Source organism: Spea bombifrons, chromosome 2 (genome assembly GCF_027358695.1).
Source record: "Spea bombifrons isolate aSpeBom1 chromosome 2, aSpeBom1.2.pri, whole genome shotgun sequence".
Taxonomy (NCBI): domain Eukaryota; kingdom Metazoa; phylum Chordata; class Amphibia; order Anura; family Pelobatidae; genus Spea; species Spea bombifrons.
Genome location: NC_071088.1, coordinates 89,490,349 through 89,562,437, shown reverse-complemented (window position 1 = coordinate 89,562,437; position 72,089 = coordinate 89,490,349). Strand labels below are relative to the sequence as shown.

The 72,089-nt window shown below is 39.3% G+C and overlaps 3 protein-coding genes across 4 annotated transcripts in view; all 3 read right to left on the bottom strand.

Annotated features, from left to right (window-relative positions):
- The window catches only part of IL18R1 (interleukin 18 receptor 1), a 22,840-nt gene extending 13,547 nt beyond the window's left edge, over nucleotides 1–9,293 (bottom strand). Inside the window, exons 1-2 of the mRNA XM_053455987.1 lie at nucleotides 9,157–9,293; nucleotides 2,398–2,650 (exon numbers count right to left, since the gene is read on the bottom strand). Coding sequence (XP_053311962.1) covers nucleotides 2,398–2,650; nucleotides 9,157–9,223 — 320 coding nt within the window. The 5' untranslated portion in view covers nucleotides 9,224–9,293. The remainder of the gene's footprint in view (nucleotides 1–2,397; nucleotides 2,651–9,156) is intronic.
- Nucleotides 9,294–17,474: 8,181 nt separating this feature from the next.
- On the bottom strand, nucleotides 17,475–37,862 carry LOC128473065 (interleukin-1 receptor type 1-like). 2 transcript variants are annotated; one of them, XM_053455108.1, is made up of 11 exons: nucleotides 37,699–37,862; nucleotides 32,393–32,462; nucleotides 26,753–26,990; nucleotides 25,969–26,152; nucleotides 24,508–24,676; nucleotides 23,109–23,174; nucleotides 20,888–21,023; nucleotides 20,285–20,427; nucleotides 18,910–19,053; nucleotides 18,481–18,642; nucleotides 17,475–17,859 (listed from the first exon to the last, which is right to left on the bottom strand). In XM_053455108.1, the coding sequence occupies exons 2-11, from the start codon at nucleotides 32,451–32,453 to the stop codon at nucleotides 17,492–17,494; spliced, it is 1,671 nt and encodes a 556-aa protein (XP_053311083.1). In that variant the 5' UTR covers nucleotides 32,454–32,462; nucleotides 37,699–37,862; the 3' UTR covers nucleotides 17,475–17,491. The 2 variants fall into 2 exon arrangements, with proteins under 2 accessions (XP_053311083.1, XP_053311084.1); XM_053455109.1 differs by having other exon boundaries at nucleotides 37,765–37,859.
- Nucleotides 37,863–64,495: 26,633 nt separating this feature from the next.
- Nucleotides 64,496–72,089, bottom strand: part of LOC128473066 (interleukin-1 receptor type 2-like) — a 10,903-nt gene continuing 3,309 nt past the window's right edge. Inside the window, exons 5-10 of the mRNA XM_053455110.1 lie at nucleotides 71,538–71,712; nucleotides 71,352–71,417; nucleotides 69,769–69,901; nucleotides 67,626–67,771; nucleotides 66,942–67,072; nucleotides 64,496–64,598 (exon numbers count right to left, since the gene is read on the bottom strand). Of these exons, the coding sequence (XP_053311085.1) occupies nucleotides 66,945–67,072; nucleotides 67,626–67,771; nucleotides 69,769–69,901; nucleotides 71,352–71,417; nucleotides 71,538–71,712 (648 nt within the window). The 3' untranslated portion in view covers nucleotides 64,496–64,598; nucleotides 66,942–66,944. The remainder of the gene's footprint in view (nucleotides 64,599–66,941; nucleotides 67,073–67,625; nucleotides 67,772–69,768; nucleotides 69,902–71,351; nucleotides 71,418–71,537; nucleotides 71,713–72,089) is intronic.

Below are 72,089 nucleotides of genomic sequence, written 5' to 3'. Positions count from 1 at the left end.
ACAAAATACTGGTAGTTCTAAAATATAAGGGCTAAAAGGGAAAACTGGTGACTCAAATCAGCATTATAAAGGGTTATTTCAAATATGGGAGCCAGGCCTAGAAGACCCAATTGAGATAAACATTGAAAGAATGGAAACAGAATTGTTACAAACAGAAGATCGTCACATTTTTACATAAGGGATTACGTCAAGGGTAATTTCTGGACAGACTTTTTTTCATTTACATATAAATGACCTAGAAGTGAGTATTGATATCATGTAGATAGCACTAAAATATGTATGGTTATAAACTCTGAAAGGGATGGTCATATATTACAAAGTTATTTAAAAAGTCACGGTAGTGTGCAAAAAAAAATACAGATATAATTAACATTGATACATTTTCTGAACGATTAGTCAACCCAAGGATTAAGCAAATGACAAAACACCATACTTCAGTACTAGAGTTTTTGGGAAGAGAGAACATTTATTTTAATTAATACAGGCTGATCCAGACAGAGTGATGATGGCCAATGGAAGCCGTGAAGGATTAATTCCTACCCACGGAGGCAAAATGTACAGTATATTAACTAGGATAGAAAAGGAATTGCCATCATCTGGATCAACATATATGGGGATGTTTTGCAAAGTTTGAACTTTAAAATGTTATATGTTTTTTCAAACTCATTAACAATGTAACAATGTAAAGTAGGGCTGCAACTAACGATTATTTTAATAATCGATTAGTTGGCCGATTATTTTTTCGATTAATCGATTAATCGGATAAAAAAAATGAATGTAAATTTTTCATTTATTTAAAATAATTTACTAAACAAATGATGTTAAATACAAACAGCAGAATAAAAAAACTTTGATAATACATTTCTTGTCTTTATTTCTCAACCAGCCCCCCAATATATGCACATTTGAGCCCAGGCTTGCTACGCTGCCTCCCAGACATGCCATGCTGCCCCCCCACATATGCCACGCTGCCTACCACAGCACTCCACGCTGCCTCCCACATATACCACACCACGCTGCCTCCCACATCTGCCACTCCACGCTGCCTCCCACATCTGCCACGCCACGCTGCCTCCCACATCTGCCACGCCACGCTGCCTCCCACATCTGCCACGCCACTCTACCCCCCACATGCCACTGTGCCTGATACGCCTTATACCCCCTGAAACACCACTCCATCCTCCCCAGACATGCCACCCTGCCCTCCCCACATATGCCACGCCATGCTGCCTCCCACATCTGCCACTCCACAATGCCTCCCACATATGCCACGCTGCCTCCCACATCTGCCACTCCACGCTGCCTCCCACATCTGCCACTGTGCCTGATACGCCTTATATCCCCTGATACCCCACTCCATCCTCCCCAGACATGCCACCCTGCCTCCCAGACATGCCACTTCTCTACCCCCAGATATGCCTTATACACCCTGATACACCACTCCGTCCTCCCCAGACATGCCACACTGCCCTCCCCACATATGCCTTATATACTGTATATGCCTTATACCCCCAGATATGTCACTTCACTGCCCCCAGGATTTAGATTCCCCTAAATTAACCCTAAACTCCCCATTAACCATAACTGCCCCTAAATTAACCCTTAACACCCCCTTAACCACAGCATCCCCTAAATTAACCCTAAAGACCCCATCAACCACAGCATCCCCTAAATTAACCCTAAACACACCATTAACCACAACTGCCTCAAATTAACCCCAAACACCCCATTAACCACAGCTGCTCCTAAATTAACCCTAAACACCCAATTAACCATAACTGCCCCTAAATTAACCCTAAACACCCCACTAACCATAACTGCCCCTAAATTAACCCCCACCTCCCCTAACTTTCAGTAGCCCAAATATATATATATATATTACATACATATATACACATATATATATATATATATATATATACACACATACACATTATATATATATACACATATACTTACAGTTAGATGAGTGTCACAGCCATGTGGTTCTGGCCTGGAGAAGGAAGGGGCGGGGCCAGTTGTCACAGTGATTACAGGGAGGGGGAGTAAGTAGGAGCTGCTGCTGTGAGACGGTGAGTCAGACTAAACGGATTATATAATGAGGGGGATTTTTCAGAACGTTTGCTCTGAAAAAACCCTCATTTTATAATCGATAATAATCGATTCAACTAATCGATAATGAAATTCGTTGCCAACGAATTTCATTATCGATTATTATCGATTTTATCGATTAGTTGTTGCAGCCCTAATGTAAAGAACTTCTAATTTGTCAGCGTGATCATTTATGGCTTATCTCGTTTTACCTGAACATTCCATTAGATGATAAATATAATTATTTTGGAAATACACTTTATTTTTAATACACTGTAAAGCACATATAAAGGCATGTTAACTTACTCTACAGCACAGCTGTACATTCCAGTATCATTTAAATGCAGAGGCCAGAACTGAAGTGTTTCTCCATTTGCAATGACTCTATCATTGACCTCAGCTGAGAGATTCACTTTGGTATTTGAGTCGGTGTATTTGTACCAAGTAATATAAGTTCCATTTTTTTTCAATAAACGTTTAATTAGCTGGGGGTTTTCCCAATTGCATTTTAATATGTAGTATTCATCTTCAACCGTGCACCTAGATATTGAACTGAGCCCTTAAAGAAAGAAAAGATATGGTGAGTAATTGTGTAAATTATGCAACACTGCTCTGTTCCTTGCGCTCTTTTCTTATACAACCCAGCATCTCAGAAGTTATTGTAAAACAGACATTAAACTTTTATGCTGTATGCTTAATTTTAGATCTCAATAGTTTCCCATTGCTTGCTTTAAAGTGACTTGTCACATTCCCAGTTTAAAAGATTAAATATACTATGCTTTAGTGTATACAAATTAAAGTATCAGATTTATTATGTGTATTGTGAACACACTTTCTATGTAAGAGGCTATGTAAGAAACCATTTTAACACCCTGTATTCAGTATTAAAACGAGATTCTCTCCCCTTTGTTCAATCACTTTGAACAGTTTTTTTTAAATGATTCTTCAGGGCTGTGCATGGATGGTTATGTGTAAGTGTATGTGAGCATGGGTGTGTATGTATGAGCATAGATGTTTATGTGTGTGTGTGCACAGATGTGCATGAGGATGGATCTGTATGTTATACTTGCCAACAGTCCAAATTTGCTGGGACAGTCACATTTTGGGGTTCTGTCCCGGCATAAAAATACTACCTATGCACAGTGGATTACACCGTGCACAGGCAGCATTGCGTCTAAATTGCTTTTGTCTTTGAGACATACACCAGCTTACTGCTAGTAAATGAGCTCCAGATGCTCGGTATCTGTACCAGGTAGCCTGGAGGTCAATGCTGCAGGATCTCACAGCATTGTGTGACTCCCTTCTTTAGGCACTCCCCCTTTGGATGACTTTGGATGTGCTAATGGATAATTTTCCCATTCCACTGGTGGGGACATGGGATGCAGCTTAAACAACTAGGACACAAGCTTACAAAATAATTGCATTCCTATCAGTTATAAGATAGCTGGAGAGTAGAATGGACCAAAAACCTTTAGGATTAATTCTACTGTTTGTTTTTGGCCCATTTGTTTTCGGGCAAAGAATTGCGTACCCTGCCCAAACGGTGCGGCCAAAGATTTAGGGGCATTTTTAATTCAGGAACGAAATTCATTCACTCATTCCCACATTCACTCTTACTCACTCTTTCACACTTTTACTCTCTCACAATCTTGTTCACTCTCTCAAGCTCTCTAAATGTTTCCCTACCTTCTCTGCCAACCACTTATGCTTCTGCATCCTTTTGTTCTTCTTCATCTTCTATATTTTATCTTCTATATTTTATCTTCTTCCTTCTCTTCTCTCTTCTATCTTCATCAGCATCTCCCAGCATAACCCGACAGGAGCATCCGACAAAATTACGAACGTGCCATCATTCAGCCACCACTGATTTGTGGATCAGGGAGAGGATGTCACCGGAAGTGCTGTCATATTGCAACTTAGGGTAACATGATAGGGCAAGTGGGAGAGAAGAGCAAAAAGCTCAGCGCTTACACATAAGCTCAGCCTGAATATTTATTTCCTCTCTGCTACACCCTGATCAAGTGGGATTTGTTTCTAGCTGGCAGCCGGTAGATAAAACATTATGGAGGATGCCAGCTGATTCAAAATGCCTTTTCTTCTCGTGTCAAGTGACAGTGACAGACAGCACAGGCTATTCCTTTCATAGTGGTTATACACTAGTGTAAAATTGTTTGTGGCTTATGAACTATATGGAAAGTCCCATGTGGTGCACGGACAAGAAAATATGTGTAATTTTACAGGAAGGCTCAAAGGTAGAAAAAAACATTTCCAAGTTAACCTCTTTCTTCCACTCAATGATCAAAGAAAGTTCAGTTCTTGTAAGGTTTATTTCTGACTCACCAGTTCATAAACTGCTGCTTCTGCATAAAATACTAAAGAATCTCTAAATCAAATATTCTAAGATAAAATATAAATAAAAGCCATGGAGTACATGCAAGTTTGTAACCGCTCATAAGCGCATTAAATACAAAAAAAGATCCAGTCAGCAGTTGCAGGTAGATCATTTGGCAAATGCTGGCCTTAAGATGTCAGCAAAGCTTGGTCAACCCAATCCAGCCCTGCTGTGTAATGTCACAAAACGTGAGTACATTTCAGGAAATGCCCCATATGGAGTGTTGTCAATGAGCTGGAATTGGTAGCTTTTAACCACTTTTGCAGCAAAAAATAGGAAGGTAAAAGCAGGAAGAAATCCTTATATAATAACACAGTTTGAATTTATTATATAAGGATTTGAGTGCCAGGAGCTATTTTAGACACTCTGAGGAAGCCCATTTAGTAGGTGAAACGCGTATTTTTATCGACCTTTTAATGGTTTTTAACCAGAAAGCTGAAAATAATTTTCTTAAAAACCATTCTTTTCTGCTCCTGGTATCCTTTTAATGTTTTAAACACGCAAGTTTATATCCTTGGTGGGGATCATTCCACCTACGCCAGAAGTATACAGTGAACTGTTTTTATTTGTTTTATTCATTTTATATATACAGAAAGCACTATGCCTATTTCTGTTTAACTTTTTATGTGCACCTTATCCTGAGAACCAAAAAAAAGAACTACACAGGACTGGTGTTAAAGATATCCCCAGGCGAGGATTGTATCGCCCATGCAAGTATTGTGGGACTAATTGCTTAAGTCCCCAAAAAATGTGAGTACCCATTCCTTAACTCTTTACCACACGGTGCCAGCCACATATTATATTACTGTGACTTTCTTCTCCTCTATGCGCAACCACTATCCCCTGTGACCTCCAAGTTATATCGACTTTTGCATACCTCAGTGCCAGCTATTTTTAGTAATAGGGAAGAAGTTTTTTCCCAGCTAAGTCATGTCAAAACACTAAGCTTTGTAGTGTATTTTATATAATAAACTGTAAAGCTAGCATGAAACATTAGTGTCACTATTCTGCTATTATGTGTTCACTACTTTTAGGCCCAGGCTGGCCATATGATGCACCAGACAAATGCCCCTCCCGCCTAACTCCAGGTATTATTATTGTGCACAGATCTCATTTGGTAAAATGCAGTTGCCTGCTAAATATATGCTTCTACACGCTGCCATTCTACATACAGTAAAAGCAGGTGATGTTAAAATGTACCATGCATCCAGTGGTGGGACTCAGCCGGCTCTTGCTGGTTCGCGCGAACCGTTTCTTTAAAAATGTAGAGTTTGCCGAACCGTTTCTTAATTACCCTATTATAGGCCACACTTTTTCTTTTCTTTATCATTTAGCCCTGCTGCGGGCAAACATCAGGGTGAGGATCCAGATCCCCCGCAGCGCTGCAGGGGACCTGGATCCAACTCTCTGGCAGCCGGTGGACATCTGTGCGATGCAGACAACCCCCCCTGCTGCCGGCACGTTACATGACCCTCCGGTCCACCATAGAAGCCGACTTACCCCGCTGCCAGAGATGAGGATTCCCCGCAGCTCTGCAGTGGACCTGTATCTTCCTTTCCTCCTCTTTAATGGTAATTAAAAGTATGCGCTGGTGCTTTTTAGATTGATTGTGATTTTTTGTTGTGTGACTCTGGTATTACTCTGGTAATAATTTGCTTATGTTTGTTTTCTTTATTATTAATAAAATAAACATTTATTATTAATGTTAAAGGTATAAATTGCATATATTATAAATATATCATATTTGTTATTAATGTAATGGTAATTAGCATTAATTAAAAGTATGCGCTGGTGCTTTTTAGATTGATTGTGATTTTTGTTATGTGACTCTGGTATTACTCTGGTAATAATTTGCTTATGTTTGTTTTCTTTATTATTAATAAAATAAACATTCATTATTAATGTTAAAGGTAAAAATTGTATATATTATAAATATATCATATTTGTTATTAATGTAATGGTAATTAGCATTAATTAATAGTAATTAAAAGTATGCACTGGTGCATTTTAGATTATTGATTGAGATATTTTTATGTGACAAATGCAATTGATAAAACATCAAAAGAGGCATCATATATTTGTAAAAAAAATATATATACTTTTTGGTGCCTTGACCGCCCTTCCTCATCACCCTCAACTGCTTCAGTCCAGTCATCCCTATTAAAGTTTTTGAGGTCCTCCTACCTCACCACCTCACCACCTGCCCCCTTGACTCTGTACCCTCACATCTACCATCCCATTCTTTATGTCCTTACCCACCAACGTGAACTGTCAAAATTCTAAGTATAAAAACTGTAATCCACATGTTCCAATTCTGATCCGGCAACATCTGAAATCCATGACAATAGCCATGCATGTGGTGTACTGTGTCTGGAGGTGCATTAGTTGAATCAAAAGTGTTAATTTGCACATAGTAGAGTACTTTGGGTTACAAACTTCCAACAAATATATAATTTTGGGACCCAGCTCTCAGTATATCACAGTTTTAAAAAATCCATTTTCAAAACAGTGATGCACATAATTCACATTCAGCCCTGTAACCACCAAAATGGATGTAAATACAAGGCGTATGAACAGTTTCCAAAACAGATCCCTAAATCAATTTTAATCTCAATTTTCACTGTCTATATATAGTTATTATAGGTGAAGCCATACAAAGGTGGCTTGTTTTCTTAATATTTACCACTTTTTAAAAATGTTCATACTAAATTATTTTTTATAATGATATACTTATGATTTCAGAAGAAAGCCCTGCTTGTCCTAAAAAGATAGAATACTTAATTTTTGGCTGTAAATGAAACAAGTTAGTAAGAAATCACAGATATAGCATAAGCGCTAACCATGCTTTGGTCCTCATGTGTAAAAACATGTAAAATAACCTTGGTTGGTTAAAGCAGGCAAAGTAATAGGTGTGCTGCATATAATACAATTTAATGTAAATACTTAAATGTATGTAACAGACGCAAAATCAGTTTAGTATTTATTTTAGCCTTGTACATGTGTCTTAGTTTCAAGGAGAATCAAACTATATACTCGCAAGAGATTTTAATTGAAATGAGCGAGAGATTATAAAATGACCCTGATTATAAGATGACCCCCCCAAAATTTGAATATTTATTTAGGAAAAAAAGAGCCTGAGTATAAGACTACCCTGTAGGAAAAAAGTTTTACTAGTAAATATTAATTCACAGGTAAGCTATTTTTTCATATTTAATAAAAACTGTGATTGAAAAAAGTGAATTTTGGTGGTAGGCTCTCTCTTTTTCTTATCTTCTGGAACAAAATAGATCTGCTGAGGTCAGATGGAAGATGAGAAAGGTAAGACATGAGGGGAAAGGGGTGTAAGGGCAGTGTATGTGTATATAAGTGTATGTTTGTAAGCTTGTGTGTGTATGGGCAGGTGTGTGTAAGAGCTATCTATTATGTATTTTAATTGAAATGAGCGAGAGATTCCCATATTTGCTCGATTATAAGATGACCCTGATTATAACACGACCCCCAAAAATGTTAATATTCATTTAAGAAAAATAGAAAAAGCCTGAATATAAGACTACCCTGTAGGAAAAAAGTTTTACTAGTAAATATTAATTCACATGTAAGCAATTTTGTCATATTTTATCAAAACTGAGATTGAAAAAAGTGCATTTCTTTGTTTAATTATTTTATGTATTTGTCAACCTGCCCCCCAGTTATGTACATCTGCACACAGTTATACACATCTGCCACCAGGCTTGCCACTCTGCCCCCCAGATGTGTCTTATACCCCTTATATGCCACTCTGCCTCCCTGATATGCCTTATACCCTCTATATGCCACTCTGCCTTGCAGATAAGCCATATACCCCCTATATGCCACTCTGCCCCTCATATATGCCTTATACCCCCTATATGCCACTCTGCCCCCCAGATATGCCTTATACTCCCCTATATGCCACTCTGTAGACAACCTACTACTCGGTAGACAACCTCCGCTTCTGCCCAGCCCTTCTTTTGGGCCTTCTATGACTGAGTGTCGGGAGGTCATGTGACGCTGTTGCTCCTTCATAGAAGCTCCAGCATAGAAGCCATCTGCTGGGCAAAAGCACAAGTTGTCTGAGCGGATAGCGCAGTCGTTCACCTTCTGCCAGAGAGGAGGATCCAGGTCCCCTGCAGCTTAGAGGAGCATCAGCAGCAGTGGTAGCAGGACACTGGGCTGGCAGGCAGGCAGGCAGGCGCTTCAAGATGCACTTGCAGCCCCATTGGAGCAGGGCTGAATTTCCCCGATATTATAGATTTTTTTTTTTTTTTTAAAGGTTCCCCCAGAGTAAGGAAAGTCAAAAAAGGAGCAGTAGCAGTAGTAGTATTTATCTGTTTCCATCAGATGCCATTCAACATACTGAAATAAATTTTGTATTTTGTAATTTTGAAAAACAAGGAAAGTAGAATATCTATAAAAATAAATATTTGACAAAATCAATTAAATTAAATCATTTTTCTGATCTAATGTTAAATTCATATCATTTATCTTATTTTATTCTGTGCTCTTCATTTTAAAATAATGAAATAATTAAATGTTAACTACATATTCTGGTGTCTTTTTTGCCTGTTACATAAACATGCTGTTCCTTGACATGTGATTTCAAAATGCACAGTGGCAAGTTAAACTTTAGCATGAAAACAATTATAAACGCATACCTGTGAATAGATAGAAGAGAAATATTAAAATGAAGTATCCACTTCTTCCTTCACACAGTTTCATCATCTTGATTCAGCAAACTATTACTTAGCCCAGAAAAGCAACGCTTACACAGCCTTTCAGCAAATGTTAGGGAAACGGGTTAGGCTGCAAACCACCCTCTGTTTTGATAATCGTTTCCTGTAACACGTCAGAGAATAACACGTGTTGAAATTGCGATGCTACAGGACTGTTCTTCTGAAACATAATTTGTTCTTATGTTAACAAGCACACTGACAAAAAGACATGTTAAAACTTATTATTTATTTTTGGCCCAAAAGGCAACTCGGAAGACCTGATTACAGAACACAAGAGAATCTGTACACAAACAGTCACTAGACTTGTGCACAGCAAGTAAAAACAACGCAGACTAAATTTTTGTTTTGTTTTTTGCCGCGTTAGTTTTCAGGCAACCAATTTTTTCTTAGCCGTTCAACTCAAGAAAATTGAAATTTGTAAATTTAAAAACAACATTCGGTAGGTGTTCCCAAAGGGAGTGGTCACTGGCACCTTCACCTGGACTCATCTTTCATCTAAAAGCGTAGTGCGTGTTGACGACATTGGTAGGAGGAGTAGCATTACGGAAGTGGATCAGAGGACTCTTTGTGGTAGCGCTGCTACGAAGTTTGAAGCCTGGACTCTGTAACGTCTGAAACGGAGGACAACAAGTTTGCCTTTCTTTTCTACATTAAAATTATCGTTTTTACCTACTCCCCTCCGCTGCCTACCTTCTTTATCTACAAGTACCAGTGTGGGATAGAGAAACTCCTAAGGAGACCATTACACTCTATGTATGGGCATATTTATGCCCTTTAAATTGTAAGGGTCCGATCTGCTTAATAGCGTTTTTTTAAAAACGTACTTTGATATACTACACCATAATTTTTTTTCTTTCTTTTTTCTCTTCCTTTTATATACGAACCTTTTGGATACTGTGTGTGGGAACTCTCGCTGGAAGGGTATTTTTGTACATATTATTTTTGTGTTGCACATATAATTTACTCACTTATTATTTGTGTGCGCAGACACTCGTGTGGTTTTGATTGGACTCATCTTTCACCTACAGCAGCACCATCTCAAGGTTACGGAAGAGATCCACACTAGGTTTTGCACTGCATTGCACCACTGCTCGTCAGTTGAAATAGCTGCTCTTACTAATAGGTGTAGTGTATGTGCTGCGCAATGCAAACCCGCAAAGTCCCCATCGCTAGCCGCTTTTACTATGTTTGCTGCCCCATCAGTCACCACCATTCCCATTTCTACTGCTGTGCCTGCCTCTGGTCCAATCAACTTCACCAGCATCTTCCTAAGAGCTGCCAAAATGTGAGCTGATGTGTGTTGCTCATCACCGAGGGCCTCTAACAGCTGCCTGAAGGGTTCCCCTCAATCATCGCTGAGAAAGCAGTTGTGTCACTTTATCTGTGCCTTGGATCCCACCAAGTCACCAGCATACAGTATGACCCATCCAAGAGTCTTTGTGTAACAATTGGATGAGGAGGACCCCGGAAGGCGGAGAGAGCCAGGCAAACAGGAACCAGGAGTAGCCAGGAGAGCTGGAGCCAAGAATCAGGTCTGGTAACCGGTAAAGCAGGAAGCCGAATCAAATCCAGAAGAATAGTCAAACAAGCCGAGTCAATACCAACAATCAGAGAACAGGAGCCAAATCAGAAAACAGGAGCAAAGTCCGCAAGCCGGGTCAAACGAAGAAATAGTCACAGCAAGTCGCACAGGAAAACCACAGAATACACCAACCACGGGTGACCCAGAAGAGGAAGTCCAGGTTTAAATAGGGACAGGTGAAGGTGTGTCCTGCATTAAGGAGGTCACCCGAGGTTATAAGAACATGTTACAGATGTAACGTGTAATATTATGTTTTGACCACACGGCGGCGCTGTGCTACCACGACCACGCGGTGAAGATGCCGACCGGGTAGCGGTGGTACTCGCTGCCCAGGAAGCCAGCCGAGGAGGAAGCGTCGCGGGATCGGCCACGGCGCTGGAACGGAGCGGCAGGTAAGTCCTTACACTTTGGTTGTAACTAAAATCGCGCTTTACTTTGGTAGGCATGGTGAGCAAGATTTTAGCACTAATAATAGCTCAAGGATCGGTACTGCTGCGGTTGCTGCATGTGACTCATGATAGTTCAACTTCTGATTCCGAGCAAGAAGGATGCTACCTACTTGGGATTGGTATACCAGGTCACCTGACTACTACTTTTTTGTAGATGCCTGACTCTAGCTTTGCTCAACCCATGAAAACTAGAATCACTCCTTCCCACAGACATTTCCAAATGTTTTGTACTCACCTGTAAAAGTGAAAAAATAAATAAAAGATATACCCCCTACTTAGGAGTTCATAAAGTCAAATGCCAGATTTTTGTCACTAATATTTTATATCCTGCAATGAATTGAAGAAATTAAGATAATAAAAAAAAATAACTGGTAGCATAAATGGGCAACTGTCTTAAACTAGTTTCAATTTTAAACAACTAAAAGACAGTCAACTGTGCGCAAGCCTTGTAAAATTCCTGATTTTGTCACCAATATTTATTTATGACTGAACAACAATATATGATAGAAAGATCATTTTAAAAAAATGTCCACATGTTAGAGGTTTGTCTGGCAGCATAAATAGGCAACTACTCAGGTACAGGTTTTAAATTTTAAATGACTGGACGCAAGCCCAGTAAACTGCCAGTAAACTGCCACCAATATCAATAAAGAATAATATATAATATGATATAAAGATAATAAATAAAAAATAACTTGTCCACAAAGGTTTGGCTGGTATCATAAACGGGCAACTGTCTTATACTACTCAGGAACAGGTTTTACATTTTCAATAATTATAAGTCCAATAGAATGCCTAGTTTTGGCACAATATTTATCAGTAGGATGAAGAATAATATATAATAAGATAATAACATAATACAAAATATGGCAACTGACTTAATCATCTAAACTCTACTCAGGAGCAGAACACGTCCAGAACCCCTCCACGTCCACGTGGGCTCATTGGTTCTGTGACATACTTGGTTTGTCATGCCAAATTAATGACACAATCGTGGTGACTGCTGCAGAATCAAAAGTGGGCTAATGATGATCAGATCATTGCTGGCCAATAGGAGTGATCTGATCATTATGACAGCCACTGGATGAACCTCCCCTAGAAAGAGAGAAGGGACATATGTAATATAATATAAAATGAAATACAAATTACTAATAAAAAATACATAAGTATTACCTGATCAATTGTCAGGGGGGATTATTTTCCTGAGAAATGTGTCTGACATGAGAAAAAGTAAAGGAAAAATTCCACACTAAAAGGTAATCCTTAGGTGATGTGCCTTCAGGGAATATGTAGTTTGTGGGTTATTTATTTGGCATTTAGGTATAGCAGGGCCATAGGAAAAGTGAGGTGAGAGAAGCACCCACCCGATCAGCAGCTGCAGCCTGCAGGACTGGTAGGGGAGATCACGGATCTCCCTAACCGGCCCAACATTAGGGAGCACAAAGTGTCCGTGCTCCCTAATCACTGTGTGCTGGCAAATGATGCATCAATAGCTGCCGCATAGTGATGAGGGAGCACTAAAGCAGAGGCCTGGAGTGACAGACCTCGCGCTCCAAAAATTGGATGGAGGATGGAAGGTGGAGGATGGAAGATGAGAAAGGTAAGAGATGGGGGGAAAGGAGTGTAAGAGCAGTGTATGTGTATATATATATATATATATGTGTGTGTGTGTGTAAGCTTGTGTTTATGGACAGGTGTGTGTAAGAGCAGTTTAGGTATTTGTGTGTAAGCTGGTGTGTGTATGTGTGTGTAAAGGCAGGGGTGTGTAAGGACAGTATATGTGTTTATGGGCAGGTGTGTGTAAAGCAGTGCATGTGTATATGTGTGTTTATGGGCAGGTGTTGTAAAGGCAGTGTATGTGTAAATGCATGTTAATGGGCAGGTGTGTGTGTAAGGGCCGTATATGTGTATATGTGTGTTAATGGGCAGGTATGTGTAAAGGCAGCATGTAAAGGCAGCATGGAAGGGCAGTGTATGTGTATTTGTGTGTTTGTGGGCAGGTATGTGTAAAGGTAGTGTATATGGGAAGTCATGTGTAAGGGCAGTGTATGTGTATATGTGTATTTATGGGCAGGTATGTGTAAATGTACTGTAGGGCAGTGTTAGAAACCCTGGAGTCATAGGCGTAAGGGGAACATGACCCTGCCAGCACTATAGGAAGGTGCACATGGTATTAGGGCAGAAAAGGGGTTAACCCAGCAAGGGTCAGCACGAGGATAGAATGCACAGGGAACGAGAGAGGAAGTCACAAGGAATGTGACTGTAGGGGGAAGGGGACAGGGCTATAAAGCCCCTCTAAGCACAAGTGCAGGGGGCAATTACTAAACACCACAGGAGCAGTTTCCCACCCGCCCTCCAGTGACGACTCTAGAAACAATATATAGGGGGGGGCACACAAGATACCACAGTCAAACTGGGGGAGCATTCATAATTTCCAAAAGTAATGTGCTATGGAATTATACTCTTGTAATTGGGCTAAAATAATACTTGATCATTCAAAATGGGAAGCCTTAAGCCACAATTGAGTGCGACTAATCCTTGAAATAAATATTATAACACAATAAATAACTTCTCCACTAAATGATTTCAGGGCCTTGAACGTTTCCAATGAAGTCACTACAACTTCAGAAGGGCATTTTATCTCTGGATAAATATAAATTAAATAATTCCTACTGTAAGTTAAGTGCCAGGAAACAGATGACCAAACACACACACCAACACAGGCTCTGTCACACCGACAACCAAACACACACACACACACACCAGGACAGGCTCTGCCACACAGACACCCACTGTCACAAAGTTCTTGAGAATGCAAGTGAGGAACCCAGTATGCAGAAAAGGCACTGATAAATAGAAGAATTGTCAGACAAGCCGGGTCAGGAGTGGAGAAGGCAGCGAAGTCAGGAACAGGCACAGGTCAGCAACGGAGATGGTTGTCATACAAGCCGGATCAGGAGTGGAGAAGGCAGCGAAGTCAGGGACAGCCACGGGTCAGCAACAGAGATGGTTATCATACAAGCCGGGTCAGGAGTGGAGAAGGCAGCAAAAGTCAGGGACAGGCACAATTCAGCAACGAAAAGACAATCAGGTAAGTATACTAGTACAGGCACTGCTCAGCTGGAACAATAACCGAGCACTGAATGGAAGTCTTTTGAATCTGCCGCTTCACCCAAGCTCCGCCCCCAACGGGTGACGTAACGCTAACTACGTTACGTTGCCTCCCGGGAGGCAAGCTATAAGAGAGGGGGCGTGCTTCGTCCCCGTACGTACCGCCCATCGTTTGTGATGGGGATACCAGGAAGGACCTGCCCCGGGTGCGTGCTGGATGCCTGCACGCCGAAGCGAGGTCCCAGGACTGCGGGAGAGGTAAGTTTCGAGTACCCGCTAGCCGCGGGTACTGGGGGAATCGCTGCGTTGCTGTCCGTGATGCGGACCGTGGCACCCACACACATCAGGACAGGCTCTGCCACACCCACATCCAAACACACACACACCAGGACAGGCTCTGACACACTGACACCCAAACACACACCCTAGGACAGGCTCTGCCACACTGACAACCGAACACACACACCAGGACAGGCTCTGCCACACCAACACCCAAACACACACCAGGACAGGCTGTGCCACACCAACACCTATACACACACACCCGAGGACAGGCTCTGCTACACTGATAACCAAAAACACACAAACAGCAGGACACAATCTACGTCACAGACGTCTACATCAGGATGGATTTTTCACACTGCATTGTCGTTTATACCCCCCTTAGTGTTTTTGCCCCTTGTGTATTGATGCCCCTGCTGCCCATATATATTAATATTAGCCCCAGTTGCCGATAGCAGGTATAGATCAACACATTAACACACAAACCTAGCTTTGCATGTATAGATCAACTAAAATTCACTTGTGATCTCAGCACTGAAGGTATATATCAAATAAACAGAATCAGACATACAAATCCTGTATTTGCAGGTATACAATAGTATATGAAACGTAGCACTGCAGGTGTAGATCAAAAAAATACATAGAAACAGCATTGCAGGTATTAATCAACTGAATAAGACATACAAACACTGTATTTGCAGGTATACATAAATAATGTATGGAAATATATAGATATGGATCTACAGAATAACGCAAAAACCCAGCTTTGCAGGTATAGATCAATTGGAATTCACATAAAAACACGTCATTAAAAGGTATATTTAAAACCCCCTAAATTACAGGCATAGATCACAGGTTGCACACCCCAAAGCCAGCCCTGGCGTCCACACTGCCCACACAGCAATCACACTCCTATCATACCCAGGCAACCAGTAAATGCTGGTACCTAGGCATGATGGGACTGTGTTTGCTGTGATTGCTGTTAGCAATCACACTCCTATCATGCCAGGTCAGCCAGTACATGCTGGTACAGGGTGGCTGTAAGTGATGTGTAGACCCCATACTGCTGGCAGCATCAATACACAAGGGGGGCAGCTAGCTAGGTTTCAGCATGTACTGGCTGACTTGGCATGATAGGAGTGTGATTGCTAACAGCAATCAAAGTCCCATCATGCCTAGGTTCCAGCACTTACACATCCAACCAGTAAACGCTGGAACCTAGGCATGATGGGACTGTGATTGCTGTTAGCAATCACACTCCTATCATGCCAAGTCAGCCAGTACATGCTGGTACAGGGTGACTGTAAGTGATCTGCAGACCCCATACTGCTGGCAGCATCAATGCACAAGGGGGGCAGCTAGTTAGGTTTTAGCATGTACTGGCTGACTTGGCATGCTAGGAGTGTGATTGCTAACAGCAATCACAGTCCCATCATGCCTAGGTTCCAGCACTTACACATCCATGCTATCACACACACACTCATTCATTCATATACTCATTCATTCACAGATTAATTCCCTCAATCACACATACTCATTCAAACACCCTCCCCACCCCCTTACCTGCACTGCAGCGCCTCGATGCCGCTCACAGACTTCAGCAGAGGGCGCGACCTCCCTCTGCGTTCTCTGGTACTGCACAGAGGAAGCAGGACTGGAGCAGAGTCATGTGATGTCACGTGAACTCTGCTAGGTTCCGCTTCCTCTATGCAGTACAGAAGACCCTCCCACAGGTAAGTAGCAGGGCTCGAGGTGCGGCCCGCGTAAGATCGGTTGCCCTGGCTGCCGATCTTACGCGGCCGCACCCTCTCTCTCCTCCGCATTAAAAAAAAAGACGGGATTTAAAGTCGCATTGCGACTTTATTCCAAATTCGGCAGGGGGGCAACAGGCTTTTTTTTTTGGTTATGTGTTTCCATGTTGGCTGGTGTTTTCTTTCCCTCTTTTTCTGCTTCTTTTGCAGGATATGTTTTCTTTGCTGATGGCGGTGGAGTTCCCTGGAGAAGTTTGAAGGATAATGGGAGTGGCGAGTTGATTGTCATCTAAATTCAACTAAAAGCTACTTTATGAATCCCAGGAAAGTATAATAAATGTATAGTGAATTGAGTCAAGTGTTATGAAAAAATAACTTTATTTACGGCACACATCAAAATGTATATGCATCACACAAACATAATTTGGACCTTGGTGACTAATGTCTGTAGTTACCAGGCTGGTGTACATCCCATCAAGATCAATGGTGTGAATTAAACATGATGAACAGAAAGTTATATTGAGGTAGTGTACTTGGAATTATATATAAAATGTTGGGGCCACCATACAGTTTGTGCATTACATTACCTTGTAATCACTTGGTGACTACCATTTTCATTGTGTGTATTATTGTACAATATATTTATAGCAATTCTATACAGACAACACACACACACATTTAATTCCAACTCCATCCAAATGTAAACTTGCAGTGTAAATTGCATTTACACCTTGATATCTGCTTTAGTGTTATCAACTGGTACACCCAAATGCCTGAGACCTGTCGTTTCTTCACTCCACAGTTTGCATTTAATCTGAATGCAGTGTTCTATCCAAAGGCCGTGCATTTATACTTTGTCTTTATGATGCGTCAGATTTTCTTGCATTTTTGTATACCCTGTTTAGGTATTTAGCCTAAAATGCACAACCTGCATATTGCATCGGTTAGTAAATTACCACACATGGCTTGCAGCTGAAGCTGGATAACACACGCCAGTTAAGAATTATTTTCCTAGCGATGGATATTCATTCTGCTGGTGTGATTGTGTTTTGCTTTTTCCATCTTTTCACAACTGCCAGTAATTATAAGCTTTCTGAAGTAATGTAACCCATGCCTTTTGAATGTTTCCGCTGTTCTGGTGGCATCCGATATCGAATATTTTTCCAGAATTTTGTTTTGGAGGAAAGAGATGCTTCTGTGATTTCTCCTTTCCATTGGACTACACCTTGCTTTTGTTTGATGTATTTGATAGACTCTGGCATATTTGAGTAATCTGTAATTTTTTCAAGTTCAACCAAGATTACTTTAGTTTTATTTCGGATTAGAGCATCATACATGGCTATATGTTGCTCAAATTCATTCTCCAGTCGGTTTTCACTGGTTGTGTTTCCTAAAATAATGATCAATCTCCTGCTTTGTGAGATAGCTTCTTCTATTGCATCAGTAATGGCTGTAAAACATAAATGTAAAAAACAAAAACAAATTTGATTAGTTCACCCTTTAATGGGGGTAAACAAGACACTCACATGAATTAATGTGATCGCACAGATTGGTGAAGACAGAGATAACGTCTGCCATTCCACAATGTATCGGGAACTGGTTGTTAACAATGTTTTTAGTAGGATGTACTACTGTAATAGTACATACTGAACATACAAAGGGGTTAATAACGCATAAAACCATTAATTATCCCATTATGCAATATTTAGGAAAGAACATATAACACCTAAATAGAAAACATGTACTGGAGTTGCAAATAAAAATGCAATAGCTGATTGCAATCATTGTAAAATGCTATACATTTAAGCAACTATAAAATAATATGACATTTTTATTCAATCTGTAGATCCATGAACATATCCACAGCCCAACAGCCAAAAACTCCAAACCTACTGCTGTGTTTGTGCCCTACTGGTGACCTAACTACAGTGTGTGCGCTGCTAAAATACCAAAAGTAATGCCAACCAATTCAAACTGACCAATGAAGACAATTAATTAGCAGTCTGTACACATTTGGACTATTTAGAAAATGGTCCCTGGTTTGTGGCAAACACAATGTGAAAATACTTGCCTTGTCCCGGTATGTCATCTCGTCCAAATATGAAAAGCTGATATGAACACTGCCCCTCTAGAACTTCAGGAAGAACTTTCAGTACAAAGATATCCACAGTATAACCGATGTTTCCATTTGTGTTTTTAGGATACATAATGTATGCATCATATTTCTTTCCATCTGCAAAGGAATAGAATAACTTTTACATATTTACTATGGTATTAGTTTTATATACAGTTTTATAAAACTAGGATAACATCCAACAAATACTACATGGTAATTATCCGAAAAATGTTGAACTTTTGTCTAAGCTATGTAATTAAAACAGCATGAAATCTAACTTGAAAATCAATATTTGACAAAATATATGGCTATATAATTTATTTGCTTTGTGAAAATTGTAAAATATTTTATTAAAAATAAGAAAGAAAAAAAATATATATATACCGTTTAGATTTGTTTTAGCAAAGCAGGAGCGACGATAAAAGAGAACAATGTCAACTTTGAAAATTTTGAAGGCTATGACACAAATAATGACAACAAATACCAACGTAACAAAGAATGCAATTAAGAAATTCTGGTAATTCGGATCTGTAAATAAAATAGAATAAATGAAAGTTAGAGACAGTAAGAAATAGCAACTGGTTTAAAATATATTGTGCATATATATTTGAGGTTTGAAAATAAATATGTGACACATCAATAAGTCCATTAAAAAGTTTTTTCTGTAGTACAAATGGAAGATCAGGACTTTTAATATTTTTCTTTTTTATCATTAGAAGTGTTACATAGCACTTTGTTCTGATGAGATTCAAACCCACTTCTCAATCACATGCAAAATGTGATTCTTAGGTGTTGGATGCTTTGAATTTGAGTACAGATTTTACAGAAATAGATCTGTCTGCTTTTATGATCTGGTAGTATGGAAGGTTTGATCTACATATTATTATTATTTTATAAATAAAAGTGCAAAATACTGCAATTAATATTTAGTACCCACGTATTTGTCACCAAAAAGTTAAATCGTGTGCCTACTGTATCTATAAAACTTAATTGTAAATTTGTTTTATGTATGCGTTTAAAAAGATAATTAAAGTGCTATTTGGGAAACAATTATGACAGTTGGCTGTACAACTGAAAATAGCAAATAAAATTAAAAATATCAATCCTTTGAAAGATGGGACCACATTAAGAAATCTGGCTTGTTAGGACTTCATTTTAACTGTCATTCATAACGTATTTCTTTCAAGATACTCTTAAGAATCTTGTCCTCTACTTCATAATTAAGCTTTTTTTCTAAATCATGGGCAATAAAATAATGTATCGGAATGCGGTACACTCCAAGCGCTCTTCACAACTGTAAAGAGCACATTTTTCGCACACAAGAAGTCTACTAGATTCTGTAGTCATACCTACAATGACAAACAAATGTAATAAATGTACTACCCTTCAGGATTCCTATAAGCAGTATTCATCACATCATTTACTGCTGGTTATGTGACATTATGTAAATGATCAAAGACTGACCATGCTAGGAATTGAGTGGCGTTTGCACTTTAAATGTATCTAAATTGCCTGGTAAAGTTAATCTTAAAATATCGATTAAGATAAGGCCTCGGAATTTAGAACGTTAACGGTATCCTCTTAATAAAATATGTTGGTTTAGTTCGTTTTTTAACATACAAAATACAAAGTTTACATACAACATGATCTAACTTCACAGGAAGAAATGCCACAAACAATACCGCTGGGAATGACCTAATATATTTTGAAATTAGTTATATTTAAGGCAAATAAGTAAAAATAAATATAAAGGGCTTACCTGGATGCTTAAACATCACATAAGCAGTACTTTGTACTTTGGAGTAAATATTACAAACAAATTTCCTGTCATAGTCTTCTTCTTTAACCTCTGTGAAGTTTAGGTCTAGTGAAACTGAGCAACTGTCATTTATGAATTCACGTCTTAAAGAAAAAAAATGGGAAAAAATGATATGCAAATCTGGTTAATAGCAATATACTCAACAGACAAACTGTAAAACACAATCACATCATTGCATTGAATGATATATAAAAATATCTTACTGGTTTGGTTTATTTCATTTTATAATATCATTAATATGAATCACAATTGGTACACATCAGCAACATAAGCCATGTTTCATGTAAAACACTGCTCACTAACATTTGTGGCATTACTAGTTACTAGTAAATTCTAAATATTAAAACTAGGGTATAACAACTTTTGAAAGCAAGTGGCACATTTTAATAGATAGCCAGACCTATTAGAAAAGGGATCTTCTATACAGTTTCATTATTTCAGTTTTATACACCGCATTAAAGCTATAAGCTAAAAAAATACCTAGGTCTTTAATATCATGCTGTACGTTTGTTATTTAATGCTGTAAAAGTGGCTGATACTTACTTTAATTCTCCACTTTTTACTCTTTCATTAAAACCCTCATAGGAGTCGATGTAGGAATTATTGAACGACCAGTACATATGTATTTCAGATCCCTGTCCTTTGCACATCACTTCACATGTAAGGTGAACAGGAGATCCTAAGATAAAGAAAAACTTAATGTGTACAATAAGATAGGTACAAAAGCATTTTTATGGTCAACACAATGTCTAAATGCTTATTATTGTGACAGATTGACAGACAGGGCTATCAAGGTACTGATGGGGCCGCTGTACCGGCAACAGACTCTAATCATCTGGAGCTAAAACTGGACAGCCTGTTCCAATGGACGTGTATTAAGTCCCTTAGATTTATATATTGTGGGACACTTTTTGGTCCCATCAGGTGTAGCTTCCAGAGTCATGGAGCACACTGCACTCTGCATTTCTCCACTCCTTGTTTTCTATACCTGTTATTCCTTCTTTTGGGTTTCATCGATCCTGGGCTGTATCTGAAGCCGCCAACCCCTCTAGCACAACCTTAGCTGAACCACTGCGCCCCCTATTGTACAGTGTAAAGATATCACCCTGAGATACCCAGAGATGGCTCCAGCCTGGCAGCCAAACAAAGAGGGTACAGGCAGGAACTTCATTGTATAAACAAATCCCATTAATAGGATTGCTGCCAGGGGGGGGGACTCAATAGCTAAAGGGGATTGAAGGTTGGGTTGTATACATGTATCTGTTTATTAATGTTAATGCAATTCTGGAGATATATAAGGCTATGTTTTGCAACAATAAAATGTTCAATTTGTTCTTCACAATCATGGTGGTCGTGACTACTTTTGTGATCTAAGACAAAGATCCATCTATTAGCCTACTGAGACTGGAAGCTATCCTGCGGAATAGGCGACGGGTTACTAGGGTATCCATAGCCCTAACTAAGCAACCTGTTACACTTATGTTTAGCAAATCAGTACTATACTGTTAACACTGTAGCAAGGCACAGTATGTTTTTTTTTGTTTTGTTTTGCTCGGTTTTAAATAAATCATTCTTGACTTTCTGACTGCTTAAGGCTTGGTTTCCATTTGGGTTTTTTTTGCTAAAAACGCCTATAAAAACGCCAATAGCGCCACCTGGCGTTTTTTTTGTGAAAAACGGCTGCAGCCAGATGTTAGCTGTTCTTCAATAGGAAATAGCAAAATGCAATTTCCACTTGGCGTTTTTCTGTCTGGCGTTTTTTCAGTCCTCTTTGGCGTTTTTCTGCTTTTTTGGGCTCTGTGGCAGTTTTTCAAAACTGCAGCATGTTGACACTCTGGCGTTTTTTGCAAGAATTCTTGGCTTTTTTTCTCCAATAGAAGTCTATGGGAGAGAAAAAACGCCATGAAAAAGCCATGTGGGTTTATTGCCTTGGCCTTTTTTATGGCGTTTTTTCCACAGTTACAATGCAGAGGATGGACCCAGTATCTGTGTGTCCTACGAGAAATAGGCTGAAAACAAACAGTTTCACACAAAACAAAGTCCTGGACTGGTTCATATTGAATTTTACACCATTTGGAACAAACATGCCATTACAAACAAACATACGCGACCGGATCCTGCGTGCCAAAAGCAACAGCAAACAATTTGCACCATCATTTGGGGCCAATCTTCCCAGAGGAGCAGACATTCGAAATAAAGCATGCCTAACAAACCACAGAAAAGAGACAAAAGGGTCTACCAAGTAAATGACATCAGGAGAGGGCAGATACTTGCCATTTATCCTAATCCCTTTTAGCTGGGTGAAACTTCTAACTTGTAAAGGCTGGAAAAACTGCCTAAGGTCAAAAAAAGCAATTTCCACAGAAAGGCTAAAACGCCAGAAAAAACTGCAGAAAAAACGCCAAAACGCAGGTAAATGCAGTGGCAGTTTTCTTGGCAGTTTTCCTGGCGTTTTTCATCAAGAAAAAAACGCCGGACAAAAACCCAAGTGGAAACCTAGCCTCATGGTGGCAAATGTATAACAGTTTTTTTTCTAAGATTAGCTTTAACTATGTGATTTGTAAATATGTATTTGCCAATATGCATTTGGGGAGTTTGTTTGTCTTCATTTATGTATACCAGTGTACAAGAAGTACACAGGGAAATCAGTAACAGGGAACAAGCTTCAAAAATGATAACACATTAGAGAAAATGGTATAACCCTGCCATGTGGTGACCTGAACCTGAAAAGCCACAGAACCCTAGCTTTGAGAATAATACTCACCCAATGCAACACTTAAAATATTATTTGTTGGACGTACAATGGAAGGAGGACTGCGGATTGGAATGGCTAAAAGGAAAATAATAATAATTAATAAAAAGCAAACATTATTGTCACTCAAGTAAGTGGTAACTGAACATTGTAACAGTAGGAAGCTCAATACAAGATCAATTAAATGTGGACCGATCGACAGGAGCATTACATTGGTTATTGCTCAAAAATCAGTACTTACTTGTCTAAGAATTCTACTTTGTAAAGATAACCTTGAGGATTTTACACTATGATGAAAATCATACAGACTACTACTTTATTGCATCCTTATTGTCTTTATGATTTTTTTCAAGGTATAGTATATAATGTAGTAATAACTGGAATATTATGTAAAAATTAAGTAAAAAGTACTAATTCTGTAAAACAGCCAAAGAAAGTACAGTTTTTATATTTTTATGTAAACATTTTCATTGTGTCTTAAATATAAAGACATGAGTACATAATAACTGTAGTAGGGGGCCTTCAACTTTATACAACATGTTTATATTTATTGCTAAACTGGGTTTTTTTTTCAGCTGCACTAATACAAAAACATAAAACATGTCTACAGTCCATTGCACTTCTATACGCTCACAATAATTTGGATTAAAGTGTTATGATAAAATACGCAGAAAAACAACAACATAGGATAGAGAAAGAAAATAAGGGTGGGATAGAAAGTGGTACTGTTTCTGCCTGGTCCTAAGTTTGTAACAAATTATCCCACAATATTGATTGATCATCCATCATAAGATAAAATAGTAGTGTGGCAGGTTGGAAAACAAGTGTACAGTAAGTGTTTGTCAGCAGTCATAGGAGAATAGTGATGATGAGCGTCAAGCTTCTTCCTAGTTGTTGACTTAATGGGAAGCTGTGTGGGTCATGTGTGTTGTTATGACATGTAATATTTTGTTTTGTATTAATATTATTGAATGAATCCATCATGATGGTCCCTGCACGACAAAACGTTTTCGTTTTATCTATCCACTCTCTTTAATCTGATTCTTTAATTTAAAATAAATATATTTGTTATACTTTTTGTGCATGTTCTACATATCAGGGGATACTCAGGTTTCAAGGCCGGACCAAGTTCAAACATATACCCAAGTACCTAAAGCACACCAGCCCATTTGATTTCTACAACTGAACAATTAGTGGCTTACCAGGCAACTGCCTTATGGCTCTATGACCAGCCCTTGCCCACCAGAAAAAGTATCATAAACAAAAGAGAAGAAATGAATAAATACCTGCTCAGCATTAAGGTAGGTGAGAAAGAAAGGGTACATATAGATTATAAACGAAAAAGGATGCTTAGAAATTGTTTCAAAACAATTATGTGAAAACACTCTATAGTATTTATTTAAATTAGTACCTTGAAGGTCCAGATCAATGGAACGTGAAATGGTATAACTTGTACCATTATAATTAAGTGGTACTTCACAACTATACTTTCCTTCATCTTGTTGTGTAACATTAGTTATAGTTAAGAATATATTCTCTACAAAATATTTGTTGCCATTGGTGTCCAGAGGAAGGCACTCCTGCGTAGACAGACAGATCACAATACATGTTAAAGTACTACAACAACAAAAAATGAAGGCATTATTCACATCTGTTATGTTCATACCTGGGAACTCTCCGAGTTTGGCCCAGAGAACTCTTTGAGAAGCGCTGCATTTCAAGGTCTCTGGGTCAACTCCCCGGAGCAGGATCTTGACACGTCCCACTCCCTGCCCATTCCCCCCATTTAAATGGGGGTGTTTCCCGTAGTGTCAGCAAGAACGCCCACTGAAGTTGGCGGGAATGCCCACTGACATCCGGAGGAATGCCCCCGATGTCAGCAGGGACTGCCAACTGTCGTCAGTGGGGTAGGCTCCAGCTAGCTGTAACCCACAAGTTCATGCCTCCAGCTCAACAAATCTTATGAGAATCTCATCTGTGTATGCCTGTTCACACAGACAGCACAGCACATTGGTACTATATCTGCAATATACTTCCTATGAAGATGAAAGCAGAGAAGGTGTATCCTCTATACAAGTTAAATTGGTCAGCAACATTGGAGCAAGAAATAATAGTTACTCATAATGCTTCATTAATCATATTATGTGCTGTATATCTTGTCTAACATGCAGGGTCAGCTGGATGCAAATGGCTTTGGAGAATGGAAAGACATCTACATGTCATAGAAGGTTACAGTAAAGAGAAATAAGCATAACTCATAATTTGGAAAAGAAAAACGTGAACAGCACAGGGTAACACTAAAACATATTATAAACAAGCTGCTTACACAACAGTGTCATATTTTTTTTGTACACAGCATTTATGTAATTGTACAAACCACTATTTCCGTTCCGTTTGATCATTTCTCTTTTCAAATCATATATGCACACACTAGAGTATTCTTTAAATTTCAATATAAATAATTACAAATAAACAAATGTACCTCACCATGGTTCTATAGGGGTAAGAGGTCGTAACGTATGGCACATATTTCCTTTAAACCTGACAGCCACAAAAAAATATTTTTTTATTTCTATAAAACCCAATGGAAAGGAAAATGAAACAAGAGCAGCCCATAATACAAAAGGTAGTTTCATAAGTCAATGCACCATGTAGAGCATTTCTTCTTATAAAAGGGCAGTGACTTGCTTTGTTCTTTATGTCAGTTTGTAAACATGAAGATTTCTCAGGAACAGTTGAAGCTGAAAATGTCACATTTTCAGATGCCCTTTATAATAACTAAATATGGCACTACCAAACATGTCAACTGTACATAAAAAAAATCACAATATATATATACATTTATGCCATATAAAAACATAAAAATAAATACCTTAAACCATTTTAAATTAGTATCTTTAACATCAATGTAATCCTCCAATTCAGGACACGGGAGTTGAATGTTTTGTGTGATTTGTTCTGTAAATGGGTACAAGGTGCTTTTGTTATAGCATAGGTTCTCATCATATGTAAAAACGTCTACTTTTTTATGCTTTTGGATGCAGAATGTGGAGTTTCTGGAAGAAAGAAAAAAAATGATTAACCATTGCACAAATGATCAATGAATTAATCTGGCAATGAAAGGGTTCATTTATGTTAGTGTATTTAGACTTCTCTGTTCATAAGTTGAGTGAGTTTACTCTTCTCTACATCTTTATCAATTTTACATGCGCTAATTTCCTACGGACCCTACAGATTTGCTTTAGTGTGTTTGTTTACAATAGCTTTCCTTTAGATTTTATATTTTAAAATTGCAAACCATACTTTTTTCAGCTCTTCTAAATACAATTGAGGTTTAAGGTCATTGAGTGAAGGTTACTGTCTCTGACACCGCATTAAAAATGTTACAAATTTAAAATGCCAGTATATGGTTTCACTGTGCACTCGGCTACCTTATACAGGGCTCCCTATCTTGTAACCATTCCATCTTCTAGCCTGCCTGCTAGACCTCTAAGAAATTATGGTGGGAGTCTTACATGTCTGCATAACCCTGGGTAACAGTGCAAACAACAACAAAAAAACAAGTTGCTAGTTAGGGTAAAGTGTTTCAGCTCTAACAAGTAAGTGTTTCATAGTGATTTTGCTCTGTATCACAATCAGTCTTCATTGATCCTTACCTTAAAACACAAGTATAATACTTTGAATCTTCTAGTCTTGCAGGGAGAAACTTAAGATAGTTTTGATTCTGATGAACTCTGGACTGTGTATTAAAACTAATTTCAGAGCCATTTAGATACCAAGTAATGTTAAAATCGCCTTCGTATAGCATGTATTTCAAAGGACAGTGAACATAAAGTGGCTCTCCTTCAGCAACATAGGATCTATCAAAATCAATATTTTCATCCTGGCATGTTTCTGCAAGACAACATATCAAACAGCTGTAATAAGTGCATGTACATTAATGGTTGTAAAATCCTAAATATTTTATTCAACCCCCTCCACCAATATTGGTATCCTTGGTAAATATGAGCGGAGACTACTGTGAAAAAATTATCTTTATTGTTTAACAGTTTGAACTTGTCTTCAACAAATACACTTCTGCTCTCATGGATATCAAACAACACAGGCTTATCAAAAAAGGTGAAATATATGTGTGGCACAATTATTGGCACCCTTTTAGTCAATACTTTGTGCTACCTCCCTTTTTCACAATAAAAGAGTCTTCTCCTTCAAATTTTGAGGCCAACTCTCCTTTTTCAGTTCACCCCACAGGTTCAAGTCAGAGGACTGGTATGGCCATGGTAGGGCCTTGATCTTGTGATATGTAAGCCATTGTAGTGTTGATTTTGATGTTTTTGATTTCTGTGTATGTTTTGTATCATTGTCCTGCTGGAAGATCCAACCACGGCCCATTTTAAGCTTTCTGGCAGAGGCAGTCAGGTGCTCATTTAAAATATGTTGATATTTCATAGAGTTCATGATGCCATGTATCCTAACAAAATGTCCAGGTCCTCTGGCAGAAAACATTAAAGAGCCGCTACCATATGGCTACCTCTCTGCAAAACCCACCTCTGGTGTTTATTACCACTCAATCCATCCTCTTCACAGTGTGTTAAGACAATATAGACACACATCCTCTTACAGGTTGATTCATAATATTTTCAGTTGACTGGAACTTCTTAATTATTGTCCTGATGTTGGAAATTGGCATTTTCAATGTTGGCATTTTATGAAGCTCAACAACCTTTTGCTACACACACCATGGCTATATTCCTTGGTCTTACCTATTGACTAAGGGATTTTGGCATATGTATGACCTAATATTTATATCCCTGGAAAAAAGGAAGTCATGGTTGAACAATTTCATCTTTCTAGTCAGCCAGGTGTACTAAAAAATGTAAAATATCAATTGGAATATACTTTAAATCTATTTTTCATATGGGTGCCACACATATACAGTCGTGTGAAAAATAAAGTTCCCCCCTTTTTGAATTCTAGGATTTTACATATCAGGACATAACAACATCTGTTTCTTAGCAGATCTAAAATTTAGCCAAAATGTGTGTTAACACAATGCCAAAGAGGAAAGACATCAGAAATGATCTTAGGGAAGCAACTGTTGCTGCCCATTAATCTGGGAAGGGTTATAAGGCTATTTCTAAGCAATGTAAATTCCATCATTCTACAGTGACAAAGATTATTGAAAAGTGGAAAACATTTAAGACATTTGCCAAGCTTCCCAGGAATGTGCATCTCAGCAAATTCTCCCGAAGGTCAGACTATGCAATGCTCAAAGAAATTGCAAAAACCCCAAGAGTTACATCTCAGACTCTACAGGCCTCAGTTCGCATGTTAAATGTTAAAGTTCATGACAGTACAATTAGAAAAAGACTGAAGAAATGTGGTTTGTTTGGAAGGGTTACCATGGCTTAGGTTTGCAAATTTATGGCTTAAGTTTTCCTTTGATCAAAGTTTTTATACACCATGCTTACACTCATGTGTCGTCCGCATCTATTGCATATTTTTTACCAGAAAAATGATGAATCTCTTTCATTCTGATGATGTAACATGTTCCACAACCTTAGACATTCTAAAGTTCTTACTTGTTATTTCCAAAGAGTTAATATTGACTGACTTGTACAGGATGTGGAAAGCATCTTGCTGAGAGCTGCAGGAAATGGTCTGTTTGGCATGACTGTTTAGACACTGAAGAAATGTGGTTTGTTTGGAAGGGTTACCATGGCTTAGGTCTGTTTGGCATGACTGTTTAGACATCTGAACAGCTGGCCCGATATTTTAAAAAATACCTTTTTACGGGATATATTTGAAATGTTTTACCCACTAAACTGAAACAACTATACAAGAGTTTACTTGTGCGTCATTAGTATTGATACGTGTACAGTATTCTTGATTACCAGTAACATTGATCTTGAAAGTGGCTGACAGATTTTCTATATAGTAATTTACTTGTAACTATTTTTCACTTTCTTCCCTAGTTAACTCACAACATGAATACTATATATATATATATATATATACCGTATTGGCTCGGATATAGGCCGCCCCCGTATATAGGCCGCACCCTAAAAGTTTGGTGCTTTTTTAAAGAAAAAGTTTTTTTCTTTAAAAAAGCACCAAAAAAAAAACAAAAAACATTCTGCCACTCTGTCTCCCCCACCCAGAGATATGCTGCCACTGTCCTCCCCCCCGAGATATGCTGCCACTGCCCCCCCAGATATGCTGCCACTGCCCCCCCGAGATATGCTGCCACTGCCCCCCCACGAGATATGCTGCCACTGCCCTCCCCCCCCCACGAGATATGCTGCCACTGCCCTCCTCTGCCCCCGATATGCTGCCACTGTCCTCCTCCCCCCCCCGAGATATGCCACTCTGCCCCCCCCGACTTACCGGAGCAGACTCCCGGGTGTCTTGCGGGGCATCTACGCAATACGCGTATACAACCGGAAGTTGTATACGCGTATTGCGTAGATGTCCCCCGCCGGCGCCCCGCAAGACACCCGGGAGTCTGCTCCGGTAAGTCTTGGGGGCAGAGGTAAAACGCATCGTGTGGACGGTCACCGGCTGCGGCGATGCGGGTAAACAACCCGGAGGCTGTTTACCCGCATCGCTGCAGCCGGTGACCGCCCAGACGATGCGCTTAGACACCCCCCCCCCCGTGGAAAGTGCTGGCACGGGAGGCTGTCTGAGCGTATCAGACAGTAGGATGCAGGTCCCCTGCACCGCTGCGGGGGATCTGTATCCTAACCCCGCTGCCTGCATGTCCCGGGCGTCAGGCACTAGACCCCGAATATAGGCCGCACCCCCACTTTAAAGTCTTAAAGTGGGGGAAAAAAGTGCGGCCTATATTCGAGCCAATACGGTATATATTTATGTGTGTGTGTGTGTGTGTATAAACCCTTCACCCACTCAAAGAGTTAAAGTCACCAAACAAGGGCAGGGAATCAGGCCTTTAAAATTCTGCTTGCAGTACACAGACAGTAGCTGCACATGTGAATCATGTAGACTTTCACTTGGGGTTAAAAAGTGCTGCAGTTTAGAACCTGAAGTAGAGGCCAGTGTGAGAAGTCTCCAGGTTGGTACTGTTTACTAGCTGATTCCCAGTAGAACACTTATGGAAGTGAGTTGTAAACCCTCCTATGTGTGAAGAGAATTGTTTTTCTTTTATTTAGTGGTTACGGACAAGTTGTGAGTCTCTGCTGTTAAGAGACCATGTTTATTTGTCTGCACAGTGAAATAAAACAGGCTTTATTTGGAACCATCTGTGTCCTGTCCTGCTGTGAGAGTACCCTGAAGAGGCACACACTACCACCATATATATTATTGTAATTTGTTTATACTACATAGTTTTATAGTGGACTGACCAATCGGGTACTTAGACATGGACCAATGGCCATACCTGGACGGGGAGCGAGGCGTGTGAAGACCCGCGACCCAGAGGGTTCGGGTCTTGACACGCCCCGCTCCCCGCCCATTTTTCCTTGAAATGGGGGTGTTTTCCGCTGCCGTCAGCGGGAACGCCCCCAACGTCAGCGGGAACTCCCCCGACATCAGTGGGAACGCTGCCAACATCATCAGGAACTCCTCCGATGTCAGTGGGACCGCCCATCAACGTCAGCAGGACCGCCCACTGACGTCAGTGTGCATTCCTGGCTGCGTCCCACAAGGGAAGGCTTCGGGTAGCCGGAGCCGAGAAGTTCCCAGGTATGCCAATGGCCCGTGAGGGTCAGGGGCAGGACCTGACTGGCCAACTGGAAAACTGGGAGATTTCCATTCGAGCAGCTAATGTCTATGCTATGCCTTACGAGCACCTGCAGCTTATTGTTTAAGGAGCAGAAGTGGCATAGGCAGGCTGTTTAGGTGGCAGAGGTGGCATAGACAGGCTATTTGAGGGCACGGACAAGCTGTTTGGGGACAAAGATGGCACAGATAAGCTGTTTGGGGGCAAAGGTGGCTGTGTGGGACATGTTTGCCACATTTTCCCTACATGGCCCTGTGGTTTCTAGTTACACCCCTGGTGTGACGTGTGGGCACGTGAGCTTTGAACATGCAATAAAATATATCGGGCTGGTGTCCAAATATTTCCAGGGCTTCTTTTTTATTCCTAGTCCGGTCCTGGTCGGGGGACCACAACTGGTCTGCTGTAGCAGGACTGGATAGGGAGATCATAGATCTCACTGTTACCGGCCTAAAATCAAGGTTGCGGAAAGTCTGTATAACATGCCCTTGTGATGAGCGCCGGCTTCTTATGGTGTGCGCCGGTATTCAATGTCATATCCCAGCACTCAGCACTGAAGCCACGCCTACTGCCCGACCACAAGGCCATTTCTTAAAGAAGACAGAAAAGTAAGAAAAAGAAGAGAAGGAAGAGGCGAAACAGATAACGACGAAAGAAAAGGTAGAGAAGGAGAAAGAGAAAGAGGAACTCCAGGAGAAGAGACACGGGAAGGATAAGGAAACATTGTAAGAGTGTTAGAATGCATGAAGCATGTATGTGATGGCCCTCTGATAGTGGTGCACAATAACTCCCATCTCTGATGAGAGTTATTGTGTACTACCATCAGTGCCAGGCTCAGCATAAAGTGATGGGAGTTAAGGTGTAGAGTGTACTTTAACTCCTATCACTATATACTGAGCCAGGCACTGATTGTGGTACCACCAACAGTATCTGGCTCAGTAAATAGTGATGGAAGTTATGCTATACCACCATCAATGCCTGGCTCAGTATATAGTGATGGCAGTGATGATGCACCACTGTTAATGTATGGCTTAGAATAAACTGATGACAATTATGCTGTATCACCATCAATGTCTGGCTCTGATTATAGTGATGGTAGTTATGCTCTACTGGGATCAGTGTCTGGCTTAGTATAAAGTGATGACAGTTATGCTGTACCACCGTCAATGTCTGGCTCAGTATAAAATAATGGCAGTTTTGTGGTCGATATGATGATTGCAGTGCAGTACATGCATTGATACATATAAAAAGGTAGCACTTTACTTTAAGTATATTTTTGTTTTACATACGTGCTCTGGACCCCATTGTGTACGTTAATGTGGGGGTATGCCTGCAATGTTCCTCTGTAAAGATAAATGCTAGTTTTGCAGACCTCCCCATGCATTTGCAAAGGGGAGACAACAAATGTTTAATACAACCTCTCATCTTCCTGCCCATGGGTATGTTTTACTGAAATGTATGCAATCCTCTGCATAAAAAAAGTAGGGCAAAACTGCTGTGTTTTATCAATAGGTAATTATCCTCTAAGTAGTTGCTGAAAGCCTGCTAACCACCTGCTTACCTGCTTTATTTGAAGCCAGACATGTTAGAGTTAGGAGCAGGATATACCATGTCAATGTCATAGTAGGAACCTACAAGAAAAAGTTATTTATGGTTAGAAACATTCACATAATGTCACTTATTGCTTATAAATTGTATGACACATATGTACAAAGACATTTCACAACCACATTTAGGTTTATGTAAAGGAGTGAGCACATATCCAGACAGAAGTCCTGCACATGTACAGTACCTATTTTACTGTGAAACATGGTTTGCATTTGTGCAGTAAAGTGGCCTTAGATGAGGTGGGACATAAAGTGATATCCCTCCAGATTGTAAACACGTTTGAGCAGGGCCCTCCCCAGCTATTTCTGTAAGTCAAATTATTGTATGTTGTATAATTCTTGTCAAGTCCTGTTTACCACTTGCACAGTGCTGTGGAATATGAAGGCGCCATATGAAACATTAATAATAATAATAATAATAATAACAATGTTTAATATGATCAGGGCGTGACATCATGAAGGAAAGCTGGATAATCTGCCATAAACTGTTTTTGTTATTTATTTTATTTTGTGTAAGAAAAATAGTTGGTAGGAAGAAAGAGTGCCCTTTTTTTGATCCAGTGTTCCAGGGTCTTGCACTAAAAAAAGTATATAAAAAAATTCCATGGGTTGTTTGTTAATAAGCCAGTTTCTAAAATTCCTAAAATATTTTTGGCATGTAATTCTAATGACAAGGATCTATGCATACCCAGTACATACATATAACATTTAGGTTTATTCTACACCATCTCTTGGTAGTTAAAATATCACCTCTAATGCTACTTGGATGCACAGGGTCTATGCAAGTCAAAACTCCTGCAAAGAAGTTGACTGTGGAGATGTAATGCAGGCCATTGCATGGGGGATCTCACGTCTTCTTGTTGTATAAGTGAACCCTTTGGCACTTATGTCACCTGTTGCTAATTACTTATAAAATTATTTTTTTACCAGAGAGGCAAAGTGTTATCGTATGAGTGCATTATGGCACATTTACTGGCAGTCCTGCAGTATACAGAAATCGTCTTGATACGCGTGGCCACAAAATGCGAGAATGTAATAACATAGGCTGTAAGGTACCAAGACTATATTTCATCACCAGTGTGGCCCAGTACAAAACTGGCATCTTAACATTAATTTGTGTTATATTTGAAAGCAGATATGTTTGGAGAACTAGGACATATGTATGTGACATATTATTTCTTTTATGACCTCATTCCGTAAAACCTGGTGGCAGGGCAGGTTTTTTAGGGTAATGTATTAAATAGAGCTTTGTAAAATAAAACATGGTTTATTGACATGGTATTTAGCAAAATTTTACAATCTTTGCAGAATAATGGCAGTGGCTGTGAAATGCATTTTTGTTACTGTCCTGTTTCATGCTTGTCAACATCAAGCATGCTTAGCAATTTACACTTAATCCAGTCACTGCTTGAAAACAGCATTAAAACAAACCCCTTTCCCTTTATTGTTTGTCTCCCAGAATAATAGCAGGTGTAACTTTTATACGTAATAGCTTTTTTCTTGTCAGTAATTCAGTGGATAAGTAATTGTCTGTGCCGGGAGCAAACTTCATTAATGGGAGATAATTATCCCTCTGAAGCCCTGTTTTCAGAATCCAGCCTGATTCCACACCAGAATGAGTCAGCAAGATGGATCATACCATCCAGCATGCAAGCCTGAAAAGTGTCCCTGAACCTATAAGCCCCAACCCGTAAGCATACTCTGTCAGGTCACTTTGGTTCATTGTACTGCACTTATGGATGTAATTTTACGCCATACAATACACAAGACAAAGAAGACCATGGTGGGATTGATCTCTTCTTTTTGGAACCTAATCACTGCTTGGTTGTACAGAGCCTCAGAATCAGGACTGTATGATTGATATCTGGAGAGTTTCAAGTAGTGTGACTACATTCTGCCATTTTTACAGGACATAAATTTCACATTTTAAGTGCTGCCGTACAGTATGTAGGAGGTAGAAAGGGCAGCACTTTAATGTCCCCATTAGCTTCATAAAAATAGGCTAAAACTCAATGAGGTTTTGCAGTATACTGATTCCAACTCCCAGTTGATTCCAACTCCCAGACTTCAATATATATTTCATATTGTTGACAGGAGTAAGGAACACTGATGCTTCTTGTATTCATATTTTTCTATTTTTTGCTTTTTATGTTGTGCACTCCTTTATTTTTGTATCTGTATTACACTACTGCATACAGTCTATCGCTTCTGTCTTCTCATTCCAAATTTGCACATGCCAATGTGTTATAATGGTGTAGCTCTTTCAACCCTGAAGTGGATTTTTTTTGTATTGTTGTATTCCACAAACACTTGAGTAATGTAGTGATTCAGAGGAATCTTATTCCTAGTGAAATATATGATTTCCTCTGATTTTATCATCACCAGAGAATAGTTTAATATGGAGGTCAGTAAAATCTCCAACCTTTGTCAATTAAATATGTAAATTCTGGAATGGGAATCAAAATCTCCAGGGAGGATTTGAAGTTAGTGGTTGAGTTACATTTTGTAAAGGGACTCAATATACGGTATATGTTTATTTCCACTACCCCTCCATCACACAGGGTCATTTCCAAATTTTTGAATACTTCCTTACAGGAGCAGGCATGGTGTGGCAAAGATGCACTTGAGTTGCATTTATTTTACTTACTCCCCCAGGGATCCCCATAAATTCATGCAAAGAAATCTCCACACAGCTCCAAGTTCTTAATTGCACAGAGTATATTTGCTGATGTGACTGCAGGCCGATAACTGGGGAGCTGTTCTTTTCCTTACAATCAGAGAGCCATATAGTCTCTACTTAACAACTGCCAAAATAGCTGTTTACAGGCTCATCATGTTACAAGATAGGTAGTGTGGAGCTTCATCTGCCATCACTGCACATATGGAGTCGTTATGTCTGCAAGTACCCCTGCTCCAAGAGAGGCACCGCATGCACCTAGTGAACTCCCATATGGGACCCTAAAACACCCAAGACAACAAACACTGTGTTCCTGCTATGGGATACAGACTATTATATAAATCAAAGAAGCAGGTAGGGACCCTTTGCCAACAAGTGCCTTGGGGCAAATGCCACTGTTGCACCATTGTTAATCTGCTCCTGTGTGGCACTACTTCATCAATTAACTAATAGAAGAATTGTGATGCATCATGATATCCAGCACGCCGAAACCATAACTGCTTGCAAATACATCTAGAAAACTTTGCCACAAGTGATAACATCTATGATGATACTGTCCTATTGCAGCAGAGGGTGTAAGAGACACAAAGTTTTGCCTTTTTGGAACCGTTGGCTAAATATTTATCATTATCAAAGATTTCATGTCATGAGCTTCATGTAGCACCTAACCCTGATAGGAATGGGCTTCACTGCCAACGTGCTATAATGGTGTAGACCTTTCAACCCTGAAGTGGATTTTTTTGTATTGTTGTATTCCATAAACGCTTGAGTAATGCAGTGATTCAGAGGAATCATATTTTCCTCTTATTCCTAGTGAAATTTATGATTTCCTCTGATTTTATCATCACCGGAGAATAGTTTAATATGGAGGTCAGTAAAATCTCCAACCTTTTCCAATGGGAATCAAAATCTCCAGGGAGTATTTAAAGTTAGTGGGCAAGTCCAACATTTACCAAGTTAAGTCATAAACTTTGGAAAGGGACTCAACGTACATATTTATTTCCAATACCGCTCCATCACACAGGGTAGAGGCAGAGTCCTATTGCAGCAGAAGTTTTACCTCTTTTGAACCAGTTCTACAACATTGGCTAAATATTCATCATTATCAAAGATTTCACGTCATGAGCTTCATCTAGCACACTGCCTGTTCATCCTAAAATACAAGTAAGAACAGTAAGCTCTTGCTGAAGAGTAGACTCAGGGTCTTCTACATTCCCACAGCAGTCAGTAACCGTGCTCTGCAGATAATGTGCTGAAACTTTGAAATCTCTTTTATATGCAGTCTACACCAGGGATCTCTCGAATGATGGAAAGAATATCCTAGCAATGTATGGCTTTCATTAGATGCTCAAAGACCTGAAATCTAGGGAACTAGGGCCTAAGCTTTCTCCAGGGCCATAAGTTGGTAGGCTACATCTCTAAAGGTTTGTTGATTACATGCTGATCTATGAAGGGGGCATCAGTCCTGTACAACAATATATAGACCTGTATGACAATTTCTATTGTTTTCCCAGGTTGAATGTAATGTGTTATTGCTTACCGCACATACAAAATGCTAAGTGGCAGTATGCGGGATATACAGTTTTACATAAAATTTAATAAAGTATCAGAATTTTTGTACAAATCTCCATGTTTACAAATTATATCCCCTTCATTGTCTTCAAAAGAGTGGCCATTGTGTTTAATCCTAGATAGAAAGATATCTTTTTACTTGCATCACAGGGTTATTTGAAGGCTAATATTGACACATTAGGGGTGCAAAGTTTTGTGGTTGTCATAATAATGTTATTGTTCTTACTAAAAGCTCCACTTTTAGCACTTTTCAACATAATTGTTTTTTTTTATTTTATTTAAATGTACTAAATTTCTAAAAAGAAATAAAAAAAAAACATTGCATTCCTGTGTCATGAAAGTGTGGTGTGGTAATAAATTGTCCTTTTCCTCTTTTTATAGCTATAATTGATATAATGACACCAAAATGATTAAATTGTGGCTTCCCAAATATTTATAGTCTAAAATTCATGTTTAAAGATATATTCAATTACGTCAAGGTGCACCCCTTTAATTGCTTACTTTTGTTTGTTTGATTACATGTATTTATATAGCACCAGCGGATTCTGTAGCTCTGTTACTATCAGTGCAATAATTTAAATCAGTATTTACTTCCCACAATCACATTAAACATTTAATGAGGGAACTGAATTCCAAATCATGCATTTTTAACCACTGTTGACAATTACCCTGAATTAATTTAGAAAGGCCATTGAATACCTGCAGTAATGTATTTCAAGTGAATTAATGCACAATTACAAGTAAACTGTAAGTTCTTGAGGCAATTAAAGCAGTAGCCAGTTATTTTTGAAATATCTAGAGAAATATAATGTTGTGTGAAACCGCTAGTCTGGGACTCATGGGGTTAAGGCCATTTATTACACCTATTGGAGTTTCGTCACACAATTCATCACTTTTTGCCTGCCTGGCCTTGTCTCTCACCAACTGGATGTACCCATGCATTAAGCATTAAGACTCCCAGCACCCCCTGACACATCATCATCCTGCACAGCATTGAGGAACAGGCGGTACCTATATGGGATGAAGGATGTGTCCTCCCTGGGGTTGAAGTGACAGTTTCTTCCAGCTATCACTCACGGTTGTAGTTGTTTCAGGGATTCTGGAGCCTTGCGATCACCTCTTGTTCTCGGAGTGTGGCTTTATATCTGGTATCATGGCTGGAAGTAGTTCTCTTCCTGAGTGGGAGGAGAGGCTAAAGATTTCGACATCCCAGAACTTGTTTGTACAGAATTATTTCCCAGCACATCCAATCTAAGCTACAGTGCTCGTCTGGTTGACTGCCAACAGCCGCATTCCTCTCAGTGAAAGCAGGTTTAACTACTAGCATGACAGAAATCTGTTCACTGAAAATGCTTCTATGAAGCAGTTATTTAGCCAGTTCCTTATTTTTCCCTTACAGCTGTTTTTTGTTGCAATTGTATAAAGCTGTTTATAATTTGAACATATTATTTAATAGGGAAAAGGCTTATATAATGTTTTGTTAATTTATTGTTAGAAATTCCTCTATAAAATCTATATTAGGCTAATCTCCATGTACCTTTCTTTGTCTACTAAGCTCCACTGTGATCAAATCTGTGGTAAATTTGTTAAAATTTAGCTTCACTGTTTTTTCTTTTTTCTTTTTCGTTTTGTTGTTCCATCTTACCGCCACATATGAGTGAATGCGTTCTCGTCAGTGTAGTGAATGGTTCGGTTTGGTATAATGTATTACTTTTTATGGTATTGCATAATTATTAATTTAATATACAAAGAGATGTAAATCTTGATTTTGTACATATCTTTTATACCTTGTACGTTTTCGTACGATATTGTATGCTGCATATATTTTCCAAACTTTGTATGGTATTGTTTGTTAATGTATGTCCTTTTTATATATTCTAAAAAATTAATAAATTATTTAAAAAAAAAAAAAAAAATCTGTGGTAAAGTTGTTAAAATTTAGCTTCACTGTTAAATATTTTACTGTGACAAATAACACTTTGGATAACAGATTTAGGGAGTAATGCTCTGCACAACTGGCCTGGCATCCAAAGAGTTACACAAGTAATTGTGACACGGTATCTCAAAATGTTTTGGCGTACATGTTCATTCAAATTTAGGGATTACAGCACCTATCTCAGCCAATTCCTTCTGCCTCTCCTTTCGTCTCTGGTGTCCATTTTTTCTAGGTTGCTGTAAATATCACAATGTTTTATGGCTCACAATAATGTATAGAAACAGCGTGAATGGGTTTACAAAGTTACCAAAAAAGTACCACACAGTACTTTATTGCAGTGTATGTATGACAAAGAAAAATAAATGGGCTGATGAATTTTTCAGAACACTAAGAACACTGATGAGAGTGATAGGAGTTTATAACCCACTAAAGGGGTTAGGTATGGACGTTTATTTACTACAAGAATAAGTTTGTTTAGCATGATTTTAGAATTTAACCTTTCCTTATGTAAGCTTACACTTTAATATTTTCTGGCCTACATGGTTAAAATACACATATTGTATAGGTTTACTAAGGGTTTAGAAACTTTTCCAAAATGTATTTATTTTTATTTAGGAAATAATTGGGATATAATTACTTTTCTTTGTTTCATTTTTACCGTTATATCATGTTATGTGATGCAAAGTTTGCCCTTAACTAGATATCTATGAATCGCTTAAAAAAATTGATTTCCCTAGTTAAAGTTTAAGCTGTTTCTAAGGTTGTCTCCTAAATGTAACTATAGCAAAAATACAAATATTAGTCCATTCTTCCATGGCAACAAATGTGTCCATGCCCTACATTCAAAGGATTAAAGATAGTTTACTTTCATTCAGTATTTTAACAAATTCATGTTGTGAAGTACGAGGCAGTCTACTGTATTTCGGGGCAGCTGCGTATCTGATTAATAGCTTAGAAACAAAAATAATCAATGTATTTTCATCTAATCTACATAATGTTGATTTATTGTGGAATCAACTGTTAATGAGGCCCCTGGGAATCAGCGTAGCTAAATGGACAGGGAGCATGTATGTGTGTGGGTTAGTGCATGCTCAGGGCATGTCCGTGTTTTGATTGGGGTATGTTAATTGAGGGGGTGGGAGACCCTAGGTGATATAAGGTGCCCTCTGGGTGACCCCGGTCACTGTCCTTTTTTACAGACACGGCCAACAGTTTTACCTGCTTCCCACCCTCCCTCCCTATTTTTTGTGCACTAACTTTCTTTCTTTTGTCACAGCTGGCGGTTTGTGTGTCCTTGCCGGTCTGGTTTTGGTAAGTGATGGAGTTTGGATGCTGGTGTAATGGAAGGCTCAATCCTCCCCTAACCTCTGGTGTTTTATTGGACGTGCCCACCGAGCTTGTTGGACGGCTGGTGGTTAGCATTGGTGGTGGGACAGCGAAAGGTAGCTGTCAATTTGGTTTGGACGAGGGGGGAGGTGAGTACCTGTGGTCTGGATTGTGCAGTGTGAGAGGCCGGCAAGGACGAGGTTAATTCGGTTCCTGTGTTGGTTATGATTTGAATATGTTATGGTAATGTGTTATGTATATTTTGTATATTTGTATTTATTGGTTATTGTTTATCATTCTTATTGGTTTATGGTGTTTTGGGCCAACACAGTGTTTTATGGTTTTATAATAAAATTGTGCTGTGGCCTGCTTTATCCAATTTCGGTCTCCGTGTCGTTATTTGGTGGGTTAAACTGGTATGGGGTTACAATGCACAATACACACTACCTACATACATGCAATATGATACAAATGTTACATTGCATAATTATTTCTCCAAGCCTGGAGCTACCAAACTCGCCTATGCCCACACATTTGTCAGAAATATAATAACATTAACATAGATTTTTATGGAAAAAAGGTTCTAAACCATATGAGATCCCCAACAATAAACTCAAAGTAAACTCAAAAATACTGTGGAGACCCACAGTGGTGGTCGTTTGTGTGAAGGGTCTTGTTGAGGGTGGTTTGAGTGGCTTGTAAGGACTACAGTAACCATTGGAGTGTGATGGAAGATGTGGCCATCATTTTATTTTAAGTTATGGTGATGCATATCAAAATAAATTATATATCGTAATTAAATATACCTACAGTGCTGTGATAAAAGTATTTTAAATGATTTAAATGCTTCAGGTCATCCAACTATAAGACAAAGGCAAATGGGGGAGTAAGCACAAAATGCAGCTTTTAATGTATCGTTTCATTCTTGGCAGAATAGTTTTAGTTCAGCCACACCGGAGAGTTTTCAAGCATGAACTTCATTTCTTTCTATACAATTAAAACATGCATTTTATGTTTACACATACACTATATGGACAAAAAAAAATTGGGACACCTGACCATTACACCAACAGGGACTTTTATGACATTGCATTCTAAATACATAGACATTAATATGTAGTTAGTTCCCCCCTTTGCAGCTATAACAGCTTCCGCTCTTCTGGGAAGGCTTTCCACAAGATTTTGGGAATTCTGTGGGAATTCTTGCCTACTTATCCAGTAGAGCATTTGTGAGGTCAGGCACTGATATTGTACAAGAAGGCCCGCATCTCGCAGACATCCACCGGCTGCCAGAGAGGAGGATCCAGGTCTACTTCAGCGCTTACATATATATAGGTAAAATAAAACTTGTGTTGCATATAAACCTCTGACTCTCAAGTTTTAGACTATGGCCTCTTGTTCAAACATTTATCCTCTGAAATAAACTTCATTCCTCTACTTTGTTAAATCTATTCATGTATTTTAATGTTTCTATTACATATCCCCTCTCTCTTGTTTCCTCAACTTTGTGCATATTATGACCCCTTGGTCTTTCCTGATAATTGTTATCCTGCAAATCATTTACCTTTTAAGTAGTGTTCCGCTTAACTCTCTCCAATATGTCAATATCCCTCTGGAGATGGGATCTCCACAACTATATACAATATCATAGCTGAGGTCTGACAAGAGATCATTTCTGTACCCCACCTGCTTATGCCACTAGTTATACAACCCAGCACCCTGCTTCATTTTTCCAACAGTTATTGCATTGCCTGCTTACCTTTAAATGCTCAAAAATAACAGTGCCCCAAATGCTATATTCTTTCAAGTTCCTATTTTTTAATTCATTAACATTTAGTTACATAGCCAAAAAAAGTTTGCCAATGGTTTTGCCATGACATTCCAAAGCTCTTTTAATAACTTTGGATGTATCACATTGCATCCCATAGATTTGCTTACTTCAACTTTGGAAGTTCAAATACAATTTCTTCCTCTGTAAACTCTGTTTCTTTTTCCTAACTGGGGTCCCTTCTCCTCCCTCTGGAAAAATCTAAATCTAAATATTTGTTTAGGCGGTCAGCTAGATCTTAATCTTACTCCCTTCATTTGTCTTTAGTCTAATTATCCCCCCTTTACTTTTTCCATATATATATATATATATATATATATATATATATATAAAAAAATGATGTTATCACCCTTTTGTTAATCTGAAAATGTTCTGCTCTGCATGTGCTTTGGTGCATTTAATAATACATTTTGCCACCCTAAGCTTAGCTTTATATTTGCTCCCAGTAGCTTCCTTTTATACAACTTTATTGCCACTCTTGGATTCCATTTACAGATGTCCAGGCCAACAAGGACTCATCCACATAACTTTCCATGTTAGCCTTTCTAAAATCTAAAATCTCTGTGTAATGCAAACTCTGTACGTATATTTACCCCTCCGGGACCACGGCTTTTTACCATGTTTGCGCTAAATGACCAGAGCAATTTTTGTGTTTTTGCTATGTCTTTATTCAACTGTGATTGGCCACTAACGTATTTAGTGCATCGCCACAAAATATATATTGTAAGTAGGACTTTCTTCTGAAATAATAATTATATATATAAACCATCATTTAGTATGCAAAATATCTAAAAATGTGGGGAACATTAGGAAAACAAATAAGTTTCACCTATAAAAACTATACATAACCAGTGCAAATGGAAAATAAAACTCCAAAAATGTAAATTGGCATTTGTACTGTTTTTGGAAACACCTCATGTACCTGGTATTTTCATTAATTTTGGCACTTACAGGGTTAAATAGGAATGACACGCATCACTGGAGAAAAAAAAAAAGAAAAACTACGAAACAAAAGTATATATTTTTGGAAAGTTGACATCTCAAAATATTTCACTAGGGGAGATCCGGGAAGAAGCGGACTAAGAAAGAGGATAGAAAATACGAGAAGGTAGGGAGACATTCAGAGAGCATGAGAGAGAGAGTGGTAGTAAATGTGGGCGTCAGACAGCAAATTTTGTTTCCAATGTTTTCCCCCGATTTTCACCCAAGAAAAACTTTTCTATCTTACAAATAGCTTGTGGCAAGATGACGAGGAAGCTTAAGGAGATACAGAAAAAAAATAGAAGAAGGAAAGGTTTGAATTATTTTAGAAGTGATCAGTTAAGTGTCAGAACTTACTGGGACATAGTGTGCATAACAGCTGATAAGTGTTTTCAATATTTACCTATGTCAATTGTACTCATGGTTTTTCCTCACTAAATTTTATTGATATAAAATTAATGTTACAAAACATGATTGTGTTTTTTGTCACCATCTGCTGCTAATAGAGTTGAATGCTCTTGTCTAGTATGAGGAAATCCTTAAAATTCTTACCTTAGCTATAGGCAAGTTCTCACATACTTGAGATGCATGTTGTGTTGACCACAAATTTCGTAATGAGATCTATTATTTTAAACCGCACATTGTGCAATCACTTTTTGAAGTGTTTTCATAGGTAGTTTACTCTTCATAGCAAAGATTGAATCATTTATATAACAACTTACAAAATATGTTAAAGAACCACAAGAGAGCTACCATTTCAATCTTAACCATTTACAAGGGTGCTATATATTTTTGTTGCAATGGACAGACAAGAGACTTTTTCTTCAAATGCTCAGTATCAAAATTATGGGATGTGTCATTTGTTGTGCCGTATAATAGAAACAAGCGTATTTTCACGACAAGAGACATCTAATATTAGTCATTATTTCTTAATTGAATACTTCTGTGAATTTAAGTAGCACGTTGTTGCAAGAATACGTGGGTTTTTAAAAAAAATATCTTTGTCGTAGTCACCCTTTTAAGATAAGACCTTTAACCCCTTCAGTCCCCTATGGACATACCGCTACGTCCAAAAAACGCATCCCAAGAATCCCCTATGGATGTACCGGTACGTCCTGCCCTTCTTGCAGCGGCAGGGACACATCCTGTTTGACAGCCTGGACTCCCCCCTGACAGCAGAAGCCAGCATTGCTGACTTTCTGCTGTCCGATCTCATGTAACAGCTTCCAGCACGAACGGCGGAAAACTGTTACATTTTTAAACGCCGATTGTGCGATCGGGCATTGGAGGGCAGGATATCCCCTGCAGGGTCTGTCCAGACCCTTCTGGGATATCCGATCGCTCCGATTAGGCACAAACACTGTGATCTCTATGCAAGTCTGTGGGGACTTGCATAGAGAACACAGTGTGATCGGTGCAGGGGGATCGCAGGGAAGAGAGTGAGAAACCATGTTTCTCACCCTCCTCTCATGCTGAAACACAAAACGAAGAAAAAAAGAAGGTTAGTGATTTAAAATAAATAAATAAATCACTAAAATATTACAATTAAGAATAATAATAATAAAAAAACAATAAAGTGAGCTAAGTGATGTCATTGTGAAATCACTGGCATTAATAACATGTTCAAGATGTTTCTAAGAGGACCTCTAACCATTTTTTTAAAATATATAAAAAAATACAAAAAATAAAATACATTTTTTTAAAAAAAAATATTAAAAAGATAAAAATAATAAAAAAAAAGAAAACCCTTACATCCCATTGCCCTAATACAACTAAACACTATAACCCTCCTGCCCCATTCACAACCACCAAACCTGTTAAGCCATAAGCATAAAAATTCTACACCTTATAGTATGTTCCCTATAAATGCTGGGAAAGTATGGAAAATCTATATAAATTAGGTATTTCTGAAATCAGGACACCTGAATTGATAAACTTGGAGGGGATTTTCCATTACTTTACCTAATTTTGTGAGGAGTCAGAGGGAAAATTTATAAAAAGTTAGGTGTTTTTTTCTAATTGTCTCTAAATTTCTCATCCTAGATTTTCAGCTAATCATCTAATTATGGTATCAAAAGAAAGCGCTGTCTCTCCTTGAAAAAACAATACATAGTTTACATGGGTACACTATTGACAGGAAAGGAGAATAATCGCTGAACCAACACAGCGCAAAAATGGCAAAATTAATCCGGGACTTGAGGTACCAAAAACCCCTGGGATTGAAAGGGTTAAATAATTACCTGATTACACTGCAGTAATCAATGAAGGAATAAGGAGTTATGTATAAACAGTTTAGAGTGATGAGTACAAATAAGTACTCTGTTTAGAGTATAAGATTAACAAACCTGGTGCACTGGTAACAGAGAGAATGTAGTGATTATTGAGACCTGGTACAATCTGCAAAATGATTTTGATTTTGTCAGGATATTTGTTATACAGAAAGGATATACAAGGCAGAAAAGCAGGAAATAACTTTTAAAGGTTAATCTGATACATGATACGAATGAGAGCCTAGAGACAGTTGCGTGAGTAATTCATGTTAGAATTTAGCAGCAACAGCCAAAGCCAACATTTATGAGAAAGCATTATGAAGACACATTTCATTGGGAGTGTATGTCAAAACAGACTGATAAAGGAGAGTATAGGGGAAACAGGCTACATAGGGCGAGTATGACGATGCAGAGACCTGCTATAGGCAGCCAAGTGTCAGCTAGCCAGAGTGAGGTCTCTGTTCTGCCTATGACAACCGATGTCTGCGATTTAGCAGGGTCTTATCAAGCTGCTGGAGAATCTGTGACGTGCACAAGCTAGCGTGCCTCTTATGTGCAACAATTGGCAGGAAAATCTTGGTGTCGTATTTAAAAACCTAGAACTGCTATTCAGAATCGCCCTAGTGGTATACATATCTGATTAATCAGATATGGGGACATGTCATGTGGCATCAGCTTCAATGCCCACTGACATCGACTGGAAAACCCACTGACATCAGTGGGACAACCCACTGACTTCAGGGGTTAGTCCTGGCTGCACCCCCCCTCCCCAAGGGTAGGCTCCGGATAGCCAGAGCCTAAAAGTTCTCAGGTAAGAGTATAGGGGAGGTTATAGAGGGTATAGTGTAGGGCTGCAACTAACGATTATTTTAATAATCGATTAATCGGCCGATTATTTTTTCGATTAATCGATTAATCGGATAAAAAAAACAATATGCAAATTTTTCGTTTATTTAAAAGAATTTAATGAACTGGATGTTAAAAAACAACTTAAAATTTACATTAACATTCTTATTTTGTTATGATGTAATAAAAAACAATATTTTCAAAGTACAAGAACCCAAACACAATATTTATGAAACAAAATAACCCCAAACATTCTGAAAAGAGGTGGACTATTACTGTTCAAGAAACTTTGCCCCAGCACTTTGCACTTTGCACCCAGCACTTTGCACCCAGCACTTTGCACCCAGCCCTGGCACTTTGCACCCAGCACTTTGCACCCAGCACTTTGCCCCAGCCCTGGCACTTTGCATCCAGCACTTTGCACCCAGCATTCAGCACTTTGCACCAGCACTTTGCACTTTGCACCCAGCCCTGGCACTTTGCACCCAGCACTTTGCACCCAGCCCTGGCACTTTGCACCCAGCACTGGCACTTTGCACCCAGCACTTTGCACTGTGCCCCTGCACCCAGTCTCTAACTCTGCCCTGCACCCAGCCCTGCCCCCACATTCTGCCCTGCCCCCACACTCACACTCTGCCCTGCACCCACTCTGCCCTGCACCCACACTCACACCCTGCCCTGCATCCCCACCCCCACTCTGCCCTGCACCCAGTCTCCCACTCTGCTCTGCACCCACACTCACACCCTGCATCCCCACCCCCACTCTGCCCTGCACCCAGTCTCCTGCCCTGCACCCCCCACCCCCACTCTGCCCTGCACCCCCACCCCCACTCTGCCCTGCACCCCCACCCCCACTCTGCCCTGCACCCACACTCACGAACCGCTCTGTGCGAATGGAGCCACTCGCACAGAGCGAACCGCTCTGTGCGAATGGAGCCACTCGCACAGAGCGAACCGCTCTGTGCGAATGGAGCCACTCGCACAGAGCGAACCGCTCTGTGCGAATGGAGCCACTCGCACAGAGCGAACCGCTCTGTGCGAATGGAGCCACTCGCACAGAGCGAACCGCTCTGTGCGAATGGAGCCACTCGCACAGAGCGAACCGCTCTGTGCGAATGGAGCCACTCGCACAGAGCGAACCGCTCTGTGCGAATGGAGCCACTCGCACAGAGCGAACCGCTCTGTGCGAATGGAGCCACTCGCACAGAGCGAACCGCTCTGTGCGAATGGAGCCACTCGCACAGAGCGAACCGCTCTGTGCGAATGGAGCCACTCGCACAGAGCGAACCGCTCTGTGCGAGTGGCTCCATTCGCACAGAGCGATTCGCTCTGTGCGAGTGGCTCTGTGCGATCCGTGCACATAGACAGAAGAATACTTACCTCCGGAACGCGTCACATCCGTCACGTAGCTTGAAGAAGGCGGAGACTGCAGAGCGTGTAGCAGAAGCGGGGAACGCTCGCGGAGGTAAGTAAAAGGAGCCGAGTGCTCCAACAACGAATTGATCACTCGATTAATCGATAACGGAAATCGTTATCGATGATTTCCGTTATCGATTATTATCGATTTTATCGATTCGTTGTTTCAGCTCTAGTATAGTGGAACAGGCTGGGGAATTAGAGCTTGTAGCTTTCCTGAAACATGCTGCAAAGCGGAAGAGTCTAAAAGTATGGTTTCTTGTGAATCCAGAAGCACCTGTCACTGTAGCCAACAGATTACCTTAAATGTGGGGCCCATAACTTATTTTAGAAAAAGTTTCCTTCATCATTTACAGTACATATGTGATTCTTTATAAGAATAGTATACCTCCAAAGTGTCCATCTTTAGGAGTAACAGTTCCTTTTGGGAGCCAAATGCCATGTGTCCCTCTTTTTTTCTAGGAGCTCAGAATGCTTGCTGGGGATGAGTGTATCACAAGGTTATATGGGCCTAAAAGTCACATATATTCAATTATATCAATTCTAGTAAATACCTTTGCTCAATGATAATAATAAACAGCTAATAGCCATGCAAGACATATTGGTAAAACCCTAACCATGTCGCTAATCAAATCAGCTAAAATAAGTGTTCTCTTTTGTCACTTCAGATGTTGGTAAGTATGGAATAGTGCTATGAGTTTAAATGACAGGGGTATTTCCTCACCAAGCAGCATATATGATAGCGTGATAGGCTTCCCAGTCAGTCAAGTACTTTATGTCCCTATTTGCTTCCTTCCTGTATTTATGAAAAACTCATTTCCCATTATCGAAGCCGCCTGACAAAATGTTTTGATCTCTTGTGTTGCATTGTTCAAAGCTATTTTTTATACAACTGCACGTTCCTTATTCTTTTTAGTGCCAAACACAAATGAGATACTCATACCTCCTAAATGACTCTTTGCCCATGTCCCTGTTTTCTAGGAGATCAGGATGATTGCTGGTTACAAATGTAGTACTGTGTTTTACAGACCCAATGATGTGTGTGATCAAAAAAGTTCTTACAATAGCTTCATTCTTTTAGGCAATTTACTAAAGCTAGAATTGGAAAAATAATTTTGGTTTCAACTCACTAAATTTGTTTTGCATTAAAAAGGCCTCTCCATGACAGGTTTCTCTTGTGAGAAACATTCAGAAAATATGCCAATATCTAAAACTAATCAGGGATCCGAGGCTTAGGCCGAATGTAAGGAAGTTTTACTTTGCTCAATGAGTTGTAAATAAGTAGAACACCCTTCCTGCATTCCTGCTGGGGAGAAAAGGATGGGCTTTGCTGATGCAGGCAGTGGGGTATTCTCACTGGGGCCAACTAAGCATAGGCCTAGAGCAGCAGGTCAATGGATCCACAGGCCATAGTATGCTTTACTAGGAGGAAATTGTTCTATTCATTAATTCACCTCCCAAAGGGTACCAAAGATCTTAATGGGCTTTTCAAAGAGTGAGGAAGAGAGATAGTTTTAGCCAAACTGATGCAAGCTTGGAGGAGGGAGACATGGTAGGCACATTGTTTAACTAAGAGTTAAGTGTGATTCATTCCTCTAATACCATTAGTTTGGGCATAGGTGGGCTCATTGTTAACCCCATGCCACTCTGGATTTGTTGGGGGGGGCTGTCAAGATTGGGTTTGGAGCATTAAGAGCAGAGGGTAGTCCAAAACGATGTCATGAACAGTCCACTAGGTCATAGTAGCAAGGAGAGCAGAGAAAAACAGAAAAGAACAGGGAGGAACCAAAGTTCTGCAACACTGGAGTAAAGTGGCTACAGTCTAAGGGGCTTTTTATAGTGCTGCAGGTATCTACTTCTCCCCAGTGCTGGACAAGCTCTTCACTAGATTAGCTGCCACAGAGAAGTGCTTCCACAGCACGTGGTGGAGATTTTAGGAGGTCTGCACCAACGGAGGAGGACGGCTGGAGAGAACAGGTAAGGGTGAGAGGGGCATGACAGGGGCAGAAATTTGGGCTATGTGACTCACCCAAAGGAAGAACAATAAAGGTCAATGGTGCAGAGAGAGATTGGAAATCTTTTTTTTTTTTTTTTTTTTTAAGAAAAAACAATATCTACGGTAGATTCCTATAATATATATTTTTCTTTTTTTTTTTTTTTTTTTTTTTTTTTTTTTTAATACTTATAAAACATGAACGACGTATCAGGGATGATGAGATTGGAAATCTTAAACATATAATCATGACAAGTTAAAGACGTTTTATGTACAAAAGCTGGCAGCTTGTCCAAATTTCCTTGTCTGACGATATGAACAGTGGATGCATTTGTTTATAGCCATGACTTAGCTAGTGTTCATCTTGTGGCAAAGTTAATTTTATCTCTAAGTTTGTTCCTTTGTGCATTTAAAAGATAAGCATTTGTTTCCTTCTTTTTAGTTTCATGTGAAATATGTTCGTTTGGCTATTGTTGCAGAGATGCATGGCAATACAAATGGGGCTTATGGGACTTACCTTTTCTTATTCATTTCTCCTTCCTCACTTGTAGCTTTCCTGAAACATCCCAAGCCCTCTGCAAACTATCATCTGAAACCAATCACTATCACACACGCTAACCCCTCTGTTCATTTTATGCATACATCCTCTTTTGCATCCTGAAACCACTTAGCCCTGGTTACTGTTACAAGAGAGCTACTGCTACCTCCTTTTTACCCCTCCTTTTCTTTCAATTACCCATACTACTCCCTTAGGTTGTAAACTCATGAGGGGAGCCCTAATAAGCCCACCATTCCTGCCAGGAACTTTGTGTAAAAGTACCAAATGTTTAGATGGCAAGCTCGTGTTCAGGGTTCTCAACTCCTGATGTACTATTGGTATGTATTACTGTATATTTCTTATGTAAATGCTCATAAATTTAATCAGGCGCTGATGAGAAGGCCCCGCTCTGTGAGTGTGCATGGTCCACTGCTCTGTGGCTGAGCAGTTGTTATTCCTTGACACTTCCACTTCACAATAATAGCACTTTGTTGACCAGAGCAGATTTAGAAGGGCAGATGTTTCACAACTTGTGGCAAAGGTGGCATCTTATGACAGTGCTACATTTAAAGCTACTTCAGCACAAGTCATTTCATTAGCAATCTTTGTCTATATGTGCATGAATTTAATACCTTTTAGCAATGGGTATGAATGAAACAGCTAAATTTTTTAATTTGGGGAGGAGTTTACTGTTCACATACTTTCATTCACATAGTCACCATGTTGAAGAGTATGTTTCCAATGTGAGTATTTGCACAAAGATTTGAATACATGATTAAACATACCCTCTCTTGTAGTGTAACACAATTTCGGTGTTTTATTCCTTAGTTTTTAATTTTTATATCATCAGGTATATGTGTGGTATCTTTTATGTATGCAGGGAATGTAGGTACATCTTTTTGTAGAAAATGATCTAAATATTCATATATATTACAGTTTATGGATTTGATTCCACTTACATTTGGTCTCCCTGGTGGTTCACTTAAATGTTTATATATTTTTGGAAGGAAATAAAAAACTGGTGTCTTAGGAACTTTCTCATATAAACAATTAAATCCATTTTAATTAAGGACTCGCCTAATCTGGTTCTTTCAGTAATAGATTATATAGACTCCTGCTATATTCTTTTTGTGGGATTGTTAGGGAGTTTTTTTTTAACATTTCTTTGTTGCTTCTTATTATTAGCCTCTTTCAAGTAATATTGTCGACCCAAACTAACTGTAATGCAGCCATTGTCTGCCAATTTTACTACCAAATGATTCCTTGTTTTTATTGCAATCTGTAAATACTTTAATATGTTCACTCTTTTCTCTCACTGTAGAATGTAGAAGGAGAGTTTCAAAGATGCCTATTTATACATATCTTAACTTTTTTCTTATTTCTGAGTATGATTACATTTGGCAAAACATTTTACCATCAATTTTCTCAAAAATCTTTGAGCATACGTAAATAAATTGAATGTATTAGGGCATTTGTTGGATGTAAATCTTAGGCCTTTGTTTATTAATCTCATCTTGTGTTCTTCCAATTTTATAGAAGAAATATGTATAACACCTGAATCCTTTACTCTGCTGTACCTTCTTCCCTCTTCTCTCTGTCCTCCTGATCTTGATCTCCTGACTTTTCCCTTCTGTTTCTGAGCTCCAAAGGTTCTCTGTAATGGAGTGATGTCTCCTTTATTTCTGGTACAACCCTTAAACGATCTTATTCCAATTTTGCATACATTCCTTATCCTCTTTCCCAAAGGCTGGTATTTTCTGTATTCTTAAACCTCTTGGTATAATATTGAGTTTATGTACTGTTGTAAAACACAACTACCACCTCCAGACTTCTTTCTCTGAGAGTCTCTAGGGGGCTTCCCTAAGAAAATATAGTCTTAATTTACGTGTGTGTTGTTCCCTCCATGAGGAAAATATTGGGAATAAGCTATATAAAATGAGGTAGTAACACAATCCCATGTGAAAACTGATACAGTAGGAGAGAAAAATATCACCCCAAAACAGTAGTATCAGTGAACAAATTATAAAAATTCTTTATTCTTCCCTGACATCATATACTTAAGAATTGAAGCTTCAGTTAAATGATGATGTTTTAAGAAAAGTATCACTGGATGTACAAGTTGCTTCTGTTTATGTTAGCCCAGGCTGTCCCAATGATGATTAATGTAGATGAAAGCTTACTTAGTGAAGGAAGAGGACCTTGTTGAAGCATACATAAGAATTAAAAAGGTTATACACCCTAAAAATACTTATTGACAAACTTCACTTTAATACAACATTAAAGCTAAATTTCCCAGTGACAAGATTAGGTACAATAGTTAACCCATCATGTTTGTACCTCATGCATTCTGTTTTTTTTTTGTCTTTATTTTATATTTGGAGACAAATCTCCCTGTTCTGTTAGATACCAGGGGAACCCCTTCTTCTGTCCCTTAAATCGTTCAAATCATATTATATAATTTTTCTTGACGGGACATACACTTCTGTGTCTGAAAAGTGAAACTTCTATGACAATTCATATTCCAATATCTCCTTCCCTCAGCCAGGGCAGTGAAAATTGGTTGTGTGTAGGTATTCCAGCATGACAATGACCCAAAACACACAGCCAAGGCAACAAAGGAGTGGCTCGAGAAGAAGCACATTAAGGTCCTGGGGTGGCCTAGCCAGTCTCCAGACCTTAATCCCATAGAAAATCTGTGGAGGGAGCTGAAGGTTCGAGTTGCCAAACGTCAGCCTCGAAACCTTAATGACTTGGAGAGGATCTGCAAAGAGGAGTGGGACAAAATCCCTCCTGAGATGTGTGCAAACCTGGTGGCCAACTACAAGAAAAATCTGACCTCTGTAATTGCCAACAAGGGTTTTGCCACCAAGTACTAAGTAAAATGCAAATCAATTTATATCTCTTTTGAAATGTGTTATTTTGGTTGTTATTCTGTCTCTAACTATTCAAATAAACCTACCATTAAAATTATAGACTGATTATGTCTATCTCAGTGGGCAAACGTACAAAATCAGCAGGGGATAAAATAATTTTTCTCATCACTGTACATGAATAGATCAGGCAGAAGTACAAAATCACCAGGGAGAGAGTAGTCAGACAAGCAAAGGGTCAATATTTCCAAGATCAGATCATAGGCTTCAATGCTCAGTAAAGGATATCAGATCAGAGCATTTCTGGGATTTTAAATCCGGTGCCAGCTGTAGTCCCTAGCTCCCCTAATCCACATCCAATCACTGCTGCACCTCCTGCCAGTAAGTAAACCGTCACCGTTCTTGCAGCTTTATCTCCGGCTGCTCGCACCTGTTTCACCGCGGTCACATGTCTACCTTGCCGGTTCAAAGTTGTTTAGAAAGGCCCCTTCCTGGTCTAGGTTTGAAGGGCCCTTTCTAAACTAGTTTGGATTGGTATGAGGAGACAGGAACAAGGGGTCGCACCTCGTATGATTGAATACACCAAAAATAATTCTGTCTAAGACCAAAACTTCATGTTCTTGAAAAAAAATTAAACACTTAAATAGAAGAATTTTGAGGGAGTGTTGTCTTTTTCACCATATAGCTTAATATATTGAATTATTGGTAGTGTCCCCAGAATATCCAGTTTATTAATAGTTATTATGACATAAAAAAAACTAGGGCAAAGTTATTACCTTAATTAATGTACTCTTGTTTAAGTATTTAGGGTTGGCAAATATGAGTAGCCTTTATTGAAAGGTTAGTTTCTATAAATAGAAGCTCTTCCTCCTCTCGTTATGCCTTTTAGATCAAAATGAGTACCTTCAAGTGCTAGTTTTGCATAACCTGTCAGACAAAGTAGTTTATCAAGTCTAGGCATGCTCAAGGAATGATTTAAGTTGTATCAACAGAATAGTTTGTGGAACAGATGATGTTGGATAACAAAAGGGAGTGTAACGACAGAGATAAAAAAAGATAAATTCTGTGACCATTATGGAAATTAAAAATAACCCCTGGAAAGAAGTTACTATTTTAATCAAACAAATCAATCAATCTGACTGCAGCCCCGATGGAAACGCTCAAAAGTAAATTCCATAGCCCGGTTAAGTTCGATAAGGCGCTGGGGTTAAAAGTGCCTCCAAGATGACACCACACCGCGTTTGCTAGGTAGAACTCTCCAACAAAAACAGGAAGTGTTCTTATTGATGGTTATGGCTTTGATTGATGGGTCCAACAACCTGTGGGTTTTTTTTCAATACTTTCTTCACTCTAACCGATTAGCATTTACAAGGGGAAGGACAAGCATTAAATATGAAAGTGTCCTGATACGCAGTGGCGTCGCTACAGATGCAATTACCCCCCCTGTTGCTCCCCCACCGAAGTTGGAACCACATGTCCCGGATTACCAGTTTGTGTATTTTTGGTTATCAGTGTAGCACAGCCTGTCCTGGTGTGTGTATGGGTGTTGGTGTGGCAGAGCCTGTCTTGGTTTGTTTGTGTTTGGGTGTTGGTGTGGCAGAGCCTGTCCTGGTGTCTGTGCCTAGGTGTCAGTGTGGCAGAGCCTGTCCTGGTGTGTGTGTGTGTGTGTGTTTGGGTGTCAGTGTGGTAGAGCTGTCCTGGTGTGTGTGTTTGGTCATCTGTTTCCTGGCACTTAATTTACAGTGGGAACTATTTCATTTTTCCTCGTCCAGAGATAAAACGCCCTCCTGAATTTGTAGTGACTTCAGGGGACAAAACTTTCAAGGCCCTGAAATAATTTAGTGAAAAAGTTAAGGTATTGTGTTATCTACTCTATAATATTTATTTCAAGGATTAGTCGCACTAAATTGTGGCTTTAGGCTTCCCATGTTGAATGACCAAGTATTATGTTAGTCCAATAACAAAAGTATCATTCCATAGCACATTACTTTTGGCAATATATATATATATATATATATATGTTTTTTTCAGTGGTATGATTTAATGGTGGAAATTATTAATGTCCCCCCAGTTTTGACTGTGGTATCTTATGTGCCCCCCCATATGTTGTTTCTAGAGTCGCCACTGCTGATATGATTTTTAACTTGTCATTAGCAGCGGTTACAGACTGATGGAAGTTGGGATGTGAGACAGTGACAGCTTAGCAGAGGCAGAGATTGATGCTCATTACTCATATACAATACTTAAGAGTTAATTTTAGTGCAGACATTGTATTGGTGTGGGGTGGATTGGAGAGTACTGTAGTGTATATTAGTTATGTACACTTATACATTAAAAAAATTAGGCATTTAAATGTGCTTTCACACAGTGTGTTTATATATTGTCCCTGAGTAGAGTTTATTTGATTATTGTCCCATTTATGCCACAAACCAGCTGTCAGGGACTGGGTCCATACAGATGACTGTAATGACCCAGAGCACCCAAAGATCAAGTTCAGGAAGTATTGCGCAGTAGCGGAGATGGACAGGGCCTGGTGCTGGGTGACTCCACTCTCCAGAGTGTTGAGCACCTAGGGTTGTGCGGCCACATACCAGGGCCCTGACATAGCAGCGGATGTTGTCCAGAACAAAACAAAGTGATATCCTGCAGGCACCCTGGAGCAGGCATGAGACATAGCTCTCCAGACGAATGTGCAGGATGCTGCAGGCTGGGAGTGGGAAAACTAAGCAGAGTAACAGCAGAAACATAGCAAGAAAATGGGACAGAGCGAGCAAGGGGGACAGGGCAAGGAACAGGGAGACAAAGCAGGACACTTAACCAGACAAGACGTACATGGTACAGAACACAACAAAGGACAAGGAAACAAGGCAAGGAACACAACGGATGGAGTGAGGATCATAAGAGGCTTCTCTTTTAAACAAGGACAGGATATCTTAACTGGGACATGGGGAGAGGACAGAGGAACCGAAATCCTCAGATGATTCAGGGAAATGAGGGCAAAGGTACAAAAGGACTGACACACATAAATACAGGACTAGCCTAGGACTATATGATAACAATTGAAGATTCAGTCACATCTTAGCCCACCACTACGCCAAAGTACTCCAATATTTGGTGGGCCGTAGCGCTAAACCCTACCTACTGAATTAATAATAAACTGAAACTTAACATTGAATCTAAACACAGAACCAAGAAGGACATAGCTTTAGACTACTGACTGAGACAAACATAACAAAGGGTGGGACACACCTTATAAAGGAAACAGAGCTGAAGCTAAGAGCAGGACTGAAACAAAGTGTCAGAAGTAAATGGCAGAGCTCAAGGAAATCCAGGAATGGATCCCAGCAAAAGGGGAACTGTAGTGAGACAGGGGAAAATAGACACCTGACACCAGCCAAACCTCTAATTTATGGACAACACAATCTTTTTTTATTAACTTTATATCTATTATTCTTAATTGATAAATATTGGTGACAAACCCAGGCATTTTACTGGCCTTGAGCACAGTGTGACTGTGTTTCAAATGTTTTAAATGTAAAATCTGTTCCTGAGTAGTTTAAGTTTCATTCATTTACACTACCAGCCAGACCTCTAACTTGTGGAAAAATGTATTATATCTTATCATATATTATTAATTGATACAACCTGTCCCTAAGTAGTTCAAGCAGAAGTTGCTTTCATGCTCACCCACCAGCATCCAAAGCAAGAGGGACATACTCTGTGACATACTCTGTGTGAGGAAACATACTCATCCCCCAGCTCTCCCCCAGCTCTTGAAAGTCAATCTTGGCAAATTAGGTTACCCAGCACGCAATATTCAAAATGAGTGAGGTTCTAGTGCTGCTGCTCTATCTCCTTTCTTACTTTGGAGGATCAAATATTTAAAATTCTATAATATTGGGGCAATTCAGTCCTGTATCACAAGATTACATCATCTATGAGTGCCTGCTTGCCTAAGACCAGTGCCCTACTTCTGCTGCTCCTCTCTCTCTCTCTCTCTCTCTCTCTCTCAGGGGGATCACTTTTTTTATTTTCGATAATATTGGGGAAATTCAGTTCTGCACCAATGGGCTGCACGTGCCTATCATTTGCCACTGTCTTTCTGCCAAGGTCCAGTGTGCACTGCTGCTGCTCTTCTCTCACCGTCCTTACACTTAGGGATCTTTATTTTAATCTCTATAATACTGAGGAAATCCAGTACTGCACCAAGAGGCTGCATGTGCCCATCATATGCCAGTGCCTGCCTGCCAAGGCCCAGTGCCCTACTGCTGTTTCTCTCTATGTCCTTACACGGGGGTATATTTTTTTTATAGTTTCTAGAATATTGGGGAAATTCAGTCCTGCACCAAGTTGCTGGATGTGTCTGCCTGGTAGTGCTTGTCTTGCCACTGCAGCTCAATTTCCTACCTTTCTTTAAAGGATAAGTTCTTTACATATTTTTCCAATTTGGGTGGAAATTCTGTCTCTTGTACTGTGTCTACCCACTCTCACTGCCCTATAACTACTGCTGCCATATCACCTTCTATTACGATGGTACAGGTGAGGAAACCAGGATGCAGGAGAGCGCGGTCACTATGCAAGCAAAGGTCGGTACCGGGTATCAGGCAGAGAAGGTTCAGGCAATCCGGGTCAGGAGCAGAGAGGTCAACAAGGTCACAAGGCAAGCAGAGGTCGGCACCGGGTATCAGGCATAGAAGGTTTTGGCAACAGGTAAACATACAGCTAAGTTGTAAGAACAACTGAGCACTGAACAGGTATCAGTGCTCAGCTTTTAAACCAACCGCCCTTCTAAGTCCCGCCCCCATCAGTGACGCCGTCCAATGGACGTTTCCTCTCCTCCATTGGAGACTAGAATCTGAAGGGGGGCGTGGTGTATGATGCCGTGGGTGTCTATCACTGTGCGGCGGATCTTTCATGTGAACCCCCGCGTATGAAGACACACCGTTGCGGCATCGGTCCTGGAGGGGTAAGTACCGGGTACCCGCTACTCGTGGGTACTCGGGAGAAGCACTTCTCACCGGAGCGGAACGCCACGAGCACCCGGGCGACGTGTCCCGGACAGGATCGTGACGTCATGGGTACTCGGGCGACACGCTCCGTATAAGATCCTGACGCAACGGGTACTCGGGCGACGAGCTCCGAACGGGAGCGCGATGCTGCGAGCACCCTTTCACTGCACGCCGGCCGGGATCGTGACACCTTCCTTACTCTGAGGGATCAATTTATCAAAATGGTCCAATTTTTGGAGAAATTCAATCCCATAGCCAGCTGCTGGATGTGTATATCCATTCGTCCACTGCTGCTGGTGGTGGTCCCGTAGTGCAAAATCAAGTCTGGATCTCTTCGTAAACCTAGAGATGGTGCTGCCACCTCTGTTTGTCATTCTGAATTTAAAAAGCCCACAAATTTCGTCAAAACTGCAGAAGAACCTCCTTACCTGAAAATGAAAGCATCAAAAAAATGAAACAAAAATTTAATCCAAACCCTTATGAAAAATTACTGCAGTTTTTTCTGAAGTAATACTTCAGTTTTTTGGAAATGAAAAAACTGCAATACTGCACTTTTACTGCAGTATTACTGCACGTTTACTGCACTTTTACGTCATTATATTGCAAACCTACAGTTGTACTTCAATGTACTGTAGCTTTATCGCATTTGTACTTCCTTACAAAAATAACTGCAGTAAAACTGCAGTACAGTGAAGTACAAATGTAGTAAAACTGCAGTAAATGTGCAGTAATACTGCAGTAAAAGTGCAGTATTGCAGTTTTTTCATGTCCAAAAAACTGCAGTATTACTTCAGAAAAAACAGCAGTAATTTTTCGTAAGGGATAGATCGTGCCAAAACATTTACCGTATTTGCTCGATTATAAGACGAGGTTTTTTCCAGAGCAAATGCTCTGAAAAATACCCCTCGTCTTATAATCGGGGTCGTCTTCTAATCAGACCCCAAAAAAATGCTGGCGCCATGCTGCTTACCGGTCGCGAGCAGCGTCTCTTCTGTTAGAAGCAGGGCAGGAAGCTTGCAGCGTCCTCACAGAACTCTATCTCCCCCTCCCTCCTCTGAGGGCGGGGCCAGAGAAGTTGCTACAGCCGGTCCCCTGCAGAAGTCTGCGAGTGGGAGATCTGCAGTTCAGGTGAGGGGGTGGGGGAGGGTTTTTGAGTATGTGTGAAGTGTGTGTGATTAAGGGAATGAATGAGTATTTAAATGTTTGTGAATGAGTGTGAGTGTGTGTGTGATAGCATGGATGTGTAAGGGGGGTGGGGGTTGTAGCATGGCATATGGAGGCTGTAATCCCACTGCTATCATCCCCAGGTTCCAGCATGTACTGGCTGCCTTGGCTTGATAGGAGTGTGATTGCTGTTAGCAGTTTGATATATATATATATATCAAACTGCTAACAGCAATCACACTCCTATCAAGCCAAGGCAGCCAGTACATGCTGGGTTAAAAGGCATATCATGGGGCTGAGTGGCATATAGGGGGTTAAAATGCATTTCTGGACCTCCAGAAATGCATTTTAACCCCCTATATGCCACTCAGCCCCATGATATGCCTATATACCTCCAGAAATGCTTTATACCCCCCTATATGCCACTCAGCCCCATGATATGCCTTTTAACCCCCTATATGCCAGAGTGGCATACAGGGGTATAAGGCATATCATGGGGCAGAGTGGCAAATAGGGGGGTATAAAGCATTTCTGGGGGCAGAGTGGCATAACTGGGGGGGGCAGGTTGGCAAATAAAAGGAAATTTAAAAAATATATTTTTCTCAATCATAGCTTTTATTAAACATGAAAATAATTTACATTAATTAATATTTACTGGTAAAACTTTTTCCCTATAGGGTAGTCTTATATTCAGGCTTTTTGTTTTTTTCTTAAATTAATATTTTGATTTTGGGGGGTCGTCTTATAATCGGGGTCGTCTTATAATCGAGCAAATACGGTATTTGGTTATACCTTCTGTACTTTTTATAACTCTGGAAGCCCCATAGGCCTAAAATGAACATAGGAGTGGCATGACTGAGGATGGCAGCCTGCCATTTTATGGGAGTGTAGTGGGGACAAGGATCCAGACATAGGAATGGTTGGTCCAGCAGGGCTACTGGAGGGTAGGGGTTTTCACATTCAGCTTCATGTGCGGCATGGGTCATCGATATCTCCCAAGACATGTTTGGAGGAACTCCTCGCTATGAGGCCCTATGTATCAGGCCCCTTACTGTGGGTTTGAACCAGCATCAGTTTGTCTCGCTTTTTTTTTTGGCATAGGGGCTGCTACAGAGGCAGCCAGAGGAGCTTGGAAAGCCTAAATTGAGCAGAATTTTTCCATGTATAACCAGTATAGCCTGTCAAAGGCTTTTTCTGCGTCTAAGGATTCTTGTCAATTATTCTCCATGAATGTTTTGATGGGGTAATTTGAATTGGCCAGCTTTAAAGGTGTCCCGAATGGGACAAGAGGGCAGAATGACCAGATGTCAAATGTGGAGCAGTAGACCTCTCACCTGCCACGAGATTGAAAGTATATGAACAATATATAAATTAAGTTTTATTAAAAAGTACTAGAAGTAGTAGTAATAGTATTATTATTAACATAGACCTAGCACAGCCTTTATTCTATTTCTGTCTGTGTGCGAGTAGAGTAATTTGGGGGCACACCCTGTGCGAGACAGATAATGAAGGCCTAGAGGCAATGCTATTCAATAGAGGGTTCCCCTTTGGCCTGTTGGGGTGACACTTCCATGGACAGTCTGTGGGTATAATAAAAGAGACCAGGAGGACATACCGTATTTGCTCGATTATAAGACGAGGTTTTTTTCAGAGCAAATGCTCTGAAAAATACCCCTCGTCTTATACTCGGTGTCGTCTTATAATCAGACCTCAAATAGGTCTGACTATGAGACGACTAAGATCCAGATCCCCCGCAGAGCTGCAGGGGACCTGGATCCTCCTGTCTCCCCCCCCACCCCACAGCATATAGGGTTAAAAGGCATATCATGGGGCACAGTGGCATTGAGAGGGTTAAAAGGCATATCATGGGGCACAGTGGCATATAGGGGGTATAAGGCATTTCTGGGGCAGATGTGCATAACTGGGGGGGGGCAGGTTGGAGAAGGAAATAAAACCAAAATATTTTTCTCAATCATAGCTTTTATTAAAAAAATAGTTTATATGAATTAACATTTACTGGTAAAACTTTTTTCCTATAGGGTCGTCTTATATTCAGGCTTTTTCTTTTTTCCTAAATTAATATTCAGATTTGGGGGGTCGTCTCATAATCAGGGTCGTCTTATAATCGAGCAAATACGGTAATAAATATTTTACATCCTTTTTACTCTATTTAGATTGACAGAAATATCTGCATTGCATCTGCAATGAAAGTTTTCCTAAAGTCAAGTTCCCATTAAAGGAACAGCACACATATTTTTAAGAGCAAGCATTACGTTTACGTAAATTGTGTTGTTTTTGCCTTTTCCTAATTGTCACACCATCTTTTTTGCACACATATTAGTGAACTGAAAAAATTAAGTTTATATAAAATCTATTGATAAGACAGATCATATTTCAAGAAATAACATTGTCAAATACTTCTACATTACATTTTCTACCCTGAAACAAATGCCTCAGCAGTGACATCTAAAGGTTTTTTTCTGTCACACATTTTTACAAGACATTGTATTTTACTATACAATATGCTATATGTCATATGCAAGTATACTGTATAGTTACAAAAGATTTACCACATACAGAAATTGAATATTTTATACATCATGTACAATATGCCAGGCTTAATAATAAGCCTGGCATATTTCTGGTACAAAAGGATAGGTTTGCCGTTACACTCGCGTGACCAGCCTGGCTGTTATAAAACAAATTAAATTCAAATCACAATTCTTTTTTTATGCATTCAGTTTTGCTTAATGTATATTGTTATGTGTTCTTGGCTATTGCGTAAATAGGTTGACCAGATTTTGTTTTATTTTACAGAATTTAGAATTGGTAATGTCCAACTATATACCCACAATGTAAGGTTGCTAAGGAAACCATCACTGCTTGCAACAATATCCATAGACACTATTTTTCACAATGTCTGTGTGTTTAGTGTTCTTTGTCCCTTTAATGTAGTTTTTTTTTATTTGTTTTGGATAGCACTAGCATGTGCTTCATAAGTTTGTCAATTTTTCAGTCCTAATTGATATTGTTAGGGACATGTTGAGGCTTATGGCCTCAGAAACAGAAACGTCAACCAACCTGACCAGGGACAGTTAAAATAAATGAAACATTTTTGGCACAGGTTGATTTGTAATTCCCAAATTTGGTAAAGATTGCACATTGTTGATGCGTGAGGAAATTATTTTCCATTGCTGCATTACATCAGTGTAGTAGTAGATATCCTACTATATGCTATGACTTGTATATGTAAACTTTACGTAGAGTAAATATAACAAACTTAGTCACAACATTTGGACATCTAATTTGGCGTAAAGGAAACTCTGCAATGTTGTGGTTGATTTACTAAATAATAAGTATTCAGTTCCTGAACTTTCTTTGCTCTGTACATTTTTGAGGAAGTTTTGTTGTTCTAGTAACAATGTGATTATTTAAAGAAGACTTAAATAAAATGTATTCTTAAAAGACTAGTTTTCACTGCATCATGTGTTACATGTGCTGGTTTTCATAAGAATTTATACTCCATACTCAGTGCTGGCCCCAAGGCAAATTCTCTCTGGCACCATTGTTGTGTGACTTCAGTAGTAGTGCAGCAGCTCTGCATTAAGGATAGGCTGAAGCTTCACAATGGTAAGTATGCTAGTGCGGTGACTGTGTGTCTGGGTATGTTAGCCTGGTGATTGTGTGTGTCTGGGTAGGTTAGTGTGATGATTGTATGTGTGTCTGGGTAGGTTAGTTTGTGTGTTAGTGTGTTTGTGGTTTGGGTATATTAGTGTGTGTCTGTATGCGTAAGTGCGTCAGGGTATGTTAGAGTGTGTTGTTATGTATGTTTTCATGTTTTCATGTTTGTTATTATGTTCTGTGTTTGGATATGTTATTGTATGTCTGGATATGTTAGTGTTTGGGTGTCTGTTTCTTAGTTATGTTAGTCTCAGTGTGTGTTGATGTGTCTGTTTGTGATTGTGTGAGTGTTTCCAGATGAGTGTATTAGTATGAGTTTCTGCCCAGGCAGCACAGTGTCTTGGGCTAGCCCTCTCCATACTATATGTTTAATAAGCCTTTCTTTCCTATTTTTGTATTGTGTGTGCATTATTGGAAGTACAGTAGTGTCTTCCTCTGGTACCAAAGTGAAAGGCACTGGGATCTGCCAAATTTGCAATAGATGATCAATGTAGATGATCAAGTCTACTCTACATATTCCCTTTGAATAGTAAAGTCTAACAACAAGGGTTAACATGGAGGAGATAAAAGACATGGTTTTCCCTGCTTCAGTTATTTTCCTTCACCTTTAAGTGCTTAGCGCCAAGGTTTTGCAGCAAAAATTGACAGAATGACCCAGGAGGGGCTATATAGCAGACACTTAACAAATGGGAGAAACCAGGGTGAGACCAAGGTCAAAAATTGTGGAGATTGTGGGGTGAATAACAAGGGAATTTTCCAGGCAGCATCTGTCAAAGCAGGGCCACTAAACAAGAATAGATCAGAATCAATCAGGCTGATCAAACATCAACAGTAAACATAGTAGGAAAACTATTATTGAACTTAATTTGTTTTCACCTGTATGAGATCTATTGTTCTCATTCCAATTATTTAGCATTAATCATTAATAATACCATCACTATTTCTAGGAAACAAATCAAAGGGAGCACACTGTGGGTGGGGAGGTAAATATTAGGTGTAACTTTATAATGATTCATTTAATGAAAGATAGACCTGCAATCCCTTAGAGCTGTCAGTGATTCATTGAACTGCAGCTGCTCACCGATAAAACACAGAGGACACATTCTGAAAATATTACCAGCACTTAAATGCAAACTTTAGTGAGCACGTAAACTCACCTGTCACAACCAGACACCACATTAAATGTGAGTTCTAAACCAAGAGAAAATGGTTGGGCTTCCAAGCCATTTATATACCTCACATATTTAACCAATATCAACAAGAAGCTCAAATAAAAAAAGAGAGAGGAATTAACTTTCCTCTTCCAACCAAAATGTCAGGTCACCATTTTTATGAAAAGAAAGACATTCTGTGAGCTTTAATAGAGGTTGGTGGCTACTAGGTAAATAAGCTTACAGAGTTAAAACAGGGAAGGACCTTGGCTAATTCAAAGAGGAATTTGGAGACGTTCTGTATAATTGGATATAATATTGGATAATTGGATATAATATTTCCAAGAGCAAATGTGGGTTTTTCTGACTACTATGTCAAAAATTAAATATTGGTTTGTCACTTAAGGATATAGTTATTGTAACTAGATGTGTATTATCTTTGGGGGATTAGGTGCCATATTTAGTCCCAACCTGCAGTCACCCAATTAAAGTACAACCAAATGCTTTCAAAATAGAAATTATATGGCTTTTATTGTAATAAAATGTCTCCATTTTATTTATTTTCTTCAATCCTCCTCATATTACAAGAGCAGTACATAAAAAAATGCACCTGGCCCCAGAGGTATCTTCACTACGGTAAGGGGAACCTAGTTAAATCACCATTTGGTGCAAATCTATGAATGTATAATTTGTCTTAAAAATTAGCTACTAAGAGTTTTTATGAATTTGAGCCAAATATTCCTGTTTCAATGTCTTTATTTATAGTAAACACAACACACTTTATATACATGTATGGAAATTTTACTCTTCATATTCAGAAAGGTACTACTTTCTAGGAGACATGAATATGACCCAGTTGGTTAAGATCCAGTCAGCTCCAGCTGTGGAAAAGGGAATGTTTCCTACAAAAAAAACCACACACACACACACATTATAAAAGATTTGTTTAGTTCACTGAGTATTCTGGAAGTTCTACTGCATGATCACCATTTCAAGGGAAGGTTACAACTAGTAGCACAATCTAAATTGTATAACAATGAACTGTTTCTTATGAAAAAAGTCTCAATAAATATTTATTTTCTACTGACATAAACATTAAAATAGCCAGAAATTACAGCGCTGTCTGGTAGATTCCGTTAAGTACTGTGACCACATATGACACAGATATATAATTGATTTTATTTTGAAAAAAGAAAAATAACTTCCCTTAGGGATGCTGACCAAAACTAAACTAAAAGTAAACCTCTATCCTTCCTAAAGCCCCACTAGTGAAATGAAAAAAAACGGTTTCATACATGGTCACAGTAACTAAGCTCAGGATTCATCCCCTTTTGTTATTCTGTATGAAGATCTGGCAGTGTATTGTAAATGTTGGTTATCATTGTATAGATAAACTCCAGTGTATTGTAAATGTTGGTAAATACTATTGATTTGTCTCCTTGCAAACTTTTGGTTATACCAAAAAGGGGGATCAAAGGAGGGACATACCCCATAAAAGCAGGACAATGGGGCTGCTCAGTGGGACAGTCCCCAAACAACAGGACACTTGGAGGAGATATGTATCATGTGCAACAGACTTTGATGAAAAACTAGCTGCCCCAAACTAGGTAGGATACATACACTTATTCTAATGTGAGTGTATACATTCAAGATAGTGCTGGACATGATTTACCAAAGACTGGTGTAAAGTGCAACCATGAGCTTCACAAGCGTTTATTTTATGGCATGTAATGGCTGAGTAAGGGCATTTTTTTGTCTATACGTTTAACAGTATTTAATGTAATGTAGGTGCTTGACACCATTAAAATACTTGTCAAAATCCAAAAAGGTTAACCATCACTGATATTGGCAGCCTAGCTCATAGATTTAAAAAGTTAACATCCGTGCTGTAGTTGGAACTAAAAAAAATGTTTTTCCATAGTCATTCACTGTTTTTTGTGATTATATTGTGTTTTCTTCATACATCGTTTAGAACGTGTGCAGCTAAATTTCTGTCATCTTTTACAATACAGTTTTTTTCAGTGTAAAAATTTCTAACTATATAAAATACATTTTTATATTAAATTGTATTACCTCTAGGGAATGAAATAAGGTCATGGGAAAGGAAATGCGAGAGTGCACATTACTCTGTTATCAGAATAAACTTTAATAATGTCAAGTTTCCTTCAGTAAGTTATCTCAGACACGTTACAGAACTCGCTTTCTTCTTAATAAACAACGCGATTTCCTTTCAATTAAAAAGGGGAACATTCTTTGATTGTGTTGAAATAGTGGAAAGTTGCAAAACAGCTCAGAACTAGTATTTACAGTTTACTACTTTTTGCTACAGTGCTACAAATGATGTAATGAAAGGTACTGGGGGGGGCTGATTCCTCACTTTTTTTGTACCTAGGCAGTGCTGGCCATCTCAATAGGCAAACATGAAATGTATCAGGGATGCAATGTTTCCAGGGACTCTACTGCCACCAAATACAGTCCATTTCTTGCTCATGCTCCACCTGTTGTATGTCCTTAACACAAAGGGTTTTTTATCCCTAGTTTTGAGTACAAATCTAGCTTTGTACCTAATACTGTTTAGGAAGGTAATTTGTTCAGCTGCTTATGCGTTACTACAATAATATTGGCACGATCAAGAGTGTTGAGAGAATGTTGGTGTGTCTGAAGGCCATTCCTGTCCTGCTAAGCAAAAATGTATTATATGAATCTCTTTGTAACAAAGGATTTAATAATACTTCCTTAATAACTGTTCCTTGAGAACAAAGGCACGCAATTACGTTGCACTTTGAAGGAGGATTTCCCCATCACTGGCTCTGAGCTGACAGGTTACATTTACTGCATTAAAATGTCCAAAACCGCCGACTTGGCATTTGCTTCCTGTGAAGTCAGTGGCAGAAAGCATTTATCCTTGTAATAGAGACCCTTTTGTGTCTGAAAGTCTCTGATGACCCCCCTGCTGTTATCTCATATACTGTAATCATTGCAGAACCCTGCTTTCTGATCAGTGTGTTTAGTTGGTGGGTAGATCAATGGGGTCTAGAGGGTGAAGAGGGATTCTGCAGGTGAATTGAACATCTCACCTCCCTGATTTTGCTAAGAATAATCAATACTAAAACCCACTGTGATTGGCTGAGCTAGCTCTTTACTAAAGAACCCCCCTGCACTGCCCACCAAGCCTAAACAAATTAGCAATTTTGGATTTTGACATACTAAATTATACTATAAATATAACAGTAAGATAATATTACCAATTATATCTTGTCCAGGGAATAACCTGTCTTGTGTTTCGACGTCTTGTATTTGTATATGGCAATTATTGCAACAATCAGACAAATCAAAGCTGCTGGAACTGCTGCAATGTACCAAGAAAAAGGAGAGGCTACAGGAAAAAGAATAATTAACATGTTAAAGAATCAATATCACAAGAGAGCAGGTGGTAAAAACAGAAAAATAACAATTACATTAAACTCCGCTCATAAAAATGGAAAGTTTACCGCGAAAATTGAAGAAAAACTGAACCCAAACCTACACTGAAAGAAAAGACTATTATAATTAACAACTATATAAACAACAGTCCCTATGAGTTAGATTCTCTAAAACTTAAATTTAACAACTGAACAGTAAGTTAAGCAGTTTGATTTCAAGTGAAGTAATGCAAAGTTAAATCTCAAATATTTAACTATTCAAGCTCTTGTTTTCAGGGAAGTTCCCCAGGATTGGACCTTTATAATTCATAATAAAGCTAAACTTCAATTCCCCTGTAAACTCCTGATTTGCTTAATACGCCAAGGATTTCGATCTTGGGGTCCTGGAGAACTTGTACAAAAATGGTCCTTTTTATTGCGCTCAAGACACCGAAAAATGTTTGTTAAAAAGTTATTGTTTTGGTCAAATGTGTATGTATTAACTAAATAGCAGGTTTTTTTTTTTACCTGCTTCTCTTATACTTGTCGGAAGGACCTCTTTGCCATAATCGTTGCTAGCCACACACATAAAATTGGTGCTGAAATCCTCCTCTTTGACCACTTTAAAAATCAGTGGCAGTTCAATGTAATGGCCATCAGCTTCTGTCGTTTCTCTGAAAGAAAAACACATCTATCCTTAAACTATCATTATGACTTTGGAAATATACATCAAGTATAGTATCTGGTTAAGGAAACTACGCAATATGTGCAGTGAAATATGTATGTAGATTTGCTTATTTTCCAGTTGTTGTTTTGTCATTCAAACTCTATTCCTTCCTTAAAAACACACTACATTTCTTTTAAGGTGGAAATGTATCATGCTTTTAACACAGTTGTAAAGGCAATTGATTTGAAAAAAAAAAAAGGCAAAATTATTGAAAATTTTATATTATTGGCACTGGTCTTGCTTAAGTGCATTTGCTGCGAGCAATGTGATTCCCACGGAGCCCCTAGAACAGTACCCTATATCTATAGGGATGGGGCAAGTGGTGAGGCTGCCACTCCTGAGCCACCCTTCAGAGCCACAACAAGGCAGGTGCGAGATTGTGATCTCCCCAACCAGCCCTGCCTATCAGACAGTTACCCCAGTGTGCACCATGAGCGCTGGTCTGGGATACACGCGCCCTCTGAGCAAGGCCGGTTTGGGAGATCACAATGTGTCTCTTATCGGCCCAACATTAAGGGAGTGCGAGGTCTGTCACTTCAGACCTCGGCTTCTGTGCTCCCTAATCACCATGTGCCATATGTCACATTAAATATACCTCACTGAACTACTGGAGTGCTGGGTGACTTTAATTTTGATATCTTGGAGTGCTGGTGGAGCCCAGTTTAAGCACCAGAAATATTGGAGTGATGTTCTGCTATTTATACATTGGTATATGTGCCAAATGCGTCATATCCAAGTGCCGGCACCTCAGGATGACAGGATGGAAGAGGGGAAAGGGGGCTAGAAGATGAGGAGACAGGGTGCTGTAAGGGCAGTTGTGACACAGTATGTTTGTGTGTATGGGCAATGTATTTGTGTGTATATGGGTAGTGCATATGTGTGTGTAATGTCTATGTGTGCATAGACAGGTGTGTGTAAGGGCAGTGCATATGTGTGTGTTTTGGCAGGCATGTGTAAGGGCATTGAATGTGTATATGCAGGCGTTTGTAACTACAGTGTATCTGTATATGTGTGTGTATTAGAAGGCGTTTGTAAGGACAGTGTATGTGTATATGTGTGTGTGTAAGGACAGCGTAGGGTATTTGTGTGTATAATGGCTTTATTTTTGTTCAATAAATCATGACACAGTGTAATATATCATGGTTTTCATCTGAGGTTGTCTTTACCATATTTTAAGACAGATGATTGAATTCTATAGTTTTGCACATCAGCACATAATAACAAAGAGGGTGTACTTTCTTTTTCACATTACTGTATGTGTGTATGGGCAGGTGTTTGTAAGACCAGTGTATGTGTATATATATATATATTTATGTGTATGCCCAACATCATATCCTGGCCTGCTAGACTCAATGCAGGTAGCTCTCCCCTGCTCTCCCCTACATGTTCACACATGTGCATATTTCTGTTTCTGTTGACTAAGCCTTGACTTGCATGTTTTTTGGTGGGTAGGGGCTCCAGTGCATTGCTTTGCCCAGGGCCTACAATGCTGTTAAGACGGCCCTGCCCCCCCAATGTACACCATACTGCTTGCGTCTGTCAGATCAAACCAGGGGGCTCTGTAACCACCTGGGCCTTCAACTAACCTACTCTGCCTTAAGGACCAAGCTTTCCCTCTGTCACTGGTACTCACTTGATCTTAGTCAAAATGCCAAGAAGCGATGCAGGTGAGTTGAGCTTGGAAGCTGCTCACAAGCATGATTCCAGTGTCTGCCTCAATTTCTGTAGCTCTACATCTGGTTCACCCAACTCTAGATGTGGATAGAAAGATAGATAAATGTACATTCTCACAGATACCCAATGAGTAATTGCCTTGGTACCTTCCTGTACAGTATCTAAATTTCCAAGCAAAAACATTCCACAAGTGTACTATGGCCACATTCATTTTAAATAAGTCAAATAGTTCTGATGTATTTTTTAAAAATCTTTTTACTATATACTTACTGCAATGGTCCTTCAAACACGCGGCCATCTTTAAAGAATTCTTCAATAAAGGTTTTATTTGCTAGCCACCATACAATAGGATTGTTTCTCCCAACTCCAGTAAATACTTTGCACGGAATAGTCAATGTGGAACCTTTTGCACAAAGGAAAATCATTATTTTTCTTTTCACAATGATAAACTAATTACATTACATTTTTTTCAATGTATGTTGGTATTTTTTCTGCAACACACGCATGGTTGTTGTGAGACTTAGAATTCTTGTAAGTCCTTATAACTAGAAAATAAATGGTAAAAATAAAATCATAATAATTAGGGTTAGAGTTTATAGGGCCATTTTTAATGATGGCTCAAGCTTAACTTAGGATTCCATGGCAGCTGTTCTTTGGCTCCTCTAAACATGTGACAGGAGCTTGAAATTTGTAACGCTAGCAGCATAGATGTTTACCCTATATATTATTATCAATAGGCACATAAAGCCCCAAAGAAGAATCAGTAATGGAGAGGTATGTGTTGGTGTTTGTAATTTGTTCACAATCCTGGAGTAGGTTTGTCTGCTGCCCTGAAAGCTGATTTAAGTGCAGTGCTGTATTTAGATCGGTCTATGCTGTAGCTCGCCCACCAGACCTACCCCGAACAAGGTCTCCTCTATCTCATGCATCTTTGCTGATTGCGTGGAGATGACACCATATCTCGGTGCCCTGCCTCCGAAGATAGCACAGCCTTGGTAGGGCTGAATTTGGGATTACAATTGGCCAGCGACCGATAAGTGGCCTTAGTGTTGCCACCGACTGGATACATGTGGCCAGACACTGCCTTTTTGTAGCATGCTGCTGTGTGAATCAAATAGTAGAGGCACATTAAAACAGGCTCTGCCACAGAAGCAGCAACAAAGGTATTTGGGAGGTGCCATGCCCTCATTGAGCATTTGCCCAGGTTGCCTAATGGCTGTTCGGGACCTTAGCTTGGGGCAGGAGACACTACAGTCAATTTGGCACACACTCCCTTAGTGTAAATGAGTTAAAAGGGGAAACTTTGACCAAAGAAAAAAATGAGAACAAAACACACACCAAATTTGTCAGCTCAAAAATCTATAAGCACAGCAGAGTATGAAACCAGTCATGGCATCCTAAATACTATTTCTATGTAGAAATGCAGGTAAAACACCACAAAAAAGGATATGATAATTTCTTTATTGGAAAGCTGCATCTTATTAGTAACATTTTCAAAGTTGTATATTATACATGGCTCAAGTTCTGGAATGTAATAATTGCAAAATGTTGAGGAAAAAAGGAAGGTAAATCTGTGATCCACATTGTAATTATGTTTATTACAACATTAAGTAAAATACATCAGACCCTTACACTTAATCTAATAATGGATATTATCAGACAGCACCAGTGTATTGTATGTTACACGGAAGAAGAAACCGTAGTACAAATGACATTTGTTGTAATCAAGGTTTTGTCATATCAATGTACATTTTTTTTCAAAGTACACACCTTTTAGGTGTTGGTTTCTCCCGGGTTGTTTAATGTTGTTATATAAAATGTCAAAAAAAAAAAAAAGATAACACAAACCTTACCTAGGGATGATGCTAAGGTATTCTGGCTGGGCTGCAGAATCACTGGATGCTCTCTTTTATCTGGAACTGAATATAGCAAAGAAACAGAATTCATTGTTTATAATGTTGCATTAGAAAAAGTCTTCATGATGGGCTGAAAAAGGGTTTCAATAAAAATAAATAAAAAAAATATCTTGATATAATTACCAACAGTATGAAGAGAAATGATTCTGGAAGCTGTGTACTCTATTTCCCCATGCATAAATACAAATTTACATGTATAATATCCTTCATCTTCCTTTTGTACATGTTTAATGGTAATAAATGTGCTGCCATCCAATAATTCATATTTCTGGTTCTCTTCTGGTAAAGGTTCTCCATCCTAGACAAACATATGTAGTTATATAAAAGCAAGTGTATTTTAACACAATCTAGGTCTAGGTTACATGCTTAACACAGGCAAATGTTATAACCGCAACTTGATAAAGACCTCATCGTGAGGTCTCTTTCAATAAATCTGCCTGATGGAACCCTTGAGTGCCTGGAGCCTTTTTCTATTTTGATAACCAAATGTTATGTCCCATTATAAGAATTAACAAATACAATTTTGTGTCACTTTCTGCTATCTCAAATAACAAATCCTCAACCCTTTGCATATTGCAAAGAAGATCAACTGATAACACATCCAACAATTGTTTTACCAGAGTCTGGAAAACAACGTTTCAAACTTTTACATGCTAATATCCCTTTTCTGATTGG

Coding starts and splice junctions, on each gene's coding strand:
- LOC128473065 (XM_053455108.1), bottom strand. CDS start 32,453: ATGACATTGACATGGTATATCCTGCTCCTAACTCTAACATGTCTGGCT. Junction 26,153..26,752: donor TATTATACTTGTGTTTTAAG/GTAAGGATCAAT, acceptor TCTTTCTTCCAG/AAACTCCACATTCTGCATCC. Junction 24,677..25,968: donor CTAATTTAAAATGGTTTAAG/GTATTTATTTTT, acceptor CTGTCTACGCAG/GAGTGCCTTCCTCTGGACAC.